The 72,089-nt window shown below is 47.3% G+C and overlaps 1 protein-coding gene across 1 annotated transcript; it reads right to left on the reverse strand.

The window, feature by feature from the left end:
* Positions 1-14,029: 14,029 nt before the first annotated feature.
* On the reverse strand, positions 14,030-40,040 carry LOC121854781 (nascent polypeptide-associated complex subunit alpha, muscle-specific form-like). Its single transcript, XM_042349557.1, has 3 exons — positions 38,578-40,040; positions 17,753-17,765; positions 14,030-14,186 (listed from the first exon to the last, which is right to left on the reverse strand). The coding sequence occupies exons 1-3, from the start codon at positions 39,995-39,997 to the stop codon at positions 14,147-14,149; spliced, it is 1,473 nt and encodes a 490-aa protein (XP_042205491.1). The 5' UTR covers positions 39,998-40,040; the 3' UTR covers positions 14,030-14,146.
* Positions 40,041-72,089: the final 32,049 nt, after the last annotated feature.

The following is a 72,089-nucleotide window of genomic DNA, read 5'->3' on the forward strand; positions in this document are numbered from 1 at the left end:
CATGGCCACCGGGTCGTTATGGCAACAGGTGTTGTCATGACGGGCTGTGCCAAACAGATTAGTGTTAGGTCTTTTTATTTATAACAGCGTTGCCATGACTGTTGCCATGATATCGGTGCTGCTATGACAGTTGGATGGCCATTACTTGGTTGTATGGCCATTGTAATAACTTGTGGGTTGTCATAATAGCTTTAATGATCTGTTCATCTTGGCATAACACTTGGGTTATTATCACCGTTACCATGACAGCAGGATTGTCATGAATGGTGTTACCATGACAACTGGTTTCCTATTGCAGCAATATCCTGACCATGACACCTGGCTTGTCATAATAGTTGGTGTATCATGACTCCAGGTTGTTGTGACTGTAAGATTGCCATGAAAACATTATTGCCATTACTGTTGGGTTGCTGCCATTACTGTTGGGTTGCTGCCATGACAGCTGGGTAACTACAGTATAACACCTGGCTGCTGTGACAGTCAGATTACCGTATATGTTACCTTGATATTTGAGTTGCCATGGCACTAGACTGTCATGACTAGTTGCCATGGCGGCATGGTTACCATGAGGATTACGTTGACAGCTGGGATACCATGACAGGTGGGTTGCCATGACAGCTGGTTTACCATGACAGGTGGTTGCCATGATAGGTGGTTGCCATGACAGGTGGTTGCCATGACAGGTGGTTGCCATGATAGGTGGTTGCCATGACAGGTGGTTGACATGATAGGTAGTTGCCATGACAGCTGAGTTGCCATGACAGGTGGTTGCCATGATAGGTGGTTGCCATGACAGGTGGTTGCCATGACAGGTGGTTGCCATGACAGGTAGTTGCCATGACAGCTGGGTTGCCATGACAAGGACCATCGTCGTGAGCTAAACAAACAAAGTTAACTGTGACGTCATAGTGGACACTAGGTGAACTTAACACTAATTCAGTATTTACATTACAGGTGAATCAACAAACATAAGATATAAATAAACACACTTGTCTTTTCCCCCGAGACGGTGCCAGGTGCTCGGGGAGGTAAGAGGGTGTTATCCCACATCGACCATAGAGGCTAGAGTCCCTTTGTTATACAGTATATATATAACCCATATAAACCATGTACAATATGCACACAAATGATCAAGGTTGAACAGACCCGACTTTGCTGTTTCTCGACCACCCGTTCACCAGTTTACGTATTTACAATTTATGAGTTAATTATTTTATTATTTTGACGTCACGTATAATGTGAGAGCTGGTCGAGCACTGCAGTATGGCACGCTAACTTATGAGCAATGGGGAAATAAAATACAAATATACACAAGTGGACACAGTTAAAAATTAGGCACTGGCAGCGGAGGATGGGAGACTCCCGTTCACATAGTCACGACACTACTGTACTGTACTGTACTGTACACTCTTAAAGTTAGGCAGGCAACTAGTTTTTGCATCTAGGAGGGTCAACAAGCCTCCGGGACTCACTTTAACCTGACTCACACTCAAGTGGTTGACAATAAACAACTTGACCTTTGAGGGGCCACACTCAAGTGGTTGACAATAAACAACTTGACCTTTGAGGGGCCACACTCAAGTGGTTGACAATAAACAACTTGTCCCTTGAAGGTCACACTCTAGTTAGTATTGGTTGACAGTAAACATCTTCGCCCTTGAGGGTCACACTCATGTCAATATTTGTGTACAATAAACAACTTGACCCTTGAAGGTCACACTTAAGTCAGTATATACACTCACAGGACACACATGTTCTGGTGTAAAGTACACGCAGCGCCTCGCACAGGACCGGACGCGTCTACCATGTGCTGTGAAGGCCAACACCAACACACGTGTTGTTTGTTCTTTTCTTTACAATAATGAATGATTCATTTTTTCTCACAACATAAAACCTGTTCACAAAGTGTACCAAAATAATCATTGACTGGGCGTTAGGCGTGACGTCACCCGAGGTATTTGTAAACAATTGAGGCGCAACATTGTAAACACTTGAGGCTCATCAGTACCTTCAGTTGTTTCTCTCTGTTTACCCGTAAGAATAGTTTTAAACATCTTTATATAACATAAACATGTGTATAAACTAAGCGACAGACCTGTACGGTAATAATATTGTAAAACACATATGATAAGAAATGTAATTTATTAACAGTATATAAAAGGTTCTATTTTGTTAAGACAATTTTCTATGATTCTATTTGATAATTTGTGTTTGAAATATAAATGCATTACCGTAATTATTTGTTGAGAACTTGGGACAATACAATTTCTCTCCCTCGACTGACGTCATCAAAAACCGAGTTAAGTCACACAGGTTTTATGTCGGTTTATATTTTTATCAAATTAAAAAAAAAAGTGGTTTTATGATTTATGACTTTTGGGTGTAAAACTGATGTCATTAATACCAGACGAGACACTGAAGGCGTCACACCTTCCTCTGGTGTTGTCCTTCACACCCGGCTAAGGGGCTCGAACCCTGGACCAGTAGAGTGAGAGGCGAGCACCAGTGGCCGGGTTGGAGCCTCGACCCGGGACAACATGTATCTATGTGATTGTTTACAATGTTGACAGACAGTTACACAGAAAGGTAAACAAAGAGTAAATAGTTACACTCTACTCTCCGTTATAAAGTAATCACATGTTCTCAGACTTGGTGGTGTAATGAGAGCTACATTATAAAAGACAAGTTACAGTAACATGCAGGAGTCTGGAAGCAGCGATGAAGGTACTGAGGGAATCATCGTGTACACGTAGATCAGGTAATCTAGTGTCATAAACCCTACCATCACCAGCTGTGACGCTAAACCATCACCAGCTGTGACGCTAAACCATCACCAGCTGTGACGCTAAACCATCACCAGCTGTGACGCTAAACCATCACCAGCTGTGACGCTAAACCATCACCAGCTGTGACGCTAAACCATCACCAGCTGTGACGCTAAACCATCACCAGCTGTGACGCTAAACCATCACCAGCTGTGACGCTAAACCATCACCAGCTGTGACGCTAAACCATCACCAGCTGTGACGCTAAACCATCACCAGCTGTGACGCTAAACCATCACCAGCTGTGACGCTAAACCATCACCAGCTGTGACGCTAAACCATCACCAGCTGTGACGCTAAACCATCACCAGCTGTAAACCATCACCAGCTGGGATGCTAAACCATCACCAGCTGGGACACTGAACCATCACCAGCTGTAGTGCAAAACATTACCAGCTGGGACGCTAAACCATCACCAGCTGTGACGCTAAACTATCACCAGCTGGGACGCTAAACATCCTATCATCACCAGATGGGACGCTAAACATCCTACCGTCACCAGCTGGGACGCTAAACATCCTACCATCACCAGCTGGGACGCTAAACATCCTACCATCACCAGCTGGGACGCTAAACTCTCACCAGCTGGCACTACACGCCCTACCATCACAAAATGCGTCTAGTTGTAGAAAAGTCCTGTAGTGTATATCAGCTGACGTTAGTGTACTGTAGGTCACACATGTACTATAATATTCCCACAGTATCAGCGGGGCTCGAACCAGGGCTCTCGCATCCATTACAGAGATGCTCCCCTCTGACCCACCCACGCTGACACCTTGACCTTGGTATTGGGAAGCTACATCATTATACCAGGAAGCTGTGAGTCTGTGCACCTCAGGGTAGCTATAGGGTCAGTTTGCTCCACACTCCGGGACTCTAGCTTGGCACTGAAGCGGTCTGGCATCTTGTAGCTGTGGTGGACATAGGTGCCAGCTAGAGTGCCCGGGAGGTGAGGGAGTGAGTGGCCGGCACTGGTGGAGGCGACCATGTTGGGGGGCTGAGCCAACCCTCACCACTACGGCACAACACAAACTCGCCGAGCCTCTACTGTACACACTCTACTCTGGTGGTCAACAAGATACACGCACACTTGAGTCGTGTTACACTTGTATAATACAAAATACAGTACACATACAACTCTACTCAGCCTACAACTGTATTACAACAACGTGTATTCATTGTTTGGTATAAAAGACACACAAGAGACGACTTAACACTAGAGAGGGTCTTTATAATTACCATCTTAAGTCATTTATCCCACACGTCTACCGAGAAAAATGTGCACCACGCCCACACACGGCTCTGGCAGGGCAGCGAGTACAAGGTCAAAGTTCAAAGGAGGAGGAGAAGGCGGCGGAGGAGGAGGTCACACGCCTAAAATGTTGACCGATAATAAAAAGAAGGAGGAGGAGGAGGGGAGACCAGACGCCGCCAAAGATGAGCCAAAAATGTAAATCTTGAAGACGTGATTGTTTAGTATATTAAATGTTGAAAAGGACTACAGTACATACAGTATATCGGAGACGTTGAGAGATGCTCCGTGTACAAGAGGCGGCAAGCTGGAGCACTGTTGAGGAGGAAACTGCGAGAACTTTTAATGTGGAAGATAAACTTGATGTGTTTATTATGAAGGTTAGAATTTGCATGATTATTTCCTGTATGTATAAATGCAGGGAAAGTTTAATGGGAAACTTTACAGATTATAAAGAGAAAGGTTTTATAGCGAGTACAGTATATAATGATAATAATTGTCATTGGGAGAGAGAAACTGTTCTTATAATCATCATCATCATCATCATCATCATCATCAAAGAGATACAGTGAGCGGGGTTTAGTCACTTTCTCGCCAACACTTGAAGACCTGACCCCTACGACTGACTTTGCTGATACACTACACTCGGTACCTTGGTCACGAGGTTCACTTGTTTTGTTCTCTCGTCCACAGCTGACTAAGAGCTATTTATGATTCCTGTTCAGTTGTTACCGTAAGACCAACAGTGAATCTATGCAGCATTATTTTCATATTGTGGTTCAATCTCATTCGATTCTGATGGAAGTTTTGTCGTTGTTTTCATGTCATTTATTGTTCCAGCCTACACTGATGATTACTACATGAGTTACCAACACCTACAGTTCTTGGTGAGTCACGGGGCTACAGTACAGTACATCTGAGACAGTCACAGTAAGTTATAGACTGGAGCAGTGTCACGGTGTTACTAACAGTGATGATGGCTGTTTGGTGAAGGTGATTATATGTAACAAGTGCTGTTTATTTTCACCGTTGTTGGACAGGTGTGGTAGGAGCAGGTGTTACTGGACAGGTGTAGGGAGTGGTATTCGTGTTGCTTCTCTTAGACAGGACAAGTGTTATCGTTTGGTTTTGCTGCGGTTGTTGTTGGACGCTGGAGGGGTGAGGGGGAGAAAAGGTGAGGGGGAGACAAGGTGAGGGGGAGACAAGGTGAGGGGGAGGGAAATGTATAGTGGAAGGAAATGGTTGTTTGTGTACACGGTCACAGGTGAGGTGAGGGGGGTGCCGTGCCTTTAGGTCATCCACCAGGTCAGTACCTGTGTGTGTGTGTGTGTGTGTGTGTGTGTGTGTGTGTGTGTGTGTGTGGATGTTGGTAGATGAGGGAGGCTCCAATGTAGGATTCCATGTCTCATAAATCCACGTAATCCACCCGACTAACGCACTTAATCCCACCACGTTATGACCTTGTGTGAGGAACCCTGAGTTATGGTCGTCACACTTTCGCAAAATCAGACGAAAAAAAAATGTCTAGAGGGATCCAGCAGGACGCTTATCCCCTGTGACTTCTCCCCAGCGTCTCCTACACTGTGTTGTATAAAGGAATCTTAACGAGGATTTTACTTAATCTCTTCGGCTTGAGGATGAAAGTGTGAGTAAGTGTGAAGAAGCTGTGACACTTGGATGTTGTTAGTGTGGGCCGAGAGATCACACTTGTTATGTTTCGCTTGGTGTCACGCGTGGGTCTCCATTCCACGTCGTCATTTTCCAAACACAGAATAGATTATATGTTCATAAAACAACTGAACATCTAAATAAAGGAGGCGGCCTAAGACAGTCATAAACAGTTTCTGATCCTCTCTCAACAAGGCAGAGAGGATCAAACCCGCCGTGAACCAACACACAAACACCATCCCCGTCCACCACCACCACCACATTTTATTGACTCACAAACACTGATGAATCGTGAAAAGCGCCAATAATCCTTCCCTCGTAAATACGTCAAGTGCTCGAGGAGGCTGGGGACGGGGGACGGCAGTAGGCCTGGGGTGAGGCAGTGAGGGTAAACATGGGTGTATTTGAGCGATTTCGGACGCAGACGACGCATTTTAAGAGGAAAGGAAAGAATTTTCGGAACGTCGTAAAAACGTGTGTGTGTGTGTGTGTGTGTGTGTGTGTGTGTGTGCGTTGGCTCTGTGATGTTAACTGACACTGTAACTTTGAAATCTATTGTAAATAAACTCATCATTAGACAGAACCATCCATTATACTACACAGCTGGAGAGACACACCTAGTTCACTACACACTGACGCTCCTCACCTGAGTGTGTGGTAAAGGCTCTTCACCGTACACTCCATTGAAGACGACGTTAGTGTGTGGGTGTTGTAAGAGGAGGTTGTGTCCATTATTGCGGCTTTTTGTTAACGGGTCGCCTGCACGAAAACAAAATATGAGATGTTGGATTTATGTGTGTGTGTGTGTGTGTGTGTGTGTTATGAGTTATATGTAAGTATGAAATTAAATATCAGAAAGAGAGAGTGAAAATACACACACACACACACACTGAGCTATGACCCCTACAGGAGACACCAGCCTCGGGGCAGGTATAGCATAACGAGTCTCTGGTAGCCATGATACGCTTTACTGAACGTCACGGCTGGCTGGCGCTCAGTAAGAATCCCTAGTCCCTAGTGAGGGAGAGAGAGAGAGAGAGAGAGAGAGAGAGAGAGAGAGAGAGAGAGAGAGAGAGAGATGTAACCAGGGTCCGGAATCTCAAAAGCTCGTAAGCAAATATTTTGTTTTTATCTCGTAGGTAAAGATATTAAAACGCGTCTAACCAAGTCACTCGAGCAACAGTGCAAATGTGGAAGTCAAAATAGCATGAAAGTTGTACGTCAACACATACCCTCCCCCCCCTCTCTCTCTCTCTCTCTCTCTCTGAACTATTTCTAAAGTAAATCATTGTCTGTAATTTCCTCGAACAAGTGTTTTTATGGAGTATTGTGTGGTCGTGATGTGTGTAGCACTGTTGACCAGGAGTGTGTGTGTGTGTGTGTGTGTGTGTGTGTGTGTGTGTGTGTGTGTATGTGTGTGTGTATGTATGTATGTGTGTGTGTGTATGTGTGTGTGTATGTGTGTGTGTATGTTTTCACTCTCTTTTTGACATTTAATCACATATACATACTTACATATAAACTCATAGCACACACACACACACACACCAAACCAAACAAGGTCCCAGAGCCTCCCAAGACAAACAACAAGTCGTGATTTTGCCACAAGTTTGGGGAAAAATTTCTCGCTGGCACAAACTCTCTTCTAAAAGTGTCCGGTTCTTTTCTTTTATTTGTTTCCTTTACTCCAAACACCAAACACAGCCCAGACGACACAGTTTTTGTCCTCGTGTTTGGAATGTTTTGTGTTTCTCTAAATCCAAACATGAAACGTTGTATTGGCAATTTATTTTTTCGTCTTAACTTTTAATGTTGTGTGTGTGTGTGTGTGTGTGTGTGTGTGTGTCTGTGTGTGTGTGTGTGTGTGTGTGTGTGATGTTTTGAAAGGCGTTTGTTCCTCTAATTCATTTCGCCAAACACGTTTTTTTCCATAACCTGTTTTAAAGGTGTTGTTTGGTAAGATTGAGAATGGTGGTAGTGGTGGTTTTGGTGGTAGTTGTGGTAATGATGGTGGTAGTTGTGGTAATGATGGTGGTAGTTGTGGTGAAGGTGGTAGCCGCAGTAGAGGTGTTAGTAGTAGTGGCGGTAGTAGAAGTAATGTGAGAAAAAAAATGTCCTGCTGTTTTATATATTGTTTTAACACACACACACACACACACACACACACACACACAGAACCAACTTCAGACAATGTTCAAAGACTGTAGTGACCTCTTGACTTAACCCCTACCACCACCCCCACCACCCTTACCTCCACCACCACCTCTCCTACCACCACCCCCACCGCCCTTACCTCCACCACCACCTCTCCTACCACCCCTCCTCCCTACCACCACCAACAACAACACGGTCAAGACTTCACTGACCTTTCGCGCCTCTGTGACTCAAATTAACCCGTCACGAGTTTGTGGCCACGCAAGGAAGAGCTACATCAACACTCCCGCCGCTTAAGACCCACATTACAACGGAAACAAAAGGTGAGAGTCGACCTAATGTACGAGATAGCTAAGGTATTGTTCTTGACCCTGGGCACTTCAAGTTTAACCAAGAAATAAGGAGAAAAATATTTAGTTTTTGTCTGATTTTACGCATTTTTCTGGCCTGGAGTTTGGCTGATTAAGTTGAATATAATTGGCTTTTTTTTTTCTTATCTCTCTCTCTCTCTCTCTCTCTCTCTCTCGTTTAGTTTTACACATTCTCTTCACATATTTTCTGTCTCGTCTACTCCCACGGAACTCGTCCTTAAACGTGAGAGGGTAGTGGGTGTAGGAGGGTGTGTAGTGGGTGCAGGAGGGTGTGTAGTGGGCGTAGTAGGGTGTGTAGTGGGTATAGTAGGGTGTGTAGTGGGCGTAGTAGGGTGTGTAGTGGGCGTAGTAGGTGTGTAGTGGGCGTAGTAGGGTGTGCAGTGGGCGTAGTAGGGTGTGTAGTGGGCGTAGAAAGGTGTGTAGCAAGTTCACACACTACTAACCTCTCCAACCAATCAGGATCGTCCTTCGAAGAGTTGTAGGAAGAGGCAGTTAGCCAATCACAGGTCGTGTTTCAGGACTGGTAGACAAACGTGTAGAAAACCTTGTCATACACCATCTATCATACACCAACATCTATCATACACCATCTATCATACACCAACATCTATCATACACCATCTATCATACACCAGCATCTATCATACACCATCTATCATACACCAACTTCTATCATACACCATCATCTATCATACACCAGCATCTATCATACACCATCTATCATACACCAACATCTATCATACACCATCTATCATACACCAACATCTATCATACACCAGCTTCTATCATACACCAGCTTCTATCATACACCATCATCTATCATACACCAGCATCTATCATACACCAGCATCTATCATACACCATCTATCATACACCAACATCTATCATACACCAGAATATATTATACACCAGCATCTATCATACACCATCTATCATACACCAACATCTATCATACACCAGAATATATTATACACCAGCATCTATCATACACCATCTATCATACACCAACATCTATCATACACCAGAATATATTATACACCAGCATCTATCATACACCATCTATCATACACCAACATCTATCATACACCAGAATATATTATACACCAGCATCTATCATACACCATCTATCATACACCAACACCTATCATACACCAGAATATATTATACACCAGCATCTATCATACACCATCTATCATACACCAACATCTATCATACACCAGAATATATTATACACCAGCATCTATCATACACCATCTATCATACACCAACACCTATCATACACCAGAATATATTATACACCAGCATCTATCATACACCATCTATCATACACCAACATCTATCATACACCAGAATATATTATACACCAGCATCTATCATACACCATCTATCATACACCAACATCTATCATACACCAGAATATATTATACACCAGCATCTATCATACACCATCTATCATACACCAACATCTATCATACACCAGAATATATTATACACCAGCATCTATCATACACCATCTATCATACACCAACATCTATCATACACCAGCATCTATCAGCTATCAATTATCACCTGTTCACGCGGGTATAATTGCCGGCTCGACCGTGTGACCTAACACGGTAGTATGAAGACCGCGAGAACGGGTTATAGAGAAGGTTTATACTAGCAAGTAGGCGGGCTGACCGGTCATTACTGATGGCGTTGACATACTAGGGATCTGTGGTGATCTGTCTTCATAGTGCGATTGGGTGTAAGGGGGGTTAGAGTGAGAAGGAGGGTGTAGGGATGTAGGAGGTGTAGAGAGGGTGGGTTGTAGGAATGTGGGGGGTGGTGGGGAGGTGTAGGGGGCGTGGGTAGGAGGGTGTAGGGGGTGCAGGTTATGGGGTGTATGGGGGGGAGTGGAGTAGGAGGAATGTGAGGGAGTGCCAGGTTCATGGGGTGTGGGGGTGGAGTGGGAGGTGTGGGGTGCAGGTTGTAGGGTGTAGGGGTGGGTGGGGAGGGGTGTGGGGGTGGGTAGCAGGAGGTCAATGAGGTGCGGGTTGTGAGGGTGTGGGGGTGAATTACAAGGAGGTGTGAGGGGTGCAGGTTGTGGGGTGTGGGGGGTGGAGTAGGAGGGTGTGGGGGTGGTTGTGGGGTGTGGGGGGTGGGTAGGAGGGTGTGGGGGTGCGGAGTTGGGGTGTGGGGTGGAGTGGGAGGGTGTGGGGTGCAGGGTTGTGGGGTCAGGGGGTGGTGGGAGGGGTGGGGGTGCTGGGTTGTGGGGTGTGGGGGTGGGTGGGAGGGTGTGGGGGGTGGAGTGTAGGGGGTGTACTGGAGATAACGGGGTACAGGCACTGGGACCTGACATGACGATCTCGACAGGAAGGTGAGAGTTGGTAACACTGTACCACCTTGTATACCGTCGACCTGGCAACACTGATTTGTGTACCTTCTGGTGAAATATTTTATTGTATACCTTGTGAGCCTGTGTACCTGTGAGACCTGTGTATTGTGTACCTGTGTGTTGGTGACAGTCTGTGAGTCACCTGATTACTACACCTAGGTAAGGGGACTACACCTACCTACACCCTGTGTGTTGACAGGTGGGGACGACCTCGCCGGGGCGTGAAAGTGTACACAAAATAAATATCAATGTTTACACAGTGTAAACATTGATGTGTACATAGTGTAAACCAAAAAGATGTACACAGCGTAAACACTGCCCATATGATGTTTGTTTAGTCCTACCACAGCTACCAGGGGTGTGATGGTGGTAGTTGTGGTGGTGGTGATGGTTGCTGTGATAATAGTGGTGGTGATGGTTGCTGTCATAGTAGTGGTGATGGGGGTGAGGGTTGTTGTGGTAGTAGTGGTGTTGGTGGTAACAGTTACTGTTATGGTAGTATTGCTTTTTTGTGGTGGTAATTGTTGTTGTTATGATTTTTTGTTGTGGTGGTAGTTGTTGTTAAGTGGGTTTCAGTTTTGTTGAGTCATCGTTGTGGTAGAAACACTGGCCACTGATCATGTCTCAGACTGTCACCACCTACAGTACACGAGGAAGAGACGCCCTGTCGTCCTGCTGAGCTTCCACATAGGGATGAAGTGATGGGTTCTTGCTAGCGTAGGAACCTTGTTGATGTCCGCAGAGTGCCTGAGGCTGAAGGAATTGGGGAGGGGGAGGGGTAGACAGGAGGACCTTGCTTCGTATTCCAAGGCATGGAGAGCCGAGACACTCGGCTGTCTGGTGGCAGTACCAAGTGTCTCACCACTACACACACACATCTTGGAGCGACAATGTATCTCTGCTCCACAAACTTGAATCACATCTCGGTGCCGGAAGTCACTGTCTCAGCGATGACGATTACCTGTACTGTGCTGTAGGTCCTGGTAGTGTGCCCCGGGCCTACCAAAGTCAGGCAAGGTTTGCCCTGAGCCAGGCTGGGTGTGCCCCGGGCCCCCAGAGCCAGTCTGGGTGTGCCCCAGGCCTACCAAAGTCAGTCAAGGTTTGCCCTGAGCCAGGCTGGGTGTGCCCCGGGCCCCCAGATCCAAGGGACCGTGTTGACTCTCCGTCGCCCAGTTTGGTAACACAAGTTCAACAAGTGAGGCGTCAGAAACAGTATTAGGTGTTTGTTGTTCTCGCGTCGCCTTTACTGCCGTCCTAGTTTAAATTTGTTCCACTAACGCAACACTGACTCGCAGTTCACCTGATGACGTCAGCGTCTCGGCTGGCGTCTTGAGGGACACTGAACTGTCTTACACGAGTCCGGGCGCTCTCACTCTCAGGTTTGTTAAAAGACTTTCTGCATAATTGTATCATTAGTATTTACACACGTCAACCCTTTATTTTGGGTATTTAGTAAACCTGAGTAGTAACCTGAAGTTTTGTTTGAGTCACCCACCAAGTGTTTACAGTTTTCTGTTGAGAATTGTGGAATTTTGGTCTGTCGAGGTTCATTATCTTAACACAATTTGTAACTAGTTTACTTCTACAACATCTCTCCAGGACTGTGTTTAGATATGTAAGTATAATGATATCTTTTGGGGATTCATCAAGCACACGCGTCGTAACACTTCGTAGTATATGAGTGTTATGTTCTAATAGTTTTCCTTTTTTTTGTTGAACATTTGCCAGCGAGTTTTTGAGCGAAGCATCACCCGCAAACTCCAACTTACATAACGTCTTTTACAGTTTCCAATAGTATTAAGAGTAATTAAAAGTGTCATATATAATTTCAGCTTCACAAACGTCCACTACATCACTACATTTTTAGAACATTTCATTTTATTATTTTTTTTTAACATTTCAGTTTGGTAAATACAAAAGTACACTGAGGGTGAATGGTGGTTTTCTTCCTTACTTCTACACAAAGTTTTTATCTTCACTGTACGTATGAGAATTATCCCTCTAGTTCAAGAGTGATATGAAGCACCTTGGTGATCGGGGAAGCATTGCCACGCCCCTGGGCGTCTTCCCGGGCAGTGAGTCAGCTGGTGCGAGCTACAGTACTCGACGGGGAGTCGCGTCTCTCAGCTGGCACTCCTCATCACACCACCTGTCATCCTCCCTGTGGCCGGCCAGATGGTTCATATACACACACGAGGCCAGATGGTTCATATACACACACTAGGCCAAGAACCATCATATGTGGGGTTCTCTTACTAGTGGTTCTCTTACACATATAATCCCTGAACCTTGTTGCACACACACACACACACACACCTCTCCAGGAGACATCTGATAGAGGTTCTCTTCGCCTGGGACAACAAGGAGCTGTTATCTCTGTTCTGCTGGTGAGCCTTGTGTCGTCCCTCACACAACATGAGGCACCACTTTGAACCCGTAGTCGTCCTCAGCCCCGGCAAGCGACGAGCAACTGCTGGCAGTTACCGCGGCCTTACCTGCGTGTTGCTGCTGCTGTTGTTGCTGCTGCTGCTCCCCGATGAATTCTTGTTGAAAGTCTTGCTGATACTCTTGCTGCAGGGAGGCGGAGAGACAGCGCCGGTGGTCACGATCTCTGAAGATGGAGTAGAGGTTACTACGCTGCTTTGGTTTATTGGTTGTGGGTTTGAGTACTGCAGCCCCCTCTTGTTGCTGCTGCTGCTGTGATGGGCTGCCCTGGGCCTGTGTCGCCGCCACAGGGGACGAGGCTGTAAGGCTGATTTTGGGGGTGGTCATTGGGGCTGAGGGAGGACTTGTCGCAGGCTTGAGTGGAGGTACAGGTTTGACTCCCGGCGACTGCACAGATCTTTGTGGTTTCGGAGGCTTCGGAGGAGGAGTTGGTTTGGTACGAGTCTGACACTGTGAAGGCTGTTGTAGCAGTGTGTGTGTGTTGTGTGTCTGTTTCTCGGGCGTCTGTCCGTGGTGCACCGCTTGTTTATTATGTGGTTGTTGGGTTTGTACTTCTGGTGGTTGGCGGCGCTGTACAGGCAACGGCTGCTGGGGTCGAGAATGCTGATGTCGTGACTGTTGCTGTTTCTGCGGCTGTGACTCCTGGGGTTGTTGCTGCACAGCGCTGTTCCTGAAGAGGTGTGGCGGCCTGGCAGGCAGTGGGGGAGGGAGGGTGTCAGAGGGCCTGGGAGAAATGGTGGCCTCGTACAGTATCTCCTCATACAGGTGATAGTCAGAGGCGCTGTCATACGAGGACTCGGAGGTGGTGTCGTCGAGGTGGTGGTGCTTGTGTCGTCGGAGGTCGTGCAGGGGGAGACGCGAGGCCCCGAGCGCCTCACGCGCGTCGCTGGAGAGGCTGCGGCCGTCTAGTGAGAGAGGTCGGGCGACGGAGCGGCAGTGGAGGTCGTCGAGGACGGCCAGCACACACCGCGCCACGCCCGCCGAGCACTGCGGCGCCTGCACCCGGGGGACGCAGCCGGGGGGGCACAGGGGCGCGCTGCTCCCCCCGGCCCCGTCACTGGCTGAGCAGCAGACTGTCAGACCCACTGTCATCCCTGTGGTGGTCAGGAGAACATGGTGTTAGTATATGGTCACTTGTATAATAACACTACAGTATACCTTAGAGTATACACACATACATTATTACTATGACAGTACTACACCTGCCACACTACAGTTGTATAACACCCTACACTGGTATTCTCTTAACAGCTCTACAGTATATACCACACAACCTCCAACTGCTGTACAGTACACTACATAACATCTTCCTTCACTGTCTCACCAGAGGTTGGTCGCCTCACCGAGTAGACCAACACTGCCGTCTGCTTGGTCTCTCCTACACACATTTATTGTAACAACACTACCCCGGGCGCCTGTCTGTGGCTTCCTGTATTGTTGTATGGCTGTAACACACCACTCCCTGTAACACCGCTGTAACACTCACTGTACTTACTGTAACACTACTTCATGTAATGCTGCTTTAACACTGTTACTGTATCACCGCATTACAGCATCCTGTATTACTGTGTTAGTGACATACACCTAGCGGTCATCCCCTAAACGAAACCGGAAGACCATTATCCCTGAGGGCGGTCACATGCTGAACTGTATACCTCATTGTCTATATTCCTGCTGAGCCAATTATAAACTTGTATGGTAATTATACTTCATGAATGAATATCTTTCGAGTTATCTGGTACAAAGTGAACGTTAACTGGTAGAGTCTCGGTGTAAATATCATGGGAGCTTTAGATGTTGTTTTCGTGGTTTAGTTTTAAGTCAAGCAGAGTTGTACGCACCCCACCCTGTACTGTAGAGGTAACGGGGGAGAGGACTATTGGAGAGACAAGCCTAACCTAACCTGGCTCAGTATTGTGGCCAAGGCGTGACCGACTGACCGCGGGAGCTTGGATGGGTAGCTGGGTCCACCGATTATTATTCTTCACTTTAACACAACCTTGCACTGATGGAATTCACCTAGGACAGCCTAACACAGACTGTCTCAACTATACTGTACACTAATTCAGTCCTAGCACAGTCTAACTCGGTCTTGATACAATCTTAACAAACTCCTAACATAGTCTGACTCGGACCTAACACAACCTAACTCAGTCTTAACCTTTGAGTCAGTCCTAACAGTGTCATACTGCCTTAAGCACTGAACTAGCATACCTTGGGTTCATTAATAGTGATAGTGTTTACTAAGTGGCGCCTCACTATTTACCACTAACAATAATGTTATGCTCAGTGAGTGGGTAGAATTATGCTCGATACAGGTGTGTTTGTGTACAGTCGCGGACAAAACTCCCCGGATACTGGACAGTGTCTGGGCTGTAAGTACACTACCTGAGAATCGTTAGGTGACGGCCATTGGAATTTTAAAGTATTTTCTCCGATTTTTCTTCGTATTAAGGAATAAATTTGTTTTTGTCCGTTTTGTGGTTCTGACATAATGTGTGATGAAAAGAAGTGTTAGTACTGTAGATATAGACCAGTGTAACAACCATTAGTAGATACCAGATATTATCAAGTGTTCAGAGAATTTTGTTCGCAACTGTACATCATTTTCCCCAAGTTAACGAAGGAGACTAATTAGTATGTTTTATGGTCTACGGTCATCTGCCCCCCCCCCGTCTACAGTTACCGTCCATCCTACTACCTCTCTACCTCCACCACTACCTCTACCTCCACCACTACCTCTCACCACTACCTCTCTACCTCCACCACTACCTCTCACCACTACCTCTCTACCTCCACCACTACCTCTCACCACTACCTCTCTACCTCCACCACTACCTCTCTACCTCCACCACTACCTCTCTACCTCCTCCTTCTCTACCTCACTCTTTCCTCCACCGGCTCCTTACTCCATCTCTTCCTCCTTCACCCCTCCTTCGTATCCATTACTTGCTATTTCTGTTACCCCTCCCCTCCCCAGATCCATGATACCCCTCCTACCCAACTTTTGTCTCTCATCCTCCCCCCTCCCTTTCTCCCCCAAGACACGTGCCTCTCCCCTCCCCTCCTCCCTCCCTCCCTACCCCCCTTCCCTCTCCCCTCGGTTCCATTACCTCCCCCCTCCAAGGTCCATCACAGGATTGTCCTGACCATGACCACTAATTCACCCTCCCCCTGTTCTCCCTCTCCCCCTATTCCCCTCTCCTCCCCCCTCCTCTCCACCAGTAAGGGCAGCTAGCGGTCAGAGTGTATGGGTATGGAGGTGTGAGGCTGAGGCTCCTGTATATGTGGGGAGGGAGGGCCTGTCTCCCTGATGGTACCCACCCCTCACCCTTTCCTCACCCTGACACACCTCTCCCACCCCTCCTCTTCCCCCACCCCCTGCCTCTCCCACCCCCCTCCTCTCCCCACCCCCTTCCTCTCCCCCACCCCCTATCCTCTCCTCTCCCCCCCCCTCCTCTCCCCACCCCTCCTCTCCCTCTCCACCCCTCCTCCCCACCCCCTCTCTCCCCCACCCCCTCCTCTCCCCTACCCACACAAGCCGCAACAAACACAGGATAATCTGACTTAGCCACATCTCAGTAGGGCTTAAGAGTTGGTGGTACATACACGGGACAAACGCTGCCATGGCCGAGTGATGGATAGTCCAGCTAGTGACGGATAGTCCGGCTAGTGACGGATAGTTCAGATAGTGATAGATAGTTCAGCTAGTGATAGATAGTTCAGCTAGTGATAGATTGAATTGAATTGGACAGTTTATTTAGCCAGAAAAACACAGATACAGAGTGGATAATAATAACAATATTAACATGGCTGAGAACCTGAGCTGCACCTGATATATACTATACATTTATCTCAAGGAAGTATTATGTAACATTTAGTATCATCTGGAATAGTACAATAGCATGGTGGTAATAAGATCATGTTACCACGGTTACCACTTCAATATTTATTTATTTTATTTATTTATTATTTTTTTGTAGATAGTTCAGCTAGTGATCTTAAAATGTACGTTGAACATTTATTAAGGAATCTGAACATTGTCAAAATTTCTGAACATTTTTAACTCTTATGAACACACAGGAACTAAGACAACATAATAATCGTCAGGTGAACTAAGCTGTGGGGCTAATCGTCAGGTGAACTAACCCTACAACTTTGTTAAACTTGACTTACTTGTGTCTCAACGCTAAGTACTAATAGGTCAGAGGTTCTCCCTACTTAAATCACTGACCATATTGGATTAACTAGTCTGATTAGATAATTAGATGACCTTTACTTACGGTCAACTCTACCGGAAGGGAAGTATATAAGTGAAATATACTCCAGGTAACATATACCATAGGTGAAATATTACGTAGAAAAATACCCGGGAAAAATAGTGAAATATATCCTTAAGGAAAATAACCTTAGGTGAAATATATCCTTGTATTACCTGGAGAAACAGAGCCCGGTGGATTAACAGTCGTACACACCTCTGAGGGGGCTACTCTCCTGACCTACTAAAGCCAGCCAAGCATGGTATAGTGTAGTAGTGAGGATATAGGCACCAGAGGAGAGTCGGGGGTTAGAGGAGTAAACACCACCTTGATCCTCCCCTCCCTGGTGCTGAGCCTAAGTAGAAGAGGATTGGAAGCCACTACCAACGACTTAAGCCTACCTGTTTACGGATCCTTTAGCAGCGGCAGGCGAGGAAGAGAAAAAGACAGTTTTTTTTTTGTTAGTAAAGTCTACAGAGGGTTAGTAGAATCGGATCTCGTTCTTCAAAAGTTCTTTATAAAGGTTCGTACGTTGAATAACAGATGCGTTTTGTTTTATGCATTTTTTCATGTGTTTTTGTTTTGTAATGTTTTTTTTTTTACGCGTTTATGATTTTTTGATGCGTTTATGTTTTTTGAAGCGTTTATGTTTTTTATGTTTTTAGTTATGCGTTTGTATTTTGTTTTTTAGGCCGGAAAATCTATATAGCATACGAACCTTTGTGTGTGTGAACTCGAGAACCTATTTATAATCCTTTATGTTTATAGAGGATGAGATTACATTAAGTTAAGTTTTTAGTGTTAGTGATAAAGAATTATATACAGTAGTACAGGATCCCCTCAACTCAATAGATATTAATTGGTTATTCTTACCACTAAGATAATTGATACAGATGGCATAGAGTAATTGATAAAGATTGACATTGAATAATTGTTAAAGACGACAGAATAAATAAAAGCAGAAAGAAAAAAATGATTATACCTACAAGAAATAGGAATACTTGTAAAAAAATAACTACTTATAATATTTACAATTTATAGCTGTAAAAACCAATAAGTAATAGTCAGTGTTACTTAAGAGATTATAGATAAGTGTTTTTAAGATACATTTATTTCTCGTAAAGTGATCTACAAATTACTTAACAGACTTATATACTTAAATGACTGTTAATAAAGTACTTTTGTATATTAATGTTCATCTGACACCACTTACATGCACTTGGCAATACTTAACCTAGGTCTAACTAGCTTGACACTTAAGTAAACTGTGACGCTACTTATTATATAATGTGACACCTCTTAACTTATAAAATGACACCTTTATCTCACCACGTTACGTAACCTGCACTTTGACACTAATTAACACACTGTGACACCACTTAACACACTCTAACACCACTTGACACACTATGGCACCACTTACTTACACTATGACACTTCACACAGATTGACACACACACACACACACACAAACACACACACACACACAAACACACACACACACACACACACACAACCACACACACACACACACACACACACACCACACCACCACCGCAGAAAACGAGACGAGGAAGTCAAGTTAGGTCAGCGTTGCCAGATACGTGTGAAATCCGTTCTTGTTCTGGTATTACTGAATAACATTTGTGAATTTGTTATTCTATATTTATTGTAACTCTGTACCTGTTACGTACCACCATCACGATACAGTCACCACGGGGAATACTGTACCTGTAATTTATACCTGAATCCTGTATTTGATCTGAAATTGTTGGATAAACTGTATCTTTGTGTGTTATGAACGAAAGAGGATGGTTGGCTTAGAATGGTTGAGGATTCACAGGTGACTGGATAACCTAACCTAACCTGATGTTCCTTCACACCTGTCCTGCCTCCCTTCAGGTAGGTGATAGGGTGCATGGCAATCAGCTGATAATGTTAGTGTCAGGTACTTTACTCTCTGTTTACCACCACCGCCACCACCACCACCCACCACCACCACCACCACTACCACCGCCACCACCACCACCACCCCACCACCACCACCCCACCACACCCACCCACCCCCCACCCACCACCAACACCACCCCCACCACCACCACCACCACCACCACAACCACCACCACCACCACCACCACCCACTACCCCCCCACCACCACCACCACCTCCACCCCACCACCACCACCACCCCCACCACCACCACCACCCTCCACACCACCACCACCACCCCCACCACCACCCCCACCACCACCACCACTACCCCCACCACCACCACCACAACCATCACCACCACCACCACCACCACCACCACCACCACCACCACCACCACCACCACCCCCACCACCACCACAACATCACCACCCCCCCACCACCACCACCACCACTACCCCCCCACCACCACCATTCCCCCCCCACCACCACCACCACCCCCCACCACCACCACCACCACCACAACCATCACCCCCCACCACCACCACCACCACCACCACCACCACTGCCCCCCACCACCACCACCACAGCCATCCACCACCACACAACCATCACCACCCCCCACCACCACCCCCCACCACCACCACCACCACCACCACCACCACCACCCCCACCACCACCACCACAGCCATCCACCACCACCATCACCACCCCCACCACCCCCCACCACCACCACTCCCCCACCACCACCACCACCCACCACCCCCACCACCACCACCACCACCACCACCACCACCACCACCACCACCACCACCACCACCACCACCACTACCCCCACCACCACCACCACAGTCATCACCACCACAACCACCACCACCACCACCACCACCTGCCCCCACCACCACCACCCACCCCACCACCACCATCACCACCCCCACCACCACTACTACCACCACCACCACCACAACAACAACCACTACCACAATCTTCTGACCTACCACCACTTCCCATTCTTCTTCTCCTTCCTCCTCCTTTTCATCATCTTCATCTCTTCCCAATCAACCCCAAATCTCTACCTCTCCTTCCCTCTCCCCAGACCTTTATTCTGTGTGGCTACTCTATCTCTCCTACTATCTCCCTCCTTCTCTCCTACTATCTCCCTCCTATCTCTCCTACTATCTCCCCTCCCTATCTCTCCTATATCCTCCTATCTCTCCTACTATCTCCCCTCCTATCTCTCCTACTATCTCCCTCCCTATCTCTCCTATCTCCCCCTCCTATCTCTCCTACTATCTCCCCTCCTATCTCTCCTACTATCTCCCTCCCTATCTCTCCTACTATCTCTCTACTATCTCCCTCCCTATCTCTCTACTATCTCCCTCCCTATCTCTCCTACTATCTCCCTCCTATCTCTCTACTATCCCTCCTATCTCTCCTACTATCTCCTCCCTATCTCTCCTATATCTCCCTCCTATCTCCTCCTATCTCTACATCTCCTCCTGTATCTCTCCTACTATCTCCTCCTATCTCTCCTACTATCTCCTCCTATCTCTCTACTATATCCTCCCTATCTCTCCCTACTATCTCCTCCTATCTCTCCTACTATCTACTATCTCCTCCTGTCTCTCCACTATCCCTCCCTATCTCTCCTACCATCTCTCCTCCTATCTCTCCTACTATATCCCTCCTATCTCTCCTACATATCCTCCTATCTCCTACTATATCTCCTCCTATCTCTCCTACTATCTCCCTCCTATCTCCCCTCCTATCTCTCCTACCATCTCTCCTCCTATCTCTCCTACTATATCCCTCCCTGTCTCTCCTACTATATCCTCCTATCTCTCCTACCATCTCTCCTCCTATCTCTCCTACTATATCCCTCCTATCTCTCCTACTATATCTCCTCCTATCTCTCCTACTATCTCCCCTCCTATCTCCCTCCTGTCTCTCCTACTATATCCCCTCCTATCTCTCCTACTATCTCCCCTCCCTGTCTCTCCTACTATATCCCCTCCTATCTCTCCTACCATCTCTCCTCCCTATCTCTCCTACTATATCCCCTCCTATCTCTCCTACTATATCTCCTCCCTCTCTCCTACTATCTCCCTCCCCTATCTCCCCTCCCTATCTCTCCTACCATCTCTCCTCCCTATCTATCTCCCACTGTTTTATTTCCTCATGTTTCTGCTGCCCACGTGTCTCAGATGTGCTATGTCCAGTCTGCCTTTAATCACCGTGTCCAGCCATGTCATCTCCGTGTCCTAAAGGATTCATCTGGTGGCCTGTTGATGTTATGGTTCTGCAAGTCCCGTGTCAAGTTCCGTGTCCAAATTCCATGTCACACACACACACACACACACACAATTCCCAATAGGCCTTTAACTTGATCCTCCTTGACATAATCAGATAGGTGGAGGCGCCTTCACTTAACTCCGGGTTCTAAAAACTCACTAACCTGCCCCTGGCCCTCAGGTTGTAGCGCCTGGCTGAGCGGTAGTGGTCGCTGGAGACATTTATAAGACACAGGTTCCGAGCCTCAGAGATTCACGTGTTATTTTTTCCCTTAACCGGAGTCGTGAGAATATATATATATATATATATATATATATATATATATATATATATATATATATATATATATATATATATATATATATATATATATATATATATATATCATTTGTCCATCTAAGTTGAGTTGACCCCTTTGAGGACGATGATTAACCTTTGAGGACGATGATTTAACCCTTTGAGGACGATGATTTAACCCTTTGAGGACGAAGATTTAACCCTTTGAGAACGATGATTTAACCCTTTGAGGACGATGATTTAACCCTTTGAGGACGATGATTTAACCCTTTGAGGACGAATTTAACCCTTTGAGGACGATGATTTAACCCTTTGAGGACGAAGATTTAACCCTTTGAGGACGATGATTTAACCCTTTGAGAACGATGATTTAACCCTTTGAGGACGATGATTTAACCCTTTGAGGACGATGATTTAACCCTTTGAGGACGAAGATTTAACCCTTTGAGGACGAAGATTTAACTCTTTGAGGACGATGATTTAACCCTTTGAGGACAATAGTTTAAATCATAGTCCTCAAAGGGTTAAGATATGATGCTCTAGTTCCTACGTTATGGGAGGCTATATGACTGGTTCCCTTACTTAGTGATGGATGGATTCTCATAAGGTTAAGTGAGTACATTGAATTTTTCCTTTACTCGAAGACCATACAACATACTGTATACACACTGTTGATCCCTTCCTAAACTGGAGACGGAAGGGCACAGCTAACCTAACCTAACCTAACCTAACCTAACCAGAACACATCCTTAACCTCACTTACATAAAGAGACATGAAGCTACAACTGCTTTAGACAGAGATTCCGTACCCAGATTATGAGATATAAAAGGTGGGTGATATTAGCTCCTGCTAGAGACACGTTTCACAGCACAGTGTACCGTCGTGGTTACTCCCTGCCTTGTCCATCAACCTCTGAGCGATGCCTTGTGGGTATGAATCGTTCGGGACACAGCACCTGCAGTTAATTATTCACCTGAGTGATACTAAAAGCATAATCTAATCCAGGTATGACGTAAAGTAAAATAAAAGTGATATCCGATAAGTTTTCGTCTCCAGCTATGATTCAGGAAGCTTGGATTACAGCAGTACTAGTATTGGTCGTTGCGTAGTTGTTGTAGTTGTTGTAGTAGTAGTAGTACAAAATAGTAGTAGTAGTGGTAACAACAACAAGATAATCCTCACACCAACACAAACCTTTCACAGTTTGCTGACTTGATCTAATTAATGAAGACTTTTAAAGGGTTTCTTGCCTACGCGGTTGTGATGGGTCCTGGTGACGTCGGGGAGTTCCCAGTACCATCACATCACACCTGATACGGGACCCCAAATGCGTGACGTAACGCTTAATGGAGTAATTATGTGGTACTGTGATTATCGCGCCTCCATTTCTCTTGCCACCAGATTACTCCCTTGATGGCGGTATAGGCTGGGGTCTGGTGCAGGAGCTGGTAATACTGTTGAAACATCGTCAGTGTTGTCAAGAACATCTTTACCAGCAAAAAAAACTTTAATAAAAACATCAATAATGCTCAGAAAAACATCCTACCACTAACTAATGTATATGAAATACTACCACCACCACTACCACAATATCCCTGCGGTGACAACAACAACAATCAATAGTACAGCTACAATCATTATGTATCACAACCACGTCACAACTATATTTACGCCACAACCACCATCACCACTACTACCACTATTACTGTACTACTGGAACAACAACCAACATTAATACCACCACCACATTACCACGACCACTGCTACCACTACTACCACATTAATCACCATCAGTGCAATTATGAAAAATCACTACCACCACCACCACCACCACCACCACCACCACCATCACCCCACACACCACCACCACCACCACCACCACCACCACCACCACCATCACCACAGTAGCAGCGTTCTTTAAGGTAGAGACGTGGCGAGAGTCAAGGTGGCTGCGCTTCAACAATCCAATTTAGCGAGGCGGTGGACTTGATGGTTCGCTGGCCGCTTCACTCACTTTTGGAAACTCTCGCGAAATAAAAACGGCAAAGCGTCAATGACCTGATGATCGCCCAGGAGCCGGAAATTTGACATATTTCGGGGCCACCTGGACACCGCCGCTGAAGGTCTGTTTTCTTCTCATTCATATTTTAAAGATAAAATTTGGGTATATAGACCTATCAGTTAATAAATATTCCATTAAATTTATAAGATGAATTTCTTGAAATATAAAGAAATAAATAAGTGTTGCAATGCTTACATGCGGAGTGACAAATGCGAAATCATATGTTGATGCTTCAAGATACGATGAATCGCTTAAACTATAAACGATCTAAAAGCATATTGCCGTCATTCAGTGCATAAACGATCTAATCTAAGTACTCGCTACCATCAATCTGACTGTAAAAAAACATACGCTCTACCATCGCTCAAACTATAAACTATCCAAAATCACACGACTATCACTCAAACTATAAACGATTTAAAAAACACTCGACTATCACTCAAACAATAAACTATCTAAAATCACACTACTATCACTCAAACAATAAATAATTAAACACATACGACCATCACTCAAACAATAAACGATCTTAACCTCCAAAAAATCAAATAAAAAACCGAACATCAGACGCAGAAGAATTCCTACGATACAAATCAGGACAAGTGAAAGAGACGAATAAATCAAAACACATCTGGTCTGTGACGAGGGACGGGTCGGAATAAATTAGTGCCAGACCTCAACACGGGGCAGGAATGTATAATTCTCATTACCGGATGAGTAACAAATGTGTGGACAATTAGGCGTGTCTCCGGCCTGGCCAACCCCCTCACCCCTCACCCAGACACCTATACTTAGCAACATGTGAGACAGACAGACAGACAGACAGAAGATGGGATAAACGCGAGAGAAAGAGATGAGATAAAAAGAATAAAACTGGGAGATACAGGATAGAAAATGAAAGAATCTTACAGGATTCTCCGAGATAATTTTTTTTTATCATAAATACGTGAATAAGAATTTAAAATACGACACAAAATACGTACAGCATATCAACACAGACACACAGGTCCATTCCACCATATAGTGATTAGTTTTATTTTATTCTTAGTTAAAGGGACTAAATAAGACTACCGAGACCAGTGTGTAATAACCAGTGTTAATTTCGTCTCATTCGCCTCAGTAAAGGGAGACAGAGTGTTTTGGAAGAGGCATTTAAGTCCCTTGATTAAATATTCTCTCTCTCTCTCTCTCTCTCTCTCTCTCTCTCTCTCTCTCTCTCTCTCTCTCTCTCTCTCTCTTTTTTTACACACACACATTATTATTATTATGTGTATTACTATTATGGTTTTGTTATTTTTATTATTATTATTATTATTATTATTATTATTATTATACAACGCACCTTACACTATATGTGTGTGTTAGCGTATTCATTTTCTTCTGAGAGAGTCTGAGGTCACCACAGCCACAAACATTCCCGAGGATAATTAGGTCGACCATATTGATAACTCTCCATTTAACCCGGACAGCTAAATCAAGGGAGATGAGTTATACCATAAACCCTTAACCCTCCCCGCCCTCCCCTTAACCATCCCCGCCCTTATACCCACCCTTACCCCATAACTCATCCTTACCCCCATAACTCATCCTTACCCCCATAACTCACCCTTGCCCTTTACCACACTTACCCTTACCCACACTTGCCTTAACCCCTTACTACCCCCATAACCCACCCTTACCCTTTACCCCACTTGCCCCTTAACCCACACTTACCCTTAACCCACACCCCTTAACCCACTCTTACCCCTTAATTCAACCTTAACCCTTACCCATTAGCCCATCTACCTCTTTTACCCACCTAACCCCAGTCGTCCTGGGTTGGGCCTAGGGACATAGGTCAGGTAGGCCTATGGACGAGTGAATTAGACCCAAGTAGGGATAACACACGTGGAGGGAACATTAGCAGGTGGAGGGAACAGGCGGAGGGAACAGGTGGAGGGAACAGGCGGAGGGAACAGGTGGAGGGAACAGGTGGAGGGAACAGGCGGAGGGAACAGGCGGAGGGAACAGGTGGAGGGAAGCTTATGGACTTGCCTGTGGAGGTGGAGGGGTGTGAGCTAATGATATCTCTCTCTCTCTCTCTCTCTCTCTCTCTCTCTCTCTCTCTTTCAGATTCTAACATTCCTCTGTGTGTCATCGTGTACGCCCTAGACTATGGCGAAAGTACACCACACACACACACACACACACACACACACACACACACACACACACACACACACACACACACACACACACACACACACATAGCGCACGGCGCCCTGGTATGCTGTAGATATAATTTATGGTATAAGAGCATACTTGTGATTACCCTACCTTCCCCTCTCTCTCTACGACTCCTACCCTCCCTCTCCATATCCCTCCTACCCCTCTCTCTCTCTGACTCCCCTCCCTCTCCATATCCCTTCTCCTCTCTACGACTCCTACCCTCCCCTCTCCATCCCTCCTCCCCCTCTCTCTCTCTGACTCCTACCCTCCCTCTCCATATCCCTCCTCCTCCTCTCTCTACGACTCCCTCCTCCCTCTCCATATCCCTCCTCCCCCTCTCTCTGACTCCTACCCTCCCTCTCCATATCCTCCTCCTCCTCTCTCTGACTCCTACCCTCCTCTCTATCCCCTCCTCCCCATCTCTCTCTACGACTCCTACCTCCTCTCATATCCTCCTCCCCTCTCCTCTCTCGACTCCCTCCTCCCTCTATATCCCCTCCTTCCCCTCTCTCTCTACGACTCCTACCCTCCTCTCCATATCCCACTCCTCCTCTCTCTACGACTCCTACCCTCCCCTCCATATCCCACCTCCCCTCTCTCTCTACGACTCCTACCCTCCCTCTCCATATCCCTCCTCCTCCTCTCCCTCCTTCCTTCGTCCTCCCTTTTAGATAAATGATAACTTGTTTTAAATTATCATAATTATAGACGCCAGTTTAACCATTTCCTGACGATATATCCACTGAAGGATGCTAGGATATATCCACTGGAGGATGCTAGGATATATCCACTGGAGGATGCTAGGATATATCCACTGGAGGATGCTAGGATATATCCACTGGAGGATGCTAGGATATATATCCACTGGAATGCTAGATATATCCACTGAAGGATGCTGGATATATCCACTGGAGGATGCTAGGATATATCCACTGGAGGATGCTAGGATATATCCACTGGAGGATGCTAGGATATATCCTGGAGGATGCTGAGGATATATCCACGGAGGATGCTAGGATATCACTGGAGGATGCTAGGATATATCCACTGGAGGATGCTAGGATATATCCACTGGAGGATGCTAGGATGCTGCCACCTGGAGGATGCTGAAATATCCACTGGAGGATGTAGGATATATCCACTGGAGGATGCTAGGATATATCCACTGGAGGATGCTAGGATATATCCACTGGAGGATGCTAGGAAATATCACTGGAGGTGCTAGGATATATCCACTGGAGGATGCTAGGATATATCCACTGGAGGATGCTAGGATATATATCCACTGGAGGATGCTAGGATATATCCACTGGAGGATGCTAGGATATATCCACTGGAGGATGCTAGGATATATCCACTGGAGGATGCTAGGATATATCCACTGGAGGATGCTAGGATATATCCACTGGAGGATGCTAGGATATATCCGCTGAAGGATGCTAGGATATATCCACTGGAGGATGCTAGGAAATATCCACTGGAGTATGCTAGGATATATCCACTGAAGGATGCTAGGATATATCCACTGGAGTATGCTTTAAATTCGGTAAAGGTCAGTTTGAAAGTATGAGTGGCTATTCGTCCGTGACTGTTATAAACAAACATAACAGTATATATATATATATAAAACATTTACCACCTCATAATGTCCAGAATATTTCACTACATAACGAAAACTCTTAAACTATATTACGTTGAATTCTTAAAAGAGGTTAAATATATAGTTTTAGTCTATACTGGTTAAGGGTTAGACGAGGTTAAAGCCCATTGGATACATCACACAGTTTATTGAGCAAACATCGACCCCGGCACTGAACTCGATCCACTTAACTTCCACAACTGTACATTTAGGTACCTGTTCACGCCCGGGTGGACTAGTGCAGCAGGGAACCACACACACACACACACACACACATACATTAGTTAGGATAATCATATAGGTCCTTTAGATTATGTTAAATAAATTATATGGAGGAGAAGACGTTAGTATAATTATGTCGGATATAGTTGTTGATAACCATAATAATATTGACATCTATAATGAGACAGACATAGGTGATGTGGTGATAGTAGAGGATTTTAACTATAATATAAAACAGTAATTGGCAACTCCTCCCCACACCCACCCCCTCCACACCCCTACACAACCCCCCCCCTCTTACACCCCCTACACTCGCTCCCATACACCCCCCACGTTCTCACACTCTACATCCTGATACACTCACACACCCTCCACTCCTCACACACCCTACTGCAAGAGAGGCAGCAAGAGAGGCAGCAAGAGAGGCAGCAAGAGAGGCAGTAAGAGAGAGAGATAATAACACAGTTGCTGGGATGAGTTACGTCCACCACCGCAAATGGTCGAGCATTGTCTTATTTACATACTCTCTCTCTCTCTCTCTCTCTCTCTCTCTCTCTCTCTCTCTCTCTCTCTCTCTCTCTCTCTCTCTCCTCCTTATATCCAACAATACACATGTACTACACCTGCTTATGCACCGTTCTTCATACACATCTTTTTGTATACTCGCCATCCATCATGTTATACTGACCAAAGCTTCACTATACTGTATATATTTTCTTCTCGGTGTATGACTTGTGTATATTTGTGTAGTGTATTTTGCTGTATTGATAAGGCTGTGTTAATGTGTATGTATACAGATGTGTTTATTTAGGACTGTATCAGTATTAATGTATGATTATAAAAAGCTACGTTAAATATGTATACTTTACATATATACTTATACAGGTCCATGTATACATAAATAAAATTACAACCTAGGCTTAATCTATACATATACATTTTGTTTATATATACACCGGATACATATATATGTGTACAGGGTATGTATATATGCATGTATACCTGTAGACATATATACGAGGAAGTGAAAACAATATTAGCGGTGATTACAGTACAGGTGATTAATATCGTTAATTACTACCTGCCCCTCATTAGTGCTGACTACTGTACCGTTGTTGTTACTGCCCTGTTGTTAGAGTTACTGCCCTGTTAGAGTTACTGCCCTGTTGTTGTTGTTGTTGTTACTGCCCTGTTGTTAGAGTTACTGCCCTGTTGTTAGAGTTACTGCCCTGTTGTTAGAGTTACTGCCCTGTTGTTAGAGTTACTGCCCTGTTGTTGTTGTTGTTACTGCTCTGTTGTTGTTGTTGTTACTGCCCTGTTGTTAGAGTTACTGCCCTGTTGTTGTTGTTGTTACTGCCCTGTTGTTAGAGTCACTGCCCTGTTGTTGTTGTTGTTGTTGTTATAGTCACTGCCCTGTTGTTGTTGTTGTTATTGCACCTGTTGTTATTTATTTACTGCCCTGTTATTGTTGTTATTTACTGCCCTGTTGTTAAGTTACTGCCCTGTTATTAGAGTTACTGCCCTGTTGTTAGAGTTACTGCCCTGTTGTTGTTACTGCCTGTTGTTAGAGTTACTGTCCTGTTGTTAGAGTTACTGCCCTGTTGTTATAGTTACTGCTAGCATTATAGTTACTGCCCTGTTTATTTATAGTTACTGCCCTGTTGTTGTTATTACAGTACTGCCCTGTTGTTGCAATTACTGCCCTGTTGTTATAGTTACTGCCCTGTTGTTAGAGAAGTTACTGCCCTGTTATTTATTTACTGCCCTGTTGTTATAGTTACTGCCCTGTTGTTATAGTTACTGCCCTGTTGTTATAGTTACTGCCCTGTTATTTAGAGTTACTGCCCTGTTGTTGTTACTGCCCTGTTGTTAGAGTTACTGCCCTGTTGTTAGAGTTACTGCCCTGTTGTTATAGTTACTGCCCTGTTGTTAGAGTTACTGCCCTGTTGTTAGAGTTACTGCCTGTTGTTGTTACTGCCCTGTTGTTTAAGAGTTACTGCCCTGTTGTTGTTGTTACTGCCCTGTTGTTGAAGTTACTGCCCTGTTGTTAGAGTTACTGCCCTGTTGTTGTTACTGCCCTGTTGTTAGAGTTACTGCCCTGTTGTTGTTGTTACTGCCCTGTTAGAGTTACTGTACCCTGTTGTTAGAGTTTTTGCCCTGTTGGTAGAAGTTACTGCCCTGTTGTTAGAAGTTACTGCCCTGTTGACAGAGTTACTGCCCTGTTCATTGTTGTTGTTTACTGCCTGTTGTTAGAGTTACTGCCCTGTTGTTAAGTTGCACCTTACTATTGTTAGAGTTACTGCTGCCCTGTTGTTGTTGTTGTTACTGCCCTGTTGTTGTTGTTGTTACTGCCCTGTTGTTAGAGTCACTGCCCTGTTGTTGTTGTTGTTGTTGTTATAGTCACTGCCCTGTTGTTGTTGTTGTTATAGTGAGGTACAGTGACTTACAGGTTTAATGGTTAACATAAACACTTAGTCATTACTTCGTGACAGTTGATATAAATTATTAGTTAATGAGATTTTTTATTTTCTTATTTTTATTTGTTGTTCTTATTTGTTTTTTCGTGTCTTCTGAATGTTTAGGTTAAGGAAATCTGTGTAATATTGCAGCGTGTGGGTGCTGATGTGGGCGTGGGTATTGGTTGTGAATGAAAGAGTGGATCAGGGCATGGGTGTGGGCGTGCATGAAGGCATGGCTACGGGCGCGGATGAAAGTGTGGGTGAGAGCGTGGGCAGGAAAAGACTGGCAGGTAATTTACAGGAATATGAAGCGAGTCATTACCAGTTTGCCTTGGGGGCTCTGCGGGCCATGGTGGGCGTGGGAGTGTGTGGGCGTGGTGGTCGCTTCTGGGGCTCTGCGGGTCATAGTGGGCGTGGGAGTGTGTGTGTGGGCGTTAGGGTGTATCTACAATAAGTCCATGTAGAAAATTGGTAAAACAGAATTAAGAGTTCAGAAGATATTGAGATCCGGAGCTTAAGTGAATATTTCTACAACAATTATATAAGATAAAGGTAACAGTAGGTACTTGTGGTAAATGTAAGTATTGGTGGATAACTCGTTGTTTCTTACGTCGGGAGTCTGAGGGGGGGGGTGGGTGGAGAGAGAGAGAGAGAGATACAAAAATACACACATTATGCCTTATACCCTTTCGTCACTAAAGGGGTATAGGGTTACTAAGGCTATGTGGATAGATAATCAGATCCTCCATAAAGGCATCCAAACCCTCTACAACCTCATTCCTATTGTATAAACACCAAAGAGACTCCAATTCATTCAATCTAATCCTCTATCTTGTTTATTCCTCTGTTGTCATCCATGTACCTGTGATAACTCTTTGGTTGTTATCTTTTGGGAGAGGGGAAGGTTATCCTTGGTTGAATTGACTTATTGTTTGCCATTGTTTGTATACCTGCATCGTTTGTGTACATTGTATACCTGAATTGTCTGGGTAAAGTGTTTGTATACCTGCGCTGTCTGTGTTGATTATATTATTACCCAGTGTAAAGTTATTTGGTGATTTTAATGAATAGGCATAAATAAAGTGCCAAAGAGAGGTAATGTTCGTCATAATCTGGTTAAAAAAGCCCCAAGATAAGGACAAAAGGATGTTAAAATAAGACCAGATCATCTAAAAAAGGCCGAAAAAACGCCAAAATATTATCCCTTCCCAAATTCACCCCCCAACCCCCCCCCCCAACAAACAATATTAACCTCCCCACCAAACTAATCCTTCACATACTGTGCTTTCCTCTCCTTTGAGTTATCAAAACATTTTTGGAGGTGGAAATCTCAACCACCAACATCTGTGTTCCTTTGGGTTTTGTTCTGCCTTCCTTAAATGACCACATAAATTGGTCCTATAATTAGGGGTTTTCTCAGAGTTGGCCTCCCCCTAAAATGGTCTCTCCATTAGATTTCGTTTACATGAACTATTTTCTTTGCATTAATTTTTACCAGTTGTGCTATGCTTGGGTTGTGTGTGTGTGTGTGTGTGTGTGTGTGTGTGTGTGTGTGTGTGTGTGTGTGTGTGTGTGTGTGACCACAAGAGTTACTCAGCTTACACACAACACACATAAACCTACAACCCTGGTGGCAGCAATAAGGACGTAACCCACATCCCTCCTCGTGCAGGTATTAAAAACAAATTGGTTTCATCTTAAGAAATATCCGGATTACCTGACCATTAATCCCCCCAGCTTATTTCAACCTAAAATTAACCACCCTTACCTAACCTAACCTAACCACCCTTACCTAACCTAACCTAACCACCCTTACCTAACCTAACCCAGCAGCACAGCACAGCACAGCCAGCACTGACACAGGCAGCAGCCTTTGTTGACCTGTGCAGCACAGGCCTGGGCCAGCAGCATGTGTGTGGGCCTGGGGCAGACTGGGCAGACTGGCTGGACTGGGACTGGGCAGACTGGCTGGCAACCTAACCTAACCACCCTTACCTAACCACCCTTACCTAACCTAACCTAACCACCCTTACCTAACCTAACCTAACCTAACCTAACCTAACCACCCTTACCTAACCCAAACTAACCTAACCTAAAGATATCATTACTGCATAATTAAGTGTAGATGGTCGTGGCTGTTGTCGTGGTTTACAGGGAAGACGACTAGCAGTAACTCCCCAGCTCGTCACAACACTACCGGGCTGACGGGGACTTACAATGGTCAATACATAACTGGGTAAACCACAAGAGTGAATTAGCTCAAACTGCCTGAAGGAGGAAAGACGAAGAAGATGCCTTGTGGGGACGACTCCGTGGATCCAATATTGGCGGGAAACTATCCACCAAAACCTGAGAAGTGTTGCTGGATAATTGGACGCCAAAGAGCCTCTAGACTCTAGAGTTTTACTGGACTAAGACTGTCAAAACCTGTGGCTGGACACTAATATTGGAGGAAAATTATACGTCAAAACCTGAAACCCGTATTAATATTGGCGGATAAATGCCGCGCCAAAGAAACAAAAACAAAAAAAGTCAGATTCTATTTTGGCGGAAAACTACGCGCGAAAAATCTGAGAGTTGCAGCAGTTGATGTTTTGTCACGGTTACATTTGTGTTTTACGAGAGGCTTTCACCGCCAGACCATGTAGCTACCTGCCCCACCATTATGGCACATCTCCCTCTCTCAGCCTTAACCTGGTTTTTGTGGTCGTCTTGTCTCCAGGGACCGCGAGTGTAAACATTGACCTTTTTGGTCTTTCTTCCTTAGCTGCGCCAGGGAACACTATGAACACCAATGACTCACTGACTGACTGAGAGAACTTTTTGACCATTCTGCTAATAATCCATTAATGTATGCTAGGTTAAGGATAGGATAGGATTGAGTGTTCGTTAAGGTGATTGGTTAAACATAAAGTGAAATAAGTTGGGGAGCTAATCAATCTTATGTCTGGTTATCTATAAGAATCAAACAATCGTAAGCGTCTATAAACTGATCGTCACCTTGTTGCGGCTCCGTAAGCTGACCAACACGTGTCGGTGCAGCGAAGAATGACGAAAATGATTCCGGGACTTAGAAACCTTCCATTTCAAGATAGGCTAAAGAAACTTAACTTACATTCCCTAGAAAGACGAAGAGTGCGGGGAGATATGATAGAAGTATTTAAGTGGGTGAAAGGAATCAATAAAGGGGATATAGATAAAGTTCTTATAATATCCGAGCAGGATAGGACTCGGAGCAACGGATTTAAGTTGGATAAGTTTAGGTTAAGGAGGGAGATAGGAAGGAACTGGTTCACAAATAGGGCGGTGGACGAGTGGAACAAGCTTAGCAACTTTGTAGTAAGTGCGGGAACTCTGGAAAGTTTTAAAAGGAGGCTAGATAGATTCATGGATGATAGAGAGTGGTAGTAACTCTCGACAGGAGCTGCCATGCACAGGCCAACCGGCCTATTGCAGACTCATTACTTTCTTATGTTCTTATGTGGTCAAGAAGAATCTGCAGGGAGCTGGTGGCATGTCAAGTCATTTGGATGGCATGTGTGCTCATTTGGATGGACTGTGGGGTCATTTGGATGGCATGCAAGGTCATCTGGGTGGCAAGAAACAGGGGTCAGTCGCGGGGATGGTTCAGGGGTGAAGGTACAGATGACCTGACATGACCTAATCTGACCCACACAGTGTTATGGTGGCAGGTTCCTCGTCTTCACTTTGTCTCCGTCAGCGCCTTCACTGGTCTCCTACAGCAGGGTGTGATGGTGGGCTTGTGGGTGTGATAATGGGCGGGGTAGTGGTGGGTGTGATAATGGGCGGGGTAGTGGTGGGTGTGATGGTGGGCGGGGTGGGCTGCTTGGCCTGAATACCTGAGGAGCGGGGTGGTGGGTCAGGTAAGAGATACTGCATATGATTTACGGTGCCTCCACCATATTGGTTTTAGGATCTTCCCGCCCTCCCCTACACCTGTGTGTCAAGTGGTAGGGAGAGTGTGTCAAGTGGCGAGTGTCAGAAAGGGTGTGTCAAGTGGCGAGTGTCAGAAAGGGTGTGTCAAGTGGCGAAAAAGTGTCGAGCGGTGGTAAGTGTCAAGGAGGGAGAGTGTCATGAGGGTGACAGGGAAGAGGAGGCCAAGAGGGAGGAGTAGGGAGCCAGGAGGGCGTTGTTGGAGGTCAGGAGGGCGTTGTTGGAGGTCAGGAGGGAGGGTAGGAAGTCAGGAGGCGCTGTAAACGCTTTTACGCTTCACCTTGTACAGGATGCAAGGGGGTGCCCAATAAACTAGCCCCCTCGCGGGACAAATTGTAAAAATAAAATATTAAGCCCAGGAGGAAGGAAGAAGAGAGTCATTAAAGTGAGGGGGTGAGGAGCGTTAATCCTCGGCCGCCAAATACTTTTGTCTCTCACACGTGGAATGTGGCACGCCGCCTCCTCCTCCTTCACCACCACCACCAAATGAAGGTCTGGCGCGTGTCAGTTGCAGATCAGCGGCAGGCCAGTAGTAATGCAAGAGCAGCAGGTCATAACAGCAGCAGGTCACAGGCGACTTGCGGGGCAGCTACAGGCCACAGGAATAACAGCTGGTCAGAAGCAGGACATGTCGGGGAAGAAGGACAGTCGAAGCCCAGCAGGTGAAACAGTGGTAGACCAGGTAGGTGTGGAGTGAGCAGGGGAAGGGGTGCAGCAGGGGGAGGGGTGCAGCAGGGGAGGGTGCAGTGCAGCAGGAGGGGCGCTAATCACTAGGTTTCTCTGAAGAACTGGGCATGAAGCGTGTGGTATAAGGTGATACCTAGAAGATGACCTAGGATGACCTATTTCTGTCTGGGGTCAACGACACAGTTAACTAAAAGAGAACTAAACATGATCTAGTCTCTGCCGTCTTGACCAGCACTTGGACGGTCTATCTATCATCACCCTCGTGGCCCTCATCATCACTATCATCATCATCGTCATTACTATGGAAAGGTGTCATCATCCAACAGTGGCCATCAGGGTCATCATCATCATCATCATCATTACCTCAAGGGACAAGTGTGTGTGTGTGTGTGTGTGTGTGTGTGTGTGTGCGCGCCAAACAGACAACACTACCAACCAACCCGCCTCCACTCTTCAGTATAATGCTCGCCAAAAATATAAAACTAAACAAGTGGAGATTCTAGTAAGGCAGATGTACCAATATTCCAGGTAGTTGTGCGCCAAAAAACCACCAAAAAAAAAATGTAACTAAACTGAAATTTTTAGCGGCCAAAATACCTACTGTTCGCGTATGTGTTCTCTCGTGTAGTCATTTTATTTATTCATTTACTCCTTATTCACTTATTCATATATTTGTAATTTCAAACATTTATTCACTCACTGATTTTTTTTTCATTAATTTCATGTCAAACAATTATTCATTCATTCATTCATTCATTCATTCAATCATTCATTCATTCTTTCATTCATTCATTCATTCATTCATTCATTCATCCATTCACTCATTCATTCATTCATCCATTCATCCATTCACTCATTCATTCATTCATCCATTCATTCACTCATTCATTCATTCCTCCAGTCATATATTCCTGCCAGTCAGTCACTGTCATTTATTTATGTATTCATTTATTCATTTACTAATACATTTATTCATAAGGTAGATAGTGAAGGAAATAGAATCATTAATTATTCCTCTGTAATTCCTGTATCTTTGTATATTGAAGAATGAAGGTGAAATAACGGTGATTTAATCCAGTAACGGTGATTTAATCCAATAACGGTGATTTAATCCATTAACGGTGATTTAATCCAGTAACGGTGATTTAATCCAGTCATTTGCGTCTTTCAATATTCTCAACAAATCTTATAATATTTTCCATCTCTTTCCTAGAAATTTCCTCAATACTTTTCCTAAAATTGTCCACAGATTTTTTTTCCTTCCTATTTTCGCCTCGAAGCTTTTTTGAGAATATTTTCCCCCAAAGTTCCTAAAGTTTCCACCAAATTGAAAAATAAGAAAGTTGTATGTGCTATTATTTGCAACTTGTGATCACCCTCTTGCATACTTTGGCACAGTTATTGGCTCTCTCTCTCTCTCTCTCTCTCTCTCTCTCTCTCTCTCTCTCTCTCTCTCTCTCTCTCTCTCTCTCTCTCTCTCTCTCTCTCTCTCTCTCTCTCTCTCTCTCTCTCTCTCTCTCTCTCTCTCTCTCCCAGGGCTCGCTGGGCCAAACAGTCAGGGGAGGGACGGCTGGCCTGGTACTGTTGTGGGAGGGAGAAGGGGATGATGGGGGCTGGGGCCTGCTGTTATTGAGGAGGAGGAAGGATGAGGCCTAGTACTGTTGTGGGAGGAGATGGAGTGATGAGGGAAGGGATGGTAGTGTTGTGGGGAGGGAGGGATGGAGAGGGCTGTACTGTTGTGGAGGAATGAGAGATGGAGGAGTGATGAAGGGAGTGGGAGGAGGAAGGATGGAGGAGCTGGTGCTGTTGTGGGAGGGAGAGATGGAGTGATGGAGGGGAGAGGGAGGGAGGAAGTGATGGAGGGCTGGTACTGTTGTGGGAGGGAGAGATGGAGTGATGGAGGGGAGGTGAGGTGTTGTTGTGGGAGGAGGAGGGATGGAGGGCTGGTACTGTTGTGGGGAGGAGAGATGGAGTGATGAAGGGAGGGAGGAGGAAGTGATGGAAGGGATGGTACTGTTGTGGGAGGGGAGGGGGAGTGATGGAGGGAGGGAGGGAGGAAGGGGAGGCTGGTACTGTTGTGGGAGGGGAGAGATGGAGTAGTGAAGAGGGGAGAAGGAAGTGATGGAGGGCTGGTACTGTTGTGGGAGGAGAGATGGAGTGATGAAGGAGGGAGGGAGGAAGTGATGGAGGCTGGTACTGTTGTGGGAGGGAGAGGATGGAGGGAGCTGTTGAGAGCCAAGAAGAAGCTAAAGACCATTAGGGTTATAGACAAGAAACAAACAGCTGAGGGAGAGAATAAAAACAAGAGAATAATGAGATCACTAATAATACAAACGAGAAGAGGGGAAGGAGGGATAAAAGGAAGAAGGAAGGGTGGAATAAAAAAGGAAGGAAGGAGGGGATAAAGGAGGAAGGAAGGAAGGAAGGAAGGAGGCGATGAAAAAGGAAGGAAGCTAGGAATAAAGAAGGAAGTAAGGATGTAATAAAGAAGGAAGACAGCAACAAAAGAGGAGGGTAGTAGTAGCAGTAGCGGTAGTAAAGGCAGGCAATAAAACACAAGGTGAACCACTCAACCTCATTCTTGTGATGCGGGGCTCGAGGGTGTCTCTCTCTCTCTCTCTCTCTCTCTCTCTCTCTCTCTCTCTCTCTCTCTCTCTCTCTCTCTCTCTCTCTCTCTCTCTCTCTCTCTTTCTCTCTCTCTCTCTCTCCCGTATTAGTATAAAGTACATTTACGAATTTATGTAGAGAGCAAAAGGAATATTTATGTATTATTATTGTTATTGTTATTATTATTATTGTTATTATTGTTATTATTATTATTATTGTTATTATTGTTATTATTATTATTATTGTTGTTGTTGTTACTATTATAATAAGTTGTGGTCGTAATTATTATTATTATTTAATACGACCCGCTTGTAGATGTGATAATGAACTTTTAGTGAGAGAGAAAGAGCATGGGGGGGGGCAGGAAAGGATAGTAAGGAACGGAGACGTAGATGAGGGTCAAGACAGTGTTACCCCGGTATAGGGATTCTGGCCATGCATACTAAGAAGCTACACCCCCCCCCTCCTCCTCCTCCCTTACCTGCCTAATATTCCCCCACTCTACCTGGCGTCTCCCAACACACACACAGTATTGTACACTAATATGTCAACACTGTCAGCTTATCTTGTTACGATATATCTGGCGGTATTGCACGGTGGTCGTCACACTATGTACAGTACATACAACTTAACTTACGTTTATCTACACAAGTCTATTGTATTTTACATACAATTTGTCATGTGTACAAACCGTGATCATATACACATAGCCTAACACCACACACAGCCTTCTGTAGGTCGGTGTACTACACACCTCCAGCCTAGTGACGCTACTGAACCTGGTAACACACGTACTGTACCTATGAGTTTATAACACACCAGGAGAGGTGTACCTGTAGGGAGGGCGAGACACAAGGAAGATGACATACCTGGGGGCGCGGGTCTGGTGAAGGCGGTGGGGCAGGTGCAGGCAGCAAACTCAGAGTCGAGGTCGTAGTAGTCAGGGGCGGGGGGCGGCGCCAGGGGGTCACCGTACAAGAGGGCGTCGATCTCCCGTTCCAACAGTGCCAGGTCGTGGTCGGTATCGTGGTGGCCGCCCACGATAGGCGACGGTGGGCGGCGCAGTGAGCGGGGCGGCGGCGCCACCCCTGGTGAAGAGTGGCGGGACCAGGAGGTAGGCGGTCGAGACTCCTCCCGGGTGGCGGGGGAGAGCGCCCTCGGCCGCCGTCCAGGGGATGACGCCCTCGGTAGTGACCCCGTCGACGCTAGCAGGGGTGACCCAGCACGTAGTCCCCCTGGAGGGCGGCGCCCCCGAGTGCCGGGGGAACAGCGAGACCCCGTGGAGGCACTGCGGGGACGACGCTCAGGGGAGGCGGGTGAGGCAGCTCGGCGAGACACGTGGGTGTCCCGTGGGGTGGCGCCTCCGGGAGAGGAGTTACGCTGGGGGGCGGGGGACCCCCGGGGGGAGTACCGTGTGAAGCCAGGGTTTCTGACCTCCGCAGGGGCGGTGTGCGGGGGCGGCGACCCTAGTAAGCCACCCCTTAGCCCCGCCAACTGGTCGAGCTCGTAGTAGGAACCGTCTGAGCCAGGTCTCCGGGGTAAACCGGGGGAGGGGGCGCTTCCCCCGGAGCTGGGTGACCGGGGCACACGAGACATAACGCGCGTGCCCATGGCTATGCGCGGCTTGGAGGCGCTGCCGCTGCCAGAAGAGGAACCCGTGGAGGCGAGGGAGGCAAGGGAGCCGCGCTTCTCTAGACGGTGTTCCAGGTAGGCGGCGGGGTCTGGCAGTTCAGGGGTGGGGCAGGCGCTCTTGTACCCGCTGTCCACGCTGTTACTACCGGCGTAGCCTACCACGTCGGCCTCGGGGTGGAGGCGCGGCCCCCAGCACGATGATGCTGATGGTGGCGGCGCCGGCGGCAGTAGGTCCGCTTCGTCACTGTCCGCATCACCGATGGCACTGATGGTGTCCAACAAAGGGTTGTCCACTGAACGACGAAGTCGCCGAGGTCGCCGTCGGCGGCGGGGCGACGCCAGTGCCAGATCGTCGCGCGCCACGGGGGGTGAGTGTTGGCGTGAGGCGTGATGGGAGGGCATCATGCCCTGGGGCAGCGCCACCTCGGCCATGGTGACGCGGGTAGAGGCGGCGCTGGAGTGGTGGGCGGAGGTGGTGGTGGAGGTGCCCAGACTACTCAACACATCCCGGGGGCTGGTGGCACCCAGGCCCCCGTTGGGCGCGGGGGGCGGCGGGGCCTCTGTGCCGGAGTTGGCCCCCGAAGAGGGCCGGGAGGCGGGGCTGCCCTCCCCCGATGTCTGCTGGTGGTCTATGAACTCCTCGAAGGTGGCGTACATGTGCCAGATCTGCCGCGTGAAGTCATCGCCCTGCAGGGACAACTCCGCCTGGGGGAGAGAGAGAGAGAGACACGCTATAGTACTGTGCTGTGCTGTGCTGTACACCACAATAAAACATTCATATTAAACAACACATCATAAAGTGTACACTTCATACTCCCAGTGTGAGGAAAGGAGAGAAATGCTTAAACAAAACCATTAGGTGTTGGTAATCCATTCACCACCATAAAAGTCTTACTACCTTTTGTTAACATATATTGTCTTACGAGTCATAATGGGAGAGACCTTTACTGCCGCTAATATCGAGGAAGTGTTGAACATGATACTGGGAACTGTGTTAACATACTCTACCAGCATCAGGGGCCTACAACACCGTCAGGAAGACCGAGTGTGTTCCCAGAAGTCAATAACCGCGGGCACAACCACAACTGTTCAGAAGATATATTTTTCATGTTCAGTTGTTTCTCTTACCATAGTTAGTTGTTATATTTCTGTGTAAATCAGTGGCCACATTGTTGTATTTATCACATGTAAACAACCGTGTGATAACAAGACCTTAACACTTGTGGTGGATCAGGACGGAAACACCTTGAGTTAGTCAGTGAATGTTCTCTTCCCTTGTACCGTCCACACCACAGTTGTACCAAATGTCATGTTCCTCGAAGTGGCGGTTTTTATACACCAGTAATCGTATGTTCTACTGATTAAAATGACAGCCAGCGCCTACTGTACTGTACACCCAGAGGCGGGCCAGGTGCTGTGATGTATTCCTGGTAGTGGAGACATTTGATGAAGTTTATGTAAATGTTTTATTGTACATAATCTCGTTGTGAGGTTTGTCCGGCTATAAAAGGTGATGATATTACACAGCCAGACTCCATCCAGGGGAGTATATATGTGACCTGAAGGGTGTCTTTGTTCTCACATATTGAAATAAACTTGACATTATTCATCCTGTCATTCCCTTAGAGGCTTAGACGAAGCTGTGTTTACCCCGCTAGGCTCTCGTGTACCTGTACGGTTAGTCACTCGTAACAATGGTTTTAAATTAGAAAAATTTAGATTTAGGCGTGAAATAGGTAAACACTGGTTTGGAAACAGAGTAGTGGATAAATGGAACAAGTTACCAAACATCATCATTAACTCGAATACGCTGAATAGCTTCAAACATAGGTTGGATGGATATATGAGCAATAGGGGTTGGGTGTAAACGGGACTGCCCAGTATGGGTCAATAGGCCCGCTGCAGTTTCCTCCATTCTTATGTTCTAATGTTCTTAGGTGAGACGATGATATATTCACTCATAATGTTAGTGATGATGCAGGCTGTGGTGTGCGAGGTGCTGATAGTAACAGGTTGTCGCCCGGAACCTTGAGTCACTAATCGAGATACTTAGATATGACAAGTCCCCATTAACTGACACACACCCCCTCCCCCCACTCTCCAGGTAAACCCCCACACAGGTGATATATTAAGGATGGGGAGGCGTAGACTCACCTGGTGCCCCGACCCTCCAAACATCAGGTATGGGCTCCACCACCCTCATTAACACACCTTCTGGCATCTGGGATTTAAATAAGAGAGGGAGAGGCAGGGAGGGAGGGAAGTGGACTGTCTCCATCCACAGTCCACAGCTTCCTTCTCCACACCTAACATCACGACCCAACACCACTACCCACCTATCCACACACGGATCCACCACCACTACCTACCTTTCCGCACACGGACCCACCACCACTACCCACCTTTCCACACACAGACCCACCACCACTACCCACCTTTCCACACACAGACCCCACCACCACTACCCCACCTTTCACACACACAGACCACGAGACCCCACCTGCCCACCGTTGCCAGTTCAGGGGAGAAAGCAACTGATCAATTTACATTGTGGTAACACCTGTTCTTCTGTCTCAGTGCTCTCTCTCTCTCTCTCTCTCTCTCTCTCTCTCTCTCTCTCTCTCTCACTTTGTCTCTTATTTTTCTTCATTTCTCTCTCTCTCCCACACACACACAGCCATATGGTCTGGCCAGTATGCCACCACCAACAGTAGTGTGGGGAGGAGGATGACTCACCACAACACCCACAACAAACTGGTCTAGCCACCCCACCTCCTCCCTGACCTACATATTACTTCACCCCGGCAAAATATAACCCCCAAACTGACTATTTGACCCCAAGAATTAATGTATACCGTGTGTGGCCATGAGTTACCCGACCCAGTGTAAAATTTCAGAATGTTAGAGGATCCTTTATCGAAATTAACCTCTGATTGTTTTTGTTTGTTGTCCTCAATTGAATTATGTGATTGTTTACTATTGTTTGTATACCCACAATGTCTATAGGTACGTTGGAAATTGTATACTCGCACTGTATATGAACGAGTAAACTGTATACCTGTGTTGTTCATATGCATGTATGCTGAAGTGTACAGTTTACCTGCATGGCAAATAAAATGTAAACTTGCATGATGATTTTACTAAATAGATCTTAATCAGTCAGTCAGTCAGTCATTTAAACAGTCAATCAATCAATGTGGAAATTTAAGAAGACAATAAAAACTAAAGAATTGTTGAGTTGTTCGTCAAGTATTCATTAACCCAGAGTATTGTATTGTGTAATATTTTTGAAGTTGTTAAAATTAAAAAAAACTCTGATAATTTATGGACACAATAACATAAGAATGGAGGAAACTGCATCGGGCCTATTGGCCCATACTGGACAGTCCCGTTTACACCCAACCCCTATTGATCCATCCAACCTATGTTTGAAGCTATCTAGCGTGTTAGAGTTAATGATGATATTTGGTAACTTGTTCCATTCATCCACTACTCTGTTTCGAACCAATGTTTACCTATCGTGTGTGTGTGTGTGTGTGTGTGTGTGTGTGTGTGTGTGTGTGTGTGTGTGTGTGTGTGTGTGTGAAACCGGCTGTAGCTACGTCTTTCCTTGGTTGCCATACACCTATCTTGTGGGTTTGGCATTTGTTTAACTGAGTTGCAGATCCAGCAAACAACAGTAAGCACAAAAACCACACACTAACAAACACACCACACAACAAACACACAACTCAAACACAGAAGCACAACACACAACAAACACACCACACAACAAACACACAACCTACACACACAGTAAGCACAACACACACCACACACAACAAACACACAACTCAAACACACAGTACACAATTCACACACATACACACACACACACACACACACACACACACACACAAAAACAAACACAAAACAAAACAGCAAAAACACACAAACACACTAAAACACAACTCAAACACACAATAAAACAACACAAACACACAAACACATCACAACAAACACACCAATAAGCACAACACAATCACAAACACAAGAAAAAACTCCAAAACAAACACAAGACAAATACACAAAACAAACACAAGACACAGTGGAGACCTGAGCCACGATAAGCCCAGTAGCAGCTCCCGCCTCTGCCACTTGCCTCTCGAAGGATGTAAAATTTTAATTGGATAATCTTAATGAGAGCGAAGGAGCGGAGATAACAGGTGGATAACGGGTCTCAACACTCGGGATAACCCACAGTGAACGCTCCTAATGAACCATCACTTGGCCAACACAGTGAGTTTATCAGGCTCCAGAGGTGTAATTTTCTACCATATGATAATTCAGAGACCGGACTGCTCCCTTCTCTTAGGGGGGTGAAGAGTATAGGGTAAGGTTTTCTCAGTTCTGATTGCACAGGACAGGATTTGATCGAGTTTGCTATTGGTGGATGATTCCCGCTGTTGTGATTGGGTGAGAGGAGCTTGACTAATGCGGTAATTGGTGGGTTGTGCTGGCCCAGCACAGTAGTAATTGTAAATACTCATTAGCTTTGAGCCGTGTGACTAACGGGGCTATTGTCTTGTGTGGAGCTCTTGATAAGAGAATTTAAAGCTGGCTAGTGTGTGTGTGTGTAGTCATTCTTTATCCTCCCTCTTCGAGAAGGCGATGAAGAGCTGAATCACGTTCCTAAACATTACACTCACTCAAGACACTCTCCATTGTTCCCAGACCACCTTCATTCCCCTAACTTAGTGACCACCTCTGAGTGCCTCTAACTTAGTGACTTTCTGAGGGTCCCTAACTTAGTGACCACCTCTGAGTGCCCCTAACTTAGTGACTGCTGAGGGCCCTAACTTAGTGACCACCTCTGATGGCCCCAACTTAGTGACCCCATGCCCCTAACTTAGTGACCACTTCTGAGGGCCCCAACTTAGTGACCACTCTGATGGTCCCTAACTTAGTGACTACTGCTGGGGCCCCTAACTTAGTGACCACTCTGAGGTGAACCCAATTTCATCTGAGGGCCCCTAACTTAGTAACCACTTTCTGATGGCCCCTAACTTAGTGACCACCCCCTGAGGGCCCCTAACTTAGTGACCACACTTGTTCTGACCACCTCTCCTTCTCCCCATGGTGGGTGGAGCCTGGATAGGAACAATCTTCCCAGGATAATGTGTTGTCCTTTTTATCTGAACGCTGAATGATGACCAGTCAGTCCTTCCCTCTCCCTCCACACCCCTTCCCTTCCCTTTCTTCCCTCCACACACCCCCTTCCTCTCCACATCCTTACCCCCTCGAGAGGCCATTGTTCAGTAGCAGATCAAATGGAGTCTGAATAGAGCCCCGTCCTATTAGGTAGTTCATTAACAGCCCAATCCCAATAGTGACGTTACCACCTCTTAATTACCAAGGAAATATAACCAGTAAACCTGCGTCTTATTGGCACTGGGGACTGTTGTATGGGGATGCTAATACCAACGTTAGTGTGGACTATTAGCACTGGGGAGACACTGTACGTTGTATAACGCACTGGGGACTGTTGTACGGGGACTATTAACACTGGGGACTGTTGTATGGGGACTATTAACACTGCGGGACTATTAGCACTGGGGACTGCTGGGACTGTTGTATGGGGACTACAGGACTGTTGTATGGGGACTATAGCACTGGGGACTGTATGGGGAATATACACTGGGGACTGTTGTATGGAACTGTTGTAATTGGGGACTGTTGAGGACTAGCACTGGGGACTATTAACACTGGGGACTGTTGTATGGGGAATTAACACTGGGGACTGTTGTATGGGGACTATTAGCACTGGGGACTGTTGTATGGGGACTATTAACACTGGGGACTGTTGTATGGGGGACTATTAGACTGGGGACTGTTGTATAATTAGATTGCAGGACTATTAGCACTGACTGTTGTATGGGGACTATTAGCACTGGGGACTGTTGTGGGGACTATTAGCACTGGGGACTGTTGTATGGGGACTATTAACTGGGGAATGTTGTATGGGACTATTAGCACTGGGGACTGTTGTATGGGGACTATAGCACTGGGGACTGTTGTATGACTATTAGCACTGGGGACTGTATGGGGACTATACACTGGGGACTGTTGTATGGGGACTATTAGCACTGGGGACTGTTGTATGGGGACTATTAGCACTGGGGACTGTTGTATGGGGGACTATTAGCACTGGGGACTGTTAGGACTGGGGACTGTTGTATGGACTATTAGCACTGGGGACTGTTGTATGGGGACTATTAACTGCACTGGGGACTATAGCACTGGGGACTGTTGTATGGACTATTAGCACTGGGACTGTTGAGGACTACACTGGATGTTGTATGGACTATTAACACTGGGGACTGTTGAGGACTATTAGCACTGGGACTGTTGTATGGGGGACTATTAGCACTGGGGACTGTTGTATGGGGACTATTAGCACTGGGGACTGTTGTATGGGGACTGGAGGGACTATTAGCACTGGGGACTGTATGGGGACCATTAGCACTGGGGACTGTTGTATGGGGACTATAGCACTGGGGACTGTTGTGGGGGACTATTAGCACTGGGACTGTTGTATGGGGACTATTAGCACTGGGGACTGTTGTATGGGGACTATTAGCACTGGGGACTGTACTGGGACTGTTGTATGGGGACTATTAGCACTGGGGACTGTTGTGTGGGGACTATTAGCACTGGGGACTGTTGTATGGGGGACTGTTGTATGGGGACTATTAGCACGTAGGGGGACTATTACACTGGGACTGTTGTATGGGACTATTAGCACTGGGGACTGTTGTGGGGACTATTAGCACTGAATTATACTATTAGCACTGGGACTATTAGCACTGGGGACTGTTGTATGGGGACTATTAGCACTGGGGACTGTTATAGGGACTATGGGGACTGTTGTATGGGGACTATTAGCACTGGGGACTGTTGTATGGGGACTATTAGCACTGGGGACTGTTGTATGGGGACTATTAGCACTGGGACTGTTGTATGGGGACTATTGCACTGGGGACTGTTGTATGGGGACTATTAGCACTGGGGACTGTTGTATGGGGACTATTAGCACTGGGGACTGTTGTGGGACTATTAGCACTGGGGACTGTTGTATGGGGACTATTAGCACTGGGGACTGTTGTATGGGGACTATTAGCACTGGGGACTGTTAGGACTGGGGACTGTTGTATGGGGACTATTAGCACTGGGGACTGTTATGGGGACTATTAGCACTGGGGACTGTTGGGACTGGGGACTGTTGTATGGGGACTATTAGCACTGGGGACTGTTGGGACTGGGGATCTTTGACCAGTCACCTTTGTCCTAGTCCGTCACGCACCAGTCATAAGAGGTATTGAGTAGACCCCGTCCTGTTCTCTCCCTCACCCCTCCCCCTCTCTACCTCTCCATCCCTCCCTCTCCCTGTTTCCTCTCCTCCCCTCCTCTCTCTCCTTCTGCTTCCTCTCCCTCCCTCTCCTCTCTGCTTCCTCCCCCCCCTTCCTCCTCACTCTTACTGCCGCCGCCATTGTCTCAGGCAGTGGTCAGACACATGTGGGTATGTGTACACAAACTTGTTTATACATGTGTACTACTTGGGTTGGAATGTGTGTGTGTGTGTGTGTGTGTGTGTGTGTGTGTGTGTGTGTGTGTGTGTGTGTGTAAGACAGACATATACTCGTACAGGTAGACATAAAAAGAGAGAGAGTAAACAAAATTGGTGTATAAAACTCTCTCTCTCTCTCTCGCTCAGGAACATTCAAAACATAATGGACAGTTGTAATCAAACAGGGCGGGGCGGGCAGGGGCAGGGGCAGGGCAGGGCAGGGCGGGGCAGGGCAGGGGCGGTGGGGTTGACACAGGTAAGGAGTGACGTCATAGTCTTCATATGTTTATTAAGGCATATGTCTTGGCTCCGTCCGTCGATCAACGTCAACATTACATCAAAGTCCGCGGGATGATCTATAAGCAGGGCAGCACCAGGAATAATAATAACATCGTCTTCCTCACCTCCAGTCATGAAAATATCGTCACAGGGGAGATCAGGGGGAGGAGGAGGGAGGAGGGAGGGAGGAGAGGGGGGAGTGGGGAAAGAAGAGAGGGGGTGAAGAGGGGGTTAGGGGGGAACCTTGATTCATAAACTTATCCAGGAAGTAATTCGTTATGTAGGCAGATTTATCTAGTGTGGTGAGTTATTATACAATAGATGAAGCAACACGTTCAGTCATGGAAACGGATCACCTGAAGATTAGACACCCCAGTCATATGAAGATTAGACACCCCCAATCATATGAAGATTAGACACCCCAGTCATATGAAGATTAGACACCCTAAAGCTATTCTAGCCTAACATAACTCTAACCTAATCTAAGGCAAAACTAACCTAACCTAATACACCTTAAATAACGTAAATAAAACAACATTTTATTCCTAACAAACTCCAAACACATGAGTCACCTTGGCAACATAAACAAGAATAATTTCATTCATAAAACACTACGACAATACTGAGGTCATTCACTGTCTCCTGGCTGAGAGGTGAGCTGGAGACGGTCCCATATTGGTAACACTCTTGGCGCACCACACTGTCACACATTCATTTATGTTACGGCCTTGCTCGTCACACCTATTGTTACAAGCTTGGAGCCACCTGGAGACTGATACTAACCTAACCTAACCTCACCTAACCTAACCCTATCCTAACCTAACTTAATACTAACATAACCTAATCTAAAGTAACGCTAATATAACCTAACCTACCCTAACCTAAACTAACCTAACCTCACCTAACCCTATCCTAACCTAACTTAATACTAACATAACCTAATCTAAAGTAACGCTAATATAACCTAACCTAACCTAACCTACCCTAACCTAAACTAACCTAACCTCACCTAACCTAACCCTATCCTAACCTAACTTAATACTAACATAACCTAATCTAAAGTAACGCTAATATAACCTAACCTACCCTAACCTAAACTAACCTAACCTCACCTAACCTAACCCTATCCTAACCAACAACTAACATAACCTAATCTAAAGTATCGCTAATATAACCTAATCTAACTTAACCTAACCCCTCAGGTAATCGTTAGGGTATTTAATCTTCAGGTGATCTCATGTTTCTACTCTAAACACCACAATATTCATGTCATATACCACGTCGATTAATTATTGAAGTCAAATGGCTCAAGTCTTAAGGGGCTATCATAGGTTATGTCACAAAGGTCATTTACCCCACCACACACACACACACACACACACACACACACACACACACACACACACACACACACACACACACCATTAACTACCTCCTCACTCAGTATGGAGGCCAGAAGTCCCGGGTGTAGCGGCTGACTCACAACTTGCATCATCCATATTTGTGTCCTTGATAGCATAGGCATCCCATTGAGCGGCAGCCTCCTATGGTCAGGGCCAAGGCAGTGACACACACACCTCACACACCTCGGTCACTCCTCCTCCCTTACCTACCGTTGTTCCCGTTATCGTTATGAACAGTTATGTTGGTGGTTGTGTCGTAGCCTGACCGCGGAGCTGGGTCGTGTCAGGTAGATCGTCAGGGATCACAATGGGGTTCATACGCGGGGTTCGGTGTCGATATGCTGCACACGAACCTCATATTTTACAATCAAAACTACTGGTCAAGCAATAATTGCAATATTGCTCACGGTACAGAACTGATAGAGCGCCAGGGTACACACACCACTCGCTGCATGTGATCCCCGCCCGTGGCTCCCATTAGGGTATGTACACATGAAATTCTAATTGGAAGACTTGTGAGGTTATGCGCCATATACCAACAGGAAAATGGTTGGCTACAGCGTAAAACAGGTGAGTGGTGGACGAGGCCTGCGTGTTAGTGTCTTATATATTACCTCTGCACTGATCTCTTAGACTTCTACACTTATTGTGACCTCTTGAGAGACCTTTCCGGGCCTCCAGGGTAAGAGGTCGTGTAGTGTGGTGCCTGGATGGTGGTGGTGGTGGTGGTGCGGGGAGAAAGTTCGGGGTGGCCGGCTCCCGGATGTGAGCATGTACCAATATTGTCTACAACCAGCGCACACACACACACACACTCTGGCCACCGGCGGCCTCCAGTCTGCCCCTCAAGGTGTGTTGGTCACCAATTACCGGGAGTTAAGCCCAGCATGTTAGGGCAAGTGAGTCTCTCCTTCTCTCCATCCTTACCCTACATTTTCTTTATCCTTGTCTGTCTTTGTCCTTGCCTCCGCATCTACGTCTTCTTTTGCCTGACTTATCCCTGTCTTTGCCTGACTTATCCCTGTCTTTGTCTGACTTATCCCTGTCTTTGCCTGACTTATCCCTGTCTTTGTCTGACTTATCCCTGTCTTTGTCTGACTTATCCCTGTCTTTGTCTGACTTATCCCTGTCTTTGTCTGACTTATCCCTGTCTTTGTCTGACTTATCCCTGTCTTTGTCTGACTTATCCCTGTCTTTGTCTGACTGTGTCTCCCCCTCTCAGACTCTCGCCCCAAGTGAGACTCGATCATCCTTGCCTTCATTGTATCGTAAAGTGAACGCCAGAATTATTCAGCTCGATGTTGCCTCGTGGGATGGTCTGAACCCCAACCATGTAGGGCGGTGTGGACGAGCGTTGGAGGGATGGGCCACAGAGGAATGTCTAGGGGCACCATCCTTCCCTCACCCGCCGTGGCCACCCTCCTTCTTATACCTCTCACAAGAATGTCGAGGTCCTTCAAAAAAATCCATCGGTCTGTTGTTCACGTTGACCGCCGGGACCTCTTGTCTGTACCTCGTGCACTGAACGTATCTGAGGCTCAGAGGGTAAACTGAACGTATCTGAGGCTCAGAGGGTAAACTGAACGTATCTGAGGCTCAGAGGGACGCTGAGGGCAGGCTTAAAAAACTCCTCTGAAAAGATTTACATGGAGATAAAGACTGGAGGTATTCCCGGCGGGATCACTTCTGCAGGAGGCGTTGATGTCTCCAGGCTGGTGAGGAGGCAGGTCCTGACCTGTCCGCTGGGGATGTATTCGTAGTTCACGGGTACCTCACGCCAGAGCCTCCTGTAGGGGAGTCCAGCTATTGTCCCCTGTGTGAGGAGTCCTGTCACCTGTCTCTACCTGTGAGGAGTCCTGTCACCTGTCTACACCTGCGACTCAACCTTCTATGACTTTACACGTCTGTAACAAACCTGTGGCGATAAATGACTGGTCGTTGCACACACACACACACACACACACACACACACACACACACACACACACACACACACACACACACACGCGCGCCACACACACACACACACACACACACACGCACACACACACACACACACACACACACACACACACACACGCACTGCTGCACCTCCTCTAAGCAACATCTTGACCTTTGATTCAGGCAACAACTTGGGCCCTGTCTGACCACCAGCCTGCACGCCACGCCCACTGACACCACCACCACACCCACTTGACATCACCACCACCACACCCTTAACACCACCACCACGTCCACTTGACACCACCACCACACCCACTTGACATCACCACCACCACACCCACTTAACACCACCACCACGTCCGCCTGACACCACCACCACGCCCACTTGACACCACCACCACCACACCCACTGACACCACCACCACGTCCACTTGACACCACTACCACCCACTGACACCACCACACACCCACTTAACACCACCACCACGTCCGCCTGCACCACCACCACGCCCACTTGACACCTCTGCCTGATAGCACCAGCCAGCCCTGGGTTGGTGGCGTGAGGAGCGGAAGCACCTTTCACCAGTATAGACCGTGAACTTGGTAACTACAAGGCCTGGTTCATGGCTACATCCTCGCTCCTCTCTCCTCTCCTCCTCCTCCCTCTCCCTATCCCCATCATCCCACCCCTCCTCCCCTCCCTCTCCCATCCCTTCCACTCTCAGTCTCCTCTCGCCCTTTCTCTCTCTCCTCCTCCTTTCTTTCTCTCCTCCTCCTCCCTCTCCCTCTCCTATCATCCCACCCCTCCCCCTCTCTCCCATCCCTTCCACTCTCTCTGTCTCCCTCTCGCCCCTTTCTCTCCCTCCTTTCTTTCTTCCTCTCCTCCTCCTCCCTCTCCCTCCCACACCCCCAGTACCTTTCGTAGAGCGCCTGCCTAATGCTACAGGTCCTTAGATCCATTCCCAGCCAGAGTGCAGGACTGGGTTACCTCTTTAGAACACCTGAAGTTTAGACACCCTAGATTGTTCTAACCCCATGATTAAGGACCCAAACGCTACCTGGGGGGAAGAAGGTTAATTTGAGTTAGATTGGGTAAGGTTGGGTTAGGTTAGATTAGATTTGGTTAGATTTGGTTAGGATACGTTATGTTAGCTTAGTATACGTTAGGTTAGGTTAGGTTAATATATGCTAGCTTTGGGGTGTCTAATCAACAGGTGACATAGACTGGGGTGCGTAAACTTCAGGTGATCACCCTCTGTGTACACCAAGCTTCACGGGTACACTGTGTGTTGTATTTACCTATGGTGGAACAACCCTGTGTGTGTGTGTATGTGTGTGTGTGTGTGTGTGTGTGTGTGTGTCTTATACTTCATAAACCGTCATCTTTTCACCATTATATGAAGAGAGGAACACGACAACCTAACCTAAACCAACCTTAATCTAAACCTAAATCATCAGGAGAAAAACCTTAAAACATCAACACCCACAAAAACCAAGTTGTTCCTGTAGATGAGTTATGGTGCAGGTAGGAGACGACGGGGAGAGGGGGGGGAGGTCTCACGGCCAGGTAGACGAGATGGTCTCAAACTTGCTGATAATAATGTGGGCCACTAGGTTATCTGTCTGTCTTTCTGTCTGTCTGTCTCTTTTTGTTTATGCTTCTCTTTCTCTCTTTCTCTTTCACTGTTTCTTTTGTTCTTTCCCTCTGTCTCTTACTTTATCAGATTATGGGTGGCGCCAGAACCCTACAACGACAAGACCCTGAACTAACATACAGTACTGTCTAATGAACGTACACTCATGGTAGTGTAACCAATTTCTTGACCAACCTGTAGATGCTAGACTGGTTGGGGAGACAGACAGACAGACACTGACAGAGGGAGAGAGACAGACAGATATGGCGAGAAACGGACAGTGAGACAGACAGACGGACAGAGAGACAGAGATAGTGTGTATAATTGTTTAATAAGCTCAAATTTCCACGCGGAGACTATTAATAACCTCGTGTGTGTTTTTTGTGACCGTCCTCGTGTACTCGCTGATTACACTGTTGAGTACATTAAGCCTTGGGTCACGTTCCCTGGCCTTTAAGATGGAGGAGTTCCTTGATGACATAAATACGCTTGAATGCCGGACTCATTCTCCTGCCTCGGTGAGTTACTCTTTTAAGTCATCGTACTCAAGGGTTTAGGTTATGGTACTCAAGGGTTTAAGTTATCGTACTCAAGGGTTTAGGTTAAGGTACTCAAGGGCTTAACGTCAAAAATAGATCATCGTACAGTGAACCGTCGCCGCTAGCCAAGCTTGTAGGAACGTTAAACCAGGCGACAGCGTGTGAGGGTCACCGCTACCGTACTCCCTCCTAGGTGACAGATACACCTAACCTAACCTAACCAAACCTAACGCAACCAAACCTAACCTAACCTAACGTAACCAAACCTAACCAAACCTAACCTAAACTAACCTAACCTAACCTAACCAAACCTAAACTAACCTAACCCTTATGAGAAGATGTGAACCTTTAAGAATAAACCATTTTGATCCACCTCCACCCCCCACACCTCTCATCTCACCTCCCTCCTCACACCTCTCATCTCCCTCTCTCTCTCCACCTTTCACCTCCCCAAATCCCCTCCCCATTTCCCTCTCATCTCACCTCCCTCCTCCACACCTCTCATCTCCCTCTCTCTCTCCACCTTTCACCTCCCAAATCCCTCCCCCATTTCCCTCCATATCTCATCCCTTTTCCCACACACCTCTCATCTCCCTCTCCTCAGTACCTCCTTACCTCTCAGCAACTGGGGTTATCCAGGTCAGTCAGTCTTGCCTCCCGTTTGCTTCCATATACCTCCAGGCATTGAAGCTCTCTCTCTCTCTCTCTCTCTCTCTCTCTCTCTCTCTCTCTCTCTCTCTCTCTCTCTCTCTCTCTCTCTCATCTCCTTCGTTTCTACTTCTCACCCATCTCTCTCACTTCTGCCCCCATCTCTCTCACTTCTCTGCCCCATCTCTCTCCTTCTCCCATCTCTCTCCTTCTCTGCCCCATCTCTCTCACTTCTCTGCCCCATCTCTCTCACTTCTCTGCCCCCATCTCTCACTTCTCTGCCCCACATCTCTCTCACTTCTCTACCCCATCTCTCTCCTTCTCTGCCCCATCTCTCTCACTTCTCTGCCCCATCTCTCACTTCTCTGCCCCATCTCTCTCACTTCTCCCCCATCTCTCACTTCTCTGCGCCATCTCTCTCACTTCTCTGCCCCATCTCCTTCTGCCCCATCTCTCTCACTTCTCCTGCCCCATCTCTCTCCTTCTCTGCCCCATCTCTCTCCTTCTCTACCCCATCTCTCTCCTTCTCTGCCCCCATCTCTCTCACTTCTCCTCTACCCCATCTCTCTCCTTCTCTGCCCCCATCTCTCTCCTTCTCTGCCCCATCTCTCTCCTTCTCTGCCCCATCTCTCTCACTTCTCTGCCCCGTCTCTCTCCTTCTCTGCCCCATCTCTCGACCAATCAAAGGACAGGAAATTATCGAACCGCGACCTCTTACAGACAGAGTGCGAAGAACCGTAAAGTGCGTTAAATGACCTGAAGATTAGAGACTCCAGCTTACTGTATATCACTTGAAGGTTAACTCACCCTAACCTAACCTAACCTAACCCTAACCTAACCTAACCAAACCTAACCAAAACTGATTAGTGGATGTATATTTACGCCAAAAAAAAAAATCCCTCAAATGGGAGAAACGTTGTCAATCAGATCAGTAGAGGCGGCCAATGGATAGACAAAACAGCCAATATAAATTAAAGAATAAAAATATACATATAATTTCCTTAATAAATAATATCCCATAATTCTCAGATATTCGTAAGTTAATTTAATTCACCTTAAACTTGGTTGGGGGTAACCAAGATGGTGACGAAATAGCACTAAGACTGTATCGTGTTTGGGAAGTTGTCATTATCATGTGAAGAAATATCTGAAGTCACCATCGTCTACGAGTCAGAATCTTTTGCTAACCAATTAATGGCCAAAATATTATTGGAACACCTTTTATGGCGAGTCATTTAACATCGAGAAAAAGTGGTTTGGAAAGTTGGAATGAAGATTATAAGTGAATGGAGAAAAAAAAATAATAATAATAGCTGAACGGATAACAGAAGAAGAGGAAGAAGAAGAAGAAGAAGAAGAAGAAGAAGAAGAAGAAGAAGAAGAAGAAGAAGAAGAAGAAGAAGAAGAAGAAGAAGAAGAAAATTAATGTTATTTTACTGGTGAGTCTTACTGGTTCTTTAGTTATTAATTTATACTTATGTCTGCCTGTCTGTCTGTCTGTCTCTTTATCGGTCTCTCTCTCTCTCTCTCTCTCTCTCTGTACAGGTAGAGACAATCCTCACCTGTCAGTCTTCCTCTTCAATTACTTCACTCACTAATTATTTCTGGGTGGGGGAAATAATAATACTCTGGTTCTGGTATTACTGTAGTTAATATGACTGGTTCTGGTATTACTGCAGTTAATATGACTGTTTCTGGTATTACTGTAGTTAATATGACTGGTTCTGGTATTACTCCAGTTAATATGACTGGTTCTGGTATTACTCCAGTTAATATGACTGGTTCTGGTATTACTCTAGTTAATATGACTGGTTCTGTTACTGTAGTTAATATGACTGGTTCTGGTATTACTGTAGTTAATATATTTGGTTCTGGTATTACTCGAAGTTAGCCATGACTGGTTCTGGTATTACTCCAGTTAATATGACTGGTTCTGGTATTACTGTTGTTAATATGACTGGTTCTGGTATTACTGCTGTTAATATGACTGGTTCTGGTATTGCTGTAGTTAATATGACTGGTTCTGGTATTACTCCAGTTAATATGACTGGTTCTGGTATTACTGTAGTTAATATGACTGGTTCTGGTATTACTGTAGTTAATATGACTGGTTCTGGTATTACTGCAGTTAATAATACTCTGGTTCTGGTATTACTGTAGTTAATATGACTGGTTCTGGTATTACTCCAGTTAATATGACTGGTTCTGGTATTACTCCAGTTAATATGACTGGTTCTGGTATTACTCCAGTTAATATGACTGGTTCTGGTATTACTCCAGTTAATATGACTGGTTCTGGTATTACTCCAGTTAATGTGACTGGTTCTGGTATTACTCCAGTTAATATGACTGGTTCTGGTATTACTGTAGTTAATATGACTGGTTCTGGTATTACTGCTTTGACAATATTACTCTGGTTCTGGTATTACTGCTGTTAATATGAGCTGGTTCTGAGTATTACCCTTAGATTAATATGACTGGTTCTGATATTACTGCTGTTAATATGACTGGTTCTGGTATTACTGCTGTTAATATGACTAGTTCTGGCGTACTGTAGTTAATATGACTGGTTCTGGTATTACCGCCAGTTAATATGACTGGTTCTGGTATTACTTCAGTTAATATGACTGGTTCTGGTAATTACTGCTGTTAATATGACTGGTTCTGGTATTACTGCTGTTAATATGACTGGTTCTGGTATTACTGCTGTTAATATGACTGGTTCTGGTATTACTGCTGTTAATATGACTGGTTCTGGTATTACTGTAGTTAATATGACTGGTTCTGGTATTACTCCAGTTAATATGACTGGTTCTGGTATTACTCCAGTTAATATGACTGGTTCTGGTATTACTGCTGTTAATATGACTGGTTCTGGTATTACTCCAGTTAATATGACTGGTTCTGGTATTACTGTAGTTAATATGACTGGTTCTGGTATTACTGCTGTTAATATGACTGGTTCTGGTATTACTGCTGTTAATATGACTGGTTCTGGTATTACTCCAGTTAATATGACTGGATCTGGTATTACTCCAGTTAATACGACTGGTTCTGGTATTACTGTAGTTAATATGACTGGTTCTGGTATTACTTCAGTTAATATGACTGGTTCTGGTATTACTCCAGTTAATACGACTGGTTCTGGTATTACTGTAGTTAATATGACTGGTTCTGGTATTGCTGTAGTTAATATGACTGGTTCTGGTATTACTGTAGTTAATATGACTGGTTCTGGTATTACTCCAGTTAATATGACTGGTTCTGGGTATTACTGCAGAAGTTAATATGACTGGTTCTGGTATTACTCCAGTTAATATGACTGGTTCTGGTATTACTTCCAGTTAGTGAGACTGGTTCTGGTATTACCGTGTTAATATGACTGGTTCTGGTATTACTCCAGTTAATATGACTGGTTCTGGTATTACTGTAGTTAATATGACTGGTTCTGGTATTACTGTAGTTAATATGACTGGTTCTGGTATTACTCCAGTTAATATGACTGGTTCTGGTATTACTGTAGTTAATATGACTGGTTCTGGTATTACTGTAGTTAATATGACTGGTTCTGGTATTACTCCAGTTAATATGATTGGTTCTGGTATTACTCCAGTTAATATGACTGGTTCTGGTATTACTGTAGTTAATATGACTGGTTCTGGTATTACTTCAGTTAATATGACTGGTTCTGGTATTACTCCAGTTAATATGACTGGTTCTGGTATTACTCCAGTTAATATGACTGGTTCTGGTATTACTCCAGTTAATATGACTGGTTCTGGTATTACTCTAATATGACTGGTTCTGGTATTACTGTAGTTAATATGACTGGTTCTGGTATTACTGTAGTTAATATGACTGGTTCTGGTATTACTCCAGTTAATATGACTGGTTCTGGTATTACTCCAGTTAATATGATTGGTTCTGGTATTAATCCAGTTAATATGACTGGTTCTGGTATTACTGTAGTTAATATGACTGGTTCTGGTATTACTGTAGTTAATATGACTGGTTCTGGTATTACTGCAGTTAATATGACTGGTTCTGGTATTACTGTAGTTAATATGACTGGTTCTGGTATTACTGCAGTTAATATGACTGGTTCTGGTATTACTGTAGTTAATATGACTGGTTCTGGTATTATATCTAAAGTTAATATGACTGGTTCTGGTATTAACACAGTAATACTCTCTCTCTCTCTCTCTCTCTCATATATAAAAGTGATAGACGAAATAAAATAATAAAATAGTGTCGTATAAAATAAGTGATAAGGCCAATTGCTATATAATAGATTAATAGATTACTCTTGCTAACTGGTTTTGGCAGCGATAGATAGTGGGCTATTATCTAGTTATTAAAGTATAGACCCCAGCCAGGCAGACCACTTACAGACCTGATGTTTTCTGATTGTGCTGAGGGAGGGAGAGATGGCCGGGGAAAAGGAGGGAGGGAGATAAAGAGGAAGAGGGAGAGAAGGAGGGAGGGAGATAAAGAGAGGAAGAGGGAGAAAAGGAGGGAGGGAGATAAAAGAAGGAAGAGGGAAGGAGATAAAGGAGGAAAGAGAGGGAGAGAAGGAGGGAGAAAGGAGGAGGGGGAGATAGAAGGAAGGAAAGAGGAGAAGAAAGGTTGAAGAGAAAGGAGGGAGATAAGGGAGGCAGAGGGAGAGAAGGAGGGAGGGAGATAAAGAGAGGAAGGGGGAGAGAAGGTTGGATAAATGAAGAGGAAGAGAACCATATCGACTATGGTGGCCCTGTAACTGCTGCCTGTAGTCCCCGGGGTAGAGTGTAGCAGGCGGTGGCTGGAGGTGACCGCCAGCACCGCAAAAAGTGACCGCCGCTATCACCAGCAGGTCACCCTCGACCGCCAGCCACCAAGACCACGGGTAAAGAAACCCTTGATGTTTGTTAGGTATTTATGGGGGTAAAATCGACCTACATTTTGGGCGTGTGAGCCACTGACAGCAGGAGGGAGTTATACAGGTTCTTGTGACTGTATGTTATGGACACAGGGACAGCAGGAGGGTGTACTGTATGTTATGGACACAGGGGACAGCAGGAGGGTACTGTATGTTATGGACACAGGGGGACAGCAGGAGGTGTACTGCAGTGTTATGGACACAGGGGACGCAGGGGGGTGTACTGTATGTTATGGACACAGGGGACAGCAGGAGGGGTGTACTTGTATGTTATGGACACAGGACAGCAGGAGGGTACTGTATGTTAGTGGACACAGGGAGGACAGCAGGGGGTGTACTGTATGTTATGGACACGGGACAGCAGGAGGGGGTGTACTTATGTTATGGACACAGGGACAGCAGGAGGGGTGTACTGTATGTTATGGACACAGGGGACAGCAGGAGGGGGTGTACTGTATGTTATGGACACAGGGGACAGCAGGAGGTGTACTATGTTATGGACACAGGGACAGCAGGGAGTACTGTAGTATGGACACAGGGGACAGCAGGGGGTGTACTGTGTTATGGACAGGGACAGCAGGAGGTGTACTGTATGTTGTGGACACAGGGGACAGCAGGAGGGGGGTGTACTGTATGTTATGGACACAGGGGACAGCAGGAGGGAGTACTGTATGTTATGGACACAGGCGACAGCAGGAGGGTGTACTGTATGTTATGGACACAGGGGACAGCAGGAGGGTACTGTATGTTATGGACACAGGGGACAGCAGGAGGGTGTACTGTATGTTATGGACACAGGCGACAGCAGGGGAGGTACTGGATGTTATGGACACAGGGGACAGCAGGAGGGGAGTACTGTATGTTATGGACACGGGCAGCAGGAGGGGGTGTACTGTATGTTATGGACACAGGGGACAGCAGGAGGTACTGTATGGACACGGGGACAGCAGGAGGGTGTACTGTATGTTATGGACACAGGGGACAGCAGGAGGAGGGGGTGTACTGCATGTTTATGGACACAGGGGACAGCAGGAGGGTGTACTGTATGTTATGGACACAGGGGACAGCAGGGAGGGGAGTACTGTATGTTATGGACACAGGGGACAGCAGGAGGGGTGTACTGTATGTTATGGACACAGGGGACAGCAGGAGGGGGTGTACTGTATGTATGGACAGGGGGACAGCAGGAGGGTGTACTGTATGTTGGACAGGGGGACAGCAGGAGGGGGGTGTACTGTGTTATGGACACGAGGGACAGCAGGAGGGGTGTACTATGTTATGGACACAGGGACCAGGGGGAGTACTGTATGTTATGGACACAGGGGACAGCAGGAGGGTGTACTGTATGTTATGGACACAGGGGACGGAGCATGTATGGGGGGGGAGGGTGTACTGTATGTTACGGGCAGAGGGACAGCAGGAGGTACTGTAGTTGGGGCGGGGAGCAGGAGGGTGTACTGTATGTTATGGACACAGGGACAGCAGGAGGGAGTACTGTATGTTATGGACACAGGGGACAGCAGGAGGGTGTACTGTATGTTATGGACACAGGGACAGCAGGGAGGGTGTACTGTATTTATGGACACAGGGGAGCAGGGGAGGGTACTGTATGTTGGACACAGGGACAGGAGGGGGTGTACTGTATGTTGGACACGGGGACGGGGGAGGGTGTACTGTATGTTATGGACACAGGGGACAGCAGGAGGGGGTGTGACTGTATGTTATGGACACAGGGGACAGCAGGAGGGAGTACTGTATGTTATGGACACAGGGGACAGCAGGAGGGGGTGTACTGTATGTTATGGACACAGGGGAAGCAGGGGGGTGTACTGTATGTTATGGACACAGGGGACAGCAGGAGGGGGTGTACTGTATGTTATGGACACAGGGGACAGCAGGAGGGGGGTGTACTGTATGTTATGGGACACAGGGGACAGCAGGAGGGGGTGTACTGTATGTTATGGACACAGGGGACAGCAGGAGGGGGTGTACTGTATGTTATGGACACGGGGACAGCAGGGGGCTGTATGTTGTGGACACAGGGGACAGCAGGAGGGGTGACTGTATGTGTGGACACGGGGACAGCAGGGGGTGTACTGTATGTTATGGACAGAGGGGACAGCAGGAGGGGGGTGTACTGTATGTTATGGACACAGGGACAGCAGGGGGGTATACTGTATGTTATGGACACAGGGGGACAGCAGGAGGGGGGTGCTATGTTATGGACACAGGGGACGCGGAGGGGGGTGTACTATGTTATGGACACAGGGGACAGCAGGGGGTGTACTGTATGTTATGGACAGGGGACAGCAGGAGGGGGTGTACTGTATGTTATGGACTGGGGGACAGCAGGAGGGTGTACTGTGGTATGGACACAGGGGACAGCAGAGGTACTGTATGTTATGGACACAGGGGACAGCAGGAGGGGGTACTGTATGTTATGGACACAGGGGACAGCAGGAGGGTGTACTGTATGTTATGGACACAGGGGACAGCAGGAGGGGGTGTACTGTATGTTATGGACACAGGGGACAGCAGGGGGTGTACTGCTGTTATGGACACAGGGGACAGCAGGAGGGGGGTGTGTACTGTATGTTATGGACACAGGGGACAGCAGGAGGGGGTGTACTGTATGTTATGGACACAGGGGGACAGCAGGAGGTGTACTGTATGTTATGGACACAGGGGACAGCAGGAGGGTGTACTGTATGTTATGGACACAGGCGACAGCAGGAGGGGGAGTACTGTATGTTGGACACAGGGGACAGGAGGGTGTACTGTATTATGGACACAGGGGACAGCAGGGGGAGGGTACTGTATGTTATGGACACAGGGGACAGCAGGAGGGTGTACTGTATGTTATGGACACAGGGGACAGCAGGAGGGAGTACTGTATGTTATGGACACAGGGGACAGCAGGAGGAGGGTGTACTGTATGTTATGGACACAGGGGACAGCAGGAGGGGGTGTACTGTATGTTATGGACACAGGCGACAGCAGGAGTACTGTATGTTATGGACACAGGGGACAGCAGGAGGGGGTGTACTGTATGTTATGGACACAGGGACAGCAGGAGGGTACTGTATGTTATGGACACAGGGGACAGCAGGAGGGGGTGTACTGTATGTTATGGACACAGGGGACAGCAGGAGGGGGTACTGTGTGTATGGACACAGGGGACAGCAGGAGGTACTGTATGTTATGGACACAGGGGACAGCAGGAGGGTGTGCTGTTATGGACACAGGCGACCAGGGGGGGGTGTACTGTATGTTATGGACAGGGGACAGCAGGGGGGGGTGTACTGTATGTGTATGGACACAGGGACAGCAGGGAGGTACTGTATGTTATGGACACAGGACAGCAGGAGGGGGGTGTACTGTGTTATGGACACAGGGGACAGCAGGAGGGTGTACTGTTATGGACTGGGGGGACAGCAGGAGGGTGTACTGTATGTTATGGACACAGGGGACAGCAGGAGGGTGTACTGTATGTTATGGACACAGGGGACGGGGGGGTGTACTGTGTGTTATGGACACAGGGGACAGCAGGAGGGGGTGTACTGTATGTTATGGACACAGGGGACAGCAGGAGGTGTACTGTATGTTATGGACACAGGGACAGCAGGAGGGGGGGTGTACTGTATGTTATGGACACAGGAGGAAAAGATAATCACGTCTGTCAGATGATATGTATACAGAGTCCTTCCTTCTCCTTCCCTCCTGTTAGTCCCTCCTTCCCTCCTCTGTTAGTCCCTACTTCCCTCCTCCTGTTAGTCCCTCCTTCCCTCCTGTTAGTCCTCTTCCCTCCCTCTGTTAGCCCCTCCTTCCCTCCCTGTTAGTCCCTCCTTCCCTCTCCGTTAGTCCCTCCTTCCCTCCCTCTGTTAGTCCCTCCTTCCCTCCTGTTAGTCCTACCTCTGTTAGTCCCTCCTTCCCCTCCCTGTTAGCCCCTCCTTCCCTCCCTCTGTTAGTCCCTCCTTCTCTCCCTCTGTTAGTCTCTCTTCCCTCCTCTGTTAGTCCCTCCTTCCCTCCCTCTGTTAGTCCCTCCTTCCCTCCCTGTTAGTCCCTCCTTCCCTCCCTCTGTTGTCCTCCTTCCCTCCCTGTTAGTCCTCCTTCCTCCCTCCGTTAGTCCCTCCTTCCCTCCCTCTGTTAGTCCCTCCTTCCCTCCCTGTTAGTCCCTCCTTCCTCCCTCTGTTGGTCCTCCTTCTCTCCCCTCTGTTAGTCCCTCCTTCCCTCCCTCTGTTAGTCCCTCCTTCCCTCCCTCTGTTAGTCCCTCCTTCCCTCCCTGTTAGTCCCTCCTTCCCTCCTCTGTTAGTCCCTCCTTCCCTCCCTGTTAGTCCCTCCTTCCCTCCCTCCGTTAGTCCTCCTTCCCTCCCTCTGTTAGTCCCTCCTTCCCTCCTCTGTTGTCCTCCTTCCCTCCCTCTGTTAGTCCCTTCCCTCCCTCTGTTAGTCCCTCCTTCCCTCCCTCTGTTAGCCCTCCTTCCCTCCCTCTGTTGGTCCCTCCTTCCCTCCCTCTGTTAGTCCCTCTTCCCTCCCTCTGTTAGTCCCTCCTTCCCTCCTCTGTTAGTCCCTCCTTCCCTCCTCTGTTAGCCCCTCCTTCCCTCCCTCTGTTAGCCTTCCCTCCCTCTGTTAGTCCTCCTTCCTCCCTGTTAGCCCCTCCCTTCCCTCCCTCCGTCCGACTAGTTGGTTCAGCAAATATTTTTTACCTGAACAATTCACAGTCACCTGAGCGCTTGGTTACTTTAATGACTATCAGTAGGACAGGTGATCAGTTTAGTGATCAGTCAACAGAACTAGTGATCAGTTTAGTGATCAATCAAGAGAGTAAATAATTAGTTTAATGATCAATTAACTTGGCCAGTAACGATCATAAAACCAGTTGACTGAAAACCGATGACTTTACCCCCCCCCCAGAACTCGGTGATAACTCAGGTGATTGGAGAGCGCCGTTAATTAGGTTCATTTAATCTCCTCACTACTTATGTATTTACTAATTTTCTCTCTTAACCAGTTTATTTATTCTGTATGTATTTTTCATCATCATTATAATACTGTACATTATTTTGACTTAGGTGTCGTGACGTGTTATTAAGTGTGTTTACCCCGGACACGCAGCATACTGTAGTGCTTCAATCCGGATTACGTATTACGAACGGTTGTCATTTGTTATTGTTAGTAAATAACACCATTATCGGGCGGTGATGTTATTGGGGTATTGATATGTGTGTGTGTTGCTATATGTGTTTTATGATAGCATTCTTACTTTGACGCACACAGACCATCTTAACCACCTGGCCTCTCTCTCTCTCTCTCTCTCTAGACCATCTTAACCACCTGGCCTCTCTCTCTCTCTCTCTCTAGACCATCTTAACCACCTGGCCTCTCTCTCTCTCTCTCTCAGACCATCTTAACCACCTGGCCTCTCTCTCTCTCTCTCTCTCTAGACCATCTTAACCACCTGGCCTCTCTCTCTCTCTCTCTCTCTCTCTGGGCAATCTTAACCACCTGGCTTTCTCTCTCTCTCTCTCTAGACCATCTTAACCACCTGGCCTCTCTCTCTCTCTCTCTCTAGACCATCTTAACCACCTGGCCTCTCTCTCTCTCTCTAGACCATCTTAACCACCTGGCCTCTCTCTCTCTCTCTCTCTAGACCATCTTAACCACCTGGCCTCTCTCTCTCTCTCTCTAGACCATCTTAACCACCTGGCTTCTCTCTCTCTCTCTCTCTCTAGACCATCTTAACCACTGGCTCCCCTCTCAGACACACAGTACTTATATAAAGCCCCCAGTACACCATGCACCCACAACTGCCAAGGGATCAAGGTCCCCCAGTACACCAGCACACCACAACGTACCCTAAGTGGTCAAGGTTCCCCCAGTACACCACAACCGTACCCTAAGTCCAAGGTCCCCCCAGTACACCAGCACACCACAACGTACCCTAAGTGGTCAAGGCCCCAGTACACCACAACGTACCCTAAGTGGTCAAGGTCCCCCAGTACACCACAACATGTACCCTAAGTGGTCAAGGTCCCCCAGTACACCACAACGTACCCTAAGTGGTCAGGTCCCCCCAGCACACCACAACGTACCCTAAGTGGTCAAGGTCCCCAGTACACCACAACGTACCCTAAGTGGTCAAGGTCCCCCAGTACACCACAACGTACCCTAAGTGGTCAAGGTCCCCCCAGTACACACAACGTACCCTAAGGGTCAAGGTCCCCCCCATTACACCACAACAACGTACCCTAAGTGGTCAAGGTCCCCCAGTACACAACGTCCCTAAGTGGTCAAGGTCCCCCGTACACCACAACGTACCCTAAGTGGTCAAGGTCCCCCAGTACCACAACGTACCCTAAGTGGTCAAGGTCCCAGTACACCACAACGTACCCTAAGTGGTCAAGGTCCCAGTACCACACTGGTCAAGGTCCCCAGTACACCACAACGTACCCTAAGTGGGGTCCCCAGTACACCACAGTACCTAAGTGGTCAGGTCCCCAGCACACCTAAGTGGTCAAGGTCCCCCAGTACACCACAAGTACCCTAAGTGGTCAAGGTCAGTACACCACAACGTACCCTAAGTGGTCAAGGTCCCAGTACACCACAACGTACCCTAGTGGTCAAGGTCCCAGTACACCACAACGTACCCTAAGTGGTCAAGGCCCCCAGTACACCACAACGTACCCTAAGTGGTCAGTCCCAGTACACCACAACATGCCTAAGTGGTCAAGGCCCCCCAGTACACCACAACGTACCCTAAGTGGTCAAAGTCCCCCCAGTACACCACAACGTACCTAAGTGGTCAAGGCTCCGTACACCACAACGTACCTAAGTGGTCAAGGTCCCCAGTACACCACAACGTACCCTAAGTGGTCAAGGTCCCCAGCACACCACACTCCTCCCCAGTACACCACAACGTACCCTAAGTGGTCAAGGCCCCAGTACACCACAGTACCCTAAGTGGTCAAGGCCCCCAGTACACCACAACGTGCCCTAAGTGGTCAAGGCCCCCCCAGTACACCACAACGTACCCTAGTGGTCAAGGCCCCAGTACACCACAACTGTGGTCAAGGCCCCCGTACACCTGTACCCTAGTGGTCAGGCCCAGCACACCACAACGTACCCTAAGTGGTCAAGGCCCCCCAGTACCCACAACCACCCTAAGTGGTCAAGGCCCCCCAGTACACCACGTACCTAAGTGGTCAAGGCCCCCAGTACACCACAACTGCCCTAAGTGGTCAGGCCCCCCACCACAGCACCTAAGTGGTCAAGGCCCCCAGTACACCACAATACCCTAAGTGGTCAAGGCCCCCCAGTACACCACAACGTACCCTAAGTGGTCAAGGCCCCCCCAGTACACCACAACGTACCCTAAGTGGTCAAGGCCCCCCAGTACACCACAACGTACCTAAGTGGTCAAGGCCCCAGTACACCACAACGTACCCTAAGTGGTCAAGGTCGAGCCCCTCCACTCTGCTATCTCTCTCCCATGATTGATGAGGCTAATCACATTGAACAGGTGCTCACACCCTCCGTCATCCCCCCAATCTGTAGACCTGGTGAAGGGCTGCTGCTGCTGCTGCCCAGCTTGATGCACTCTGCTCAACGATACATTATGTGTCTGGTCACAAGTAAGTTTTGTCCAGGACCTTTTAGGAATTTGATGTCTGGTCAGAAGTAAAATTTGTCAAGGATATTTTGTAGTATTTGATGTCCGGTCAGAGTTTTGCCCGGGATTTCATGATGATTATTTTGATCTGGTCAGAATAAAGATGGTGAGTTTGTTCTGTTCATCAAAATGTGACCGACACACCCCGTGTGACGCTGTGACCGATACACCAACGCCCGTGTGACGCTGTTACCGACACACCAACGCCCGTGTGACGCTGTTACCGACACACCAACGCCGTGTGACGCTGTCACCGACACACCAACGCCCCGTGTGACGCTGTGACCGACACACCAACGCCCGGTGTGACGCTGGCGACACGCAACGTGTGACGCTGTGACCGACACACCGCCCCGTGCGACGCTGTGACCGACACACCAACGCCCCGTGCGACGCTGTGACCGACACACCACGCCCCGTGCGACGCTGCGACCGACACACCAACGCCCCTTGACGCTGTGACCGACACACCACGCCCCCGTGCGACGCTGTGACCGACACACCAACGCCCGTGCGACGCTGTGACCGACACACCGGGGGGCATCAATGTCACACTAAACTTGTCAACGATATCGGCGACGCTCTCGTAAAACGTCACTGGTCGGTGCGGCTGTCCCAGTGGCCCAGACACACACCCGGGCGACGTACACTGAAGCACGACACACACCCGGGCGACGTACACTGAAGCACCAGACACACACCCGGCGACGTACACTGAAGCACGAGCACACACCCGGCGACGTACACTGAAGCACCAGACACACACCAGGGACGTACACTGAAGCACCGACACACACCCGGGACGTACACTGAAGCACCAGACACCCCGACGTACACTGAGCACCAGACACCCGGGCGACGTACACTGAAGCACCAGACACACCAGGACGTACACTGAAGCACCAGACACACACCCGGGCGACGTACACTGAAGCACCAGACACACACCCAGGACGTACACTGAAGCACCAGACACCCGGGCGACGTACACTGGCACCGACACACACCGGGCGACGTCACTGAAGCACCAGCACACACCCGCGACGTACACTAGCACCAGACACCACACACCCAAGGACGTACACTGAGCACAACACCCGGCGACGCACTGAAGACAGACAGACACACACCGCGATACCGAAGCAAAACGAACGCAAGCACACCGTCAGACATATACTTAGGCCTAAAATTATGACCACTAAATTTTATTGATTACGATCGATTATAAGCCATTTGGGCATGTAGGATTTATGGCCGCTCTTAACTATCTGCCAAACACAACAGACTATTATTTAGGCATTGTTATGATGCACTAGGGAGTACTGTACGTCACTTGAGGGCTCGTGTGACTTTAGGCCACACACTTGAGGGTTCGTGTGTGACTCCAGGCCACACTACACTTGAGGGTTCAGTGACCAGCCACACTACCTTGAGGGCCTGTGGACTCTAGGCCACACCACACTGAGGGTGACTCTAGGCCACACACACCTGAGGGTCGACTCTGACACACTACACTTGAGGGTTCGTGTGGCTCCCCAGGCCACACTCACACTTGAGGTTCGGACCCCAGGCCACCACACTTGAGGTTCGTGTGTGACCCCAGGCCACACTACACTTGAGGGGTCGTGTGTGACTCTAGGCCACACTACACACTGAGTGGTGACTCTAGGCCACACCACACTGAGGGTTGGTGGACTCTAGGCCACACTACACTTGAGGGCCTGGACCCCTAGGCCACACTACACTTGGAGGGCCTGGTGTGACCTCAGGCCACACACACTTGAGGGGTGACCCAGGCCACACCACACTGAGGGTTCGTGACTCCCAGGCCACACTACACTTGAGGGTTCGCGTGTGACTCCCCCTGCCACCCACTTTATTTTCTTCCCGCTTTAGTGCCAACCAACTTTAAAATTCATAGTCGTTGATTTTTTTTCTTTCATGTATATTTCACAACTATTGGTGATAGTAGTGTTAAGACACCCTCCCATCACCCCACTCTCCCCTCCTACCACACTTCATCTCCCCATTCTCCACTCCCACAACCACCCCATCTTGGTAGTTAAAGGCTACAAGTCCTAGTGGTAACAATTGTCATCCAACGTCCAGTCATTATCTTGGTCATCTGTTACCTGAAGAGGGACACCTTGTCTTCTTGTTGCCAGGCCCAGGGGGAGTAGGTTCTGTACGGGGTAGGCTGGCTTCAGTAAGTTGAGTGGGAGGGTTTGGAGGTGAGAGGTTTGAGTGAGAGATTTAGAGTGGGGTGGAGGTGTTTGAGGGTGGGAGATTTAGAGGAGAGAGGTTTAGAGTGGTGGGAGGTGTTTAGGGGGTGGGAGGTTGGAGTAGGTGGGAGGTGTTGATGGGGAGATTTGAGTAGAGGGAGAGGTTGAGGGGGAGGAGGTGGGGTGGTGGTGGTGGGGGACACACACTGTCAGGCTGCCAGCAGGTATGCAAATGAGAAGACGAGACAATGGCCACTGAAAATGTCAATGACTTTGACAGTGAACTACAACTGACACAAACACATGTACGGTCAGGATATGGTCGACAGTGGTCGGACACATGTATGGTCAATATGGTCAATATGGTCGGTTGATGGTCGGTTTCATCGGACAGATGTATGGTCGACAGATGTGTGGTCAGAATACATGGCGTTTTATAGATGGGCGGGTCAGATGTATGGTCTATTGCATGTATGGTCGGACAGATGTATGGTCGGACAGATGTATGGTCGGACAGATGTATGGTCGGACGTAATATATCTTTGAACCTCATTATATTTTAGCTGGAAATATTGTTCAAGTGATAACCTCAAGGACCAGCAAACACTAGAACGGTAAACAACAGTAATGACCTAACACAGCCAATCGTCCAACAGGAGGCATTCCATCACCCCACCACTCACCACCAGCCGCCATCGCTGCATACCTAGTATTGATATGGCGACAAAAACAAATGAAGGACGTCAAGCGTGAGCCGATAAAAATATATTTCGGCGTCACCTGTTGTACACCTGCCGGCTCTGTGCTCTATGTGGCTCTTTGTCTTTCTTCTTCTTCTTCTTCTTCTTCTTCTTCTTCTTCTTTCTTCTTCTTCGTCTTCTTCTTCTTCTTCTTCTTCTTCTTCTTCTTCTTCTTCTTCTTCTTTCTTCTTCTTCTTCTTCTTTCTTCTTCTTCTTTCTTCTTCTTCGGAGTGCCAGGTGGATTAGGTCAATATTAAATAAGGTCTTTACTAAAATAATGTCAGGAATCATCTCGGGTGACACAGGATAGAGTTTTACGGTTCATGAGAGAGAAACAACGCCAGCCCGAGCGATATTAGCCTGGTCCACCTCCCTATTTGGTATCAATAGGCTAGAATATGTGAGGTAGAGGTTAGGGAACAGGGATTAAGTGAGAGAGAAAGGAGGAGAGGAGGAGGTGGAATGAGAGGAGAGGAAGAGAGGGATAGGGTGGAGGAGCAATATAGGGAGAGAGATTAAAGGAGGGATGAGGGAATGATTGAGAGGTATAGGAGTGGGAGGAGATCGGGCGGGCAGGAATGTGAGGGTGCAACAGTAGCCGCCACACCACCTAGCAGCTTGTGGCACACCACTTCCGCTGCCCTCACGTGCCCTTACCCCGCCCCGCCTCACGCCCACGCCACAAAAGCCTCCGCCCACAACAACCCAAACCCCGCCCTGCCTTAGGTGCCCCCCCAAGCACCACACCTTCACACCCACACCACATATGCTGCTCACACCCACACAATATGGCCTCACACATATGCCTCAACCCACACCACATATGCTGCCTCACACCCACAACACATATGCTCTCACACCCACACCACATATGCTGCTCACACCCACACCACATATGCCCACACCCACAACATATGCTGCCCCACACCCACACCACATAGCCCCACACCCACACCACATGCTGCTCACGCCCACACAACAATATGTGCCTTACGCCCACACAACATATGCTGCCTCACACCCACACCACATATGCGCCTCACACCCACACACATATGGCCTCACACCCACCACATATGCTGCTCTCACACACACACCATATGCTGCCCCACACCCACACAATATATGCTGCTCACACCCATCACACCACACATATGCTGCTCACGCCCACACACACATATGCTGCCTCACGCCCACACAACAGGTTCACACCCACACACAACATATGCTCCTCACACCCACACCACATATGCTGCTCACACCCACACCACATATGCTGCCTCACACACCACATATGCTGCTCACGCCCACACAACATATGCTCCACGCCCACACAACATATGCTGCTCACACCCACACAACATATGCTGCCTCACACCCACACCACATATGCTGCCTCACACCCACACAACATATGCTGCCCCACGCCCACACCATGCACACTGCCCTACGCTCACACCTGTCCCACGACTGCTCAGATCATCACACCACGCCCACAACAAACACCCACCCAGTCACCCACATCCCCGCCCATTCTCCCGACTTGTGTACTGTATATCCTCTAGGTTTCTGGGGTGTAAGACGGCGCTTTACGTATCGAGTAGAGAAAAGTGACGCTTAGCCACCCCAGAGCTTTTCACCGACCCCCTCAAGTAGGATGAGGGTGTCTAATCTTCAGGTCATCCACAGTGTACCAAATCATGGTGTACCACACTGTACCGTACCATGGTGTACCACAGTGTACCGTATCATAGTGGACACAAAATTACAGGTACCACAATATACCACTGTGCTGTAGAACAGTGTACTGCACCATGGTGTACCACAGTGTAATATATTATAACCACAGTGCACCGTACCATGGTGTACCACAGTGTAACATTATTAAATGTACCGTGGAATACCACAGTGTAACATATTAAAGTGTACCACAGTGTACCGTACCATGGTGTACAACAGGGTACCGTACCATGATGTACGACAGGGTACCGTACCATGGTGTACCACGGTGTAACAACATACTAAGGGGTACCATCAAGACTAGTACCGGGTAAGGTACCAGGCAGGAGTAAAAACAAACTAGTAACAGATGAAAGGGGGGTGCCTCCACCTGGCCTGGACCACGCCTCAGGGCCTTACGGCGCCTAGCGGAGGATTCCTCACCACACACCGTAGAAACAGCATCCTTGGCGCGAGAGCAGGCGGCTAGGTCAGGTACCAGAGACGAGGGTCAGGTCCTGGCCGGGTAATGACTGTACTTAACACCTTGCAATAACACACCTGGGACCCGGAACTACCTGCGACCACACCTGCCAGAGAACAAACGTGCAAGCGACCACACCTGCCAGAGAACAAACGTTTCAGAGACCACATCTGCCAGCACCCCTGCCAGAGAACAAATGTGACCACACCTGCCAGAGAACAAACGTTCCAGCGACATTGCCAGCGGCCACACCTGCCAGAGAACAAATGCAGCGACCACACCTGCCAGAGAACAAACGTTCCAGCGACCACATCTGCCAGCGGCCACACCTGCCAGAGAACAAATGTGCCAGCGACCACACCTGCCAGAGAACAAACGTTCCAGCGACCACATTCGCCAGCGGCCACACCTGCCAGAGAACAATGCCAGCGACCACACCTGCCAGAGAACAAACGTGCCAGCGACCAAATGTGTCGGAGAATAAATTCGTCACGCGGTAGACCTGTCAGGGAACAGACCTGCCAGCGACCGCTGCCGTCAGTAGGAAACAGGAGAGAGGGGGTGCCCTCGCCCTCCCCATATACCACACAGCACCCTGGAGGGGGAAGTGGGTGTTGTGATCTCCCCCTCCCTTAACACCCTATTTGTGGCTGGGTAGCTACCACACGGTAGGTACCACTCGGGGGTAACAGCAGAAAGGTTAACTGACTTATGAATCTGTGCCCTTGACTGTTAATACCCGAGTGAGGTAACTCACAGAGGGTACCATACCAGGGGGCGCTGTACTGCACAAAACAACAACAATTAAAACTGGTACATGACCAGTGTTGGTGTTTCATGTTTATGAAAAGAACATGCATAAGAACATAAGAATGGAGGAAACTGCAGCGGGCCTATTGGCCCATACTGGGCAGTCCCGTTTACACCCAACCCCTATCACTCATATATCC

This window comes from Homarus americanus, unplaced genomic scaffold (assembly GCF_018991925.1).
Source record: "Homarus americanus isolate GMGI-L3 unplaced genomic scaffold, GMGI_Hamer_2.0 scaffold53233, whole genome shotgun sequence".
Classification (NCBI taxonomy): domain Eukaryota; kingdom Metazoa; phylum Arthropoda; class Malacostraca; order Decapoda; family Nephropidae; genus Homarus; species Homarus americanus.

What these genes read in the sequence shown, in the direction of transcription:
- LOC121854781 (XM_042349557.1), bottom strand. Translation starts at nt 39,997, where the DNA reads ATGTACGCCACCTTCGAGGAGTTCATAGACCACCAGCAGACATCGGGG.